The 72,089-nt window shown below is 41.9% G+C and overlaps 1 protein-coding gene and 1 long non-coding RNA gene across 8 annotated transcripts; both read left to right on the forward strand.

Annotated features, from left to right (window-relative positions):
* Window positions 1–23,114: 23,114 nt before the first annotated feature.
* LOC143862462 (uncharacterized) lies at window positions 23,115–27,499 on the forward strand. 7 transcript variants are annotated; one of them, XR_013240317.1, is made up of 6 exons: window positions 23,115–23,458; window positions 23,528–23,605; window positions 23,757–23,802; window positions 23,900–24,027; window positions 24,287–26,400; window positions 27,102–27,499. It is a non-coding gene; the product is annotated as an uncharacterized LOC143862462 (long non-coding RNA). The 7 variants fall into 7 exon arrangements; XR_013240316.1 differs by having other exon boundaries at window positions 23,126–23,458; window positions 24,287–24,928; XR_013240318.1 differs by lacking the exon at window positions 27,102–27,499 and having other exon boundaries at window positions 23,129–23,458; window positions 24,287–24,486; window positions 24,714–25,318.
* A 13,601-nt stretch (window positions 27,500–41,100) lies between these two features.
* LOC143861320 (uncharacterized) lies at window positions 41,101–43,870 on the forward strand. The gene is made up of 4 exons (XM_077372257.1): window positions 41,101–41,577; window positions 41,761–42,972; window positions 43,240–43,521; window positions 43,832–43,870. Exons 1-4 carry the CDS (start codon window positions 41,101–41,103, stop codon window positions 43,868–43,870), a joined length of 2,010 nt encoding a protein of 669 aa, XP_077228372.1.
* Window positions 43,871–72,089: the final 28,219 nt, after the last annotated feature.

Genomic DNA, 72,089 nt, shown 5'->3' on the forward strand with positions numbered 1-72,089 from the left:
CTGGAAGGAAATTCTGAATTTTAACGGTTCATCTTTCTGAGAAATTGGCTCGACCATCATTGCATCTGAGGCTCTTCCAAGCTTAAGATGCCTTCCTGGGGTATGATCTTTTTACGGAAGCTGGGCTTTCTGATGTTTCTACTTCTGAATTCTTCTGGGTTGATCATCTTTGAAATATAGCTGTTTGACTAGATTCTCGAACTTTTTCAGGTACAATCGCAGGGAGCTGACGAGGCCGGGCCTCCTTCACCGAGACAGTTGCATCATTTGGACATATGGATGACGATTGACTCTTTTTAAATAGAAAACTTAGATAAAAGGCACTACTCAAAGGATTGAGGAGCTCTAAAGGAGTGAACATAGAATAACAACGTTTGATTAACTACACTGACAGACACAGTAATGCTTCTGACTTAGTTAACGTTTTATTTGGTAAGTCTATCCTTTCAAGGAATATTTTTTTCAATTGGTAAACACTGGACTTTTTCCTTAAAACAGTAATGCCTCAATGATTTAATTACAACTCCTAGGATTGCTTAGCTCCAATGCCCCCAGTTTTGAGGATGTCACTTGAATTTGTTTGAACTTCAATTGATCTTCAGTCCTGATACCGGCTGTAACCTTCTTATAAATTTGCTTGAACTTCAGTTGATCTTCAGTCTTGATACTGGCTGTAGCCTTCTTATATCGATTCTCTTACCGTGACCAAGTCACCTCTTCAGGGTTTTTAACTTGGCGGACCGTGGTAGCCTTAACTTTTGCCTGAACCGTCTTTCTAGGTTTTCGATTCAGCAGGCTATCCCCTTAGCTTTTGCCTAAGCCGCCCTTTCGGGTTTTCAACTTAACAGGGGAATGATCTTAAATTTTGCCTAAACCGCCCTTTCAGGTTTTCAGTCTAGCAGATCTTCAAACTCCATTTTTTTTTATTCATCATCATTTTTTTTTTTTTTTGTTTCGGGACCTAGATCATTAGTTCTGAACACCGGAAGGACTTTATAGGTAGGATAGGGCTTTTCAAAGAATGGCTTAAGGTTCAACAAAGATTTCGACCGAACCTGTGAATAGGTTGCCTACATATCCCAAGGTAGGAATCAGGTCGTGTATAGTTCAGGGCGAATGCCCCTAGTTTGAAGATAAATTGTTCGAAAGTTTATTGATTTTTCTTTTTTTTTCTTCTTTCTGGAATAATTGACTTCTCTTCTTTAGGAACTTGTCCCCTTTTTTTTTCTGAAAGGATTGAATTTCTTTTTTTTTTTTTTTGGATTGATTGAATTGCTTTTCTTTTTTGAATTGACCGAACTCAGTTTAACCGAGCTGCCTACGTACCCCAGTGTAGGGATCAGGTCTCGCGTAGTTCGGGACGAATGCCCCTAGTTTGATGGGTTTTCAAGAAAATTTCATTTAGGCTCGAAGGGTTTGCAAACCAGTATTCTTTTGACGTTGGGTTCTGATTTTGGGATTTATTCGGCCAAAGGAGGCCTTCCGATGTTCAGATTGGGAGTCGATCTAGTTTACTAGAGTCCCTCTGGTACTGATTATTTATTTTTTTATTTTCTTTTTCTTTTTTTTACGGAGTTTGACGGCATTTCCAGGTAAGAGATAATAAATCTTCTTCTTTCAAGATTCTAATACGTGCCTTCGACTTTCATAGAGCGAAACTTGTTCTTCGACATCCTCCATCTATGGATTTGTAACTCTTGATATCTGATGATCACTTTTCAATGCTTGCTCTTGAACTTCTTATCTCGAATTTGATGGCTTCATGTTATGAATTTGAGAACCAAGGTCATTGATTGGAAATATGAAAGTTGTTTCCACTCCATGCCCCTTGCATAGCATATGATATTCACTTCATTCTTTCTTGAACCTTCTATCTGGGTCTTTCTCTTGGCATTAATGGTAACACTTACCGGACCATCTTTTTATCCTCAAAATGGGTTTACCAATTCTTCACACTTTTCAGAGGGTAATGTATTTTCAATCGGCATTTACTGGATCAAGGTTTCAGTGCCAGTGTTTACCACTTTAATTTCATCTTTGAAAGGCTGAGATTGGCGCTCCTCCTCTTGTTCAAGTAATTGTTGTGACTCAAGTGGAGTTTCGCCAATTTTGTCCTCATTTGAGGAGGGAGTCTTACTTTAAGATCAGAAGCATACTTAAGAAACAGACACAAGTGAACTATTGAAACTTGAAATTTTATTTAAAGGAAAGGCTATTACATCTGACGACCTATCCTGAACATGCTCAGGATTCACAACTCTGAATAAAGAGAAAAGCAAACGATAACTTGCCTGGACTAGGCATTAACCTTGAACTGTAAAACCGGACTCAACAATTGTACTGACCATGGTGACTGACTCAACATAAAATAGTAAATGACTAAAACTTTAACTGCTGCAACTGTCTAGCTTTGGAGGCTCGGCGAAAGCTGGCTCATAAATGGTACTTTCAACTTCTGATTCTTTTCATTGCAACCGGACCTGTGCCCCTTTGAGCCTTCAGTTATTTAAGCATTGCGAACGGCTGGCGGCAGTACTGCATGATTCGGTAATGGGTTATTGGTAGCAACGGGACTTGGCTCAAACACAAGGCTTTTATTGTCGAGCAACCTCTGGATTCTGAATTTTAGGGCAATGCAATTATCAGTGAGATGGCCAGAATTTCTATGGTATTCGCAGTGTTGATCTGTTCGCCAATTTGCTGGTAAAGGATTAGGAAGAGCCCTAATGTCGGGCAGGATTATGCGACCTGAGGCTAGACACTCCTTGAGTATCACAGATGGTGGAAGAGGGAGAGGGGTAAATTCTGTCTGGGCCTGTGGCCGAGGTGCGACAGCAGGTTGGGTATAATCCATCACCATGGGGTTCTGAGGTTTTGAAGGTTGAGGCTTGGAGCTGGAAAGGTTATTAATTTCAGCTGATGGAGGCTTCCTGAATTCTTTGGTATTCGGGTTACTTCGGTTGAACACACCTTGAGCCATAGCCTCCTCTATTTGGGTGCCTGCCACGATAAAGTGTTTGAAGTCCGGATAATACTGCAACGACATGTGATACTGGAGCTGGGGGGAAATATTTTTCATGATTATTTGGACCTGCTCTTCCTCAGAAGGGCGCTCCATCATCTGAGCTGCTATTCTCCTCCATCTTTTCACAAAAATCAGAAAAGATTCCCTTGAATCTTGCTTGGTTCTTTCTAAATCCTTTCTGGTGATTTCTGTCCCATCATCATATGTGAATTGCCTGATGAATTGTTCACCGATATCCCTCCATGTCCTATAACGAGTCTTGTCTAGGACCATGAACCATCTCCTAGCAACCTTGGTTAGGGAAACCGGGAACAATTGAGCCATTTGCTCAGGAGATAAGCCTTGAGGCTGACACATGATGGTGAACATCTGCAAATGAGTGATTGGACAACCCACACCATCATATTTGTCGAAATCTGGCATTTGAAAATTGGCAGGGAGACGGATTTCGGGAAACAGTGTGAGGTCACTTGGATTGAAACCCCCCTGGTCCTGAAACTGAATGTCCTGAACCTTCCTGGTAAGACTTTCTAATTTCTCTATAACTACTTTATCAACCATGGACTGAGAAGGCCTGCTGCGATCTTCGCTGTACTGCTCTTTTTCAAAATCTTCTTCAGTTTTGTCAAGGATAGGAATGAACACTGGCTGGGCAGGTGCGGCTGAAGTAACTGTATGGTGCATGGACCCTTTATCTTTGGACAACGATGGCCCCAACTTTTCAGAAAGCTGGGCCTTGATAACTTGGTTCTCTTCTTTGAGTTCTTGAAGCTGCCGGAGAATCAAGGTGAGAGTATCGGTAATAGCAGCGGGTGGAAGACTACTGTTCTGGTTTTCTGCCATTGGGGAGGATGAGGATGGGAAAGAAGGAGATGCTGGGGTCCTCAGAGAAGGTGGCGGGGAGACAGATTTCCTCTGCAATCGAGAAGAGATCCGAACCCAAGGAATAGTAGGGTTAGCTATGGTGTTTAGTGCCCTGTCATGGAAATAATGAACACGAGGTATATGAGCTTGGCATTCATGGAGTGTTTCTTCTCAATGACTGAAAAATATTACACATTTAAGCAAGTAATTGGGACAATAGAATGAATCCAAATGATGAGGGGAATGCCCTTAGTTCAAGGATTATGAGAGTAAACTCTGAAGGATTTAGCAGAAATATTCTTGAAAAAGGTAGCCCCTAGAGGAGGAAGAGATCAAGGGTACAGGCAAGATTGGATCATCAAGATTGCACGATCAAATGATTGAGACACAATTTCCGCCAATGAAGACACAATCGAATCCCACAAGAGACGAATGATAGACACATGATCAAAATGTGAGATTGCATAGGATTACTTTCAACGGGTAGATCAAGAATAACTAATCCTATGAGATCTTTGGAAATGATGGGATTTATATCCTAACCCCAAAGGAAAAGTTTTTAGTCTTCGCACATTTTAACAGTGTTACCTGAAGGCATCAACCCTAATCCTAATCTAGCGGAGTGGAGAGAGGATCTCGACTCATGACTTTGTTTGTGTACCTCGGACCGATCGTAGCCATTGGAAGATGGACTACGGCCTAATCTAGACACAAATGGGTAGGATATCCTAAACTAGGTTCACACATGTGGTGCACATGTGTTCGTATACTGCATGCATGTGTGGGTTAATCTAGGGGTAAGGCCAAGAGTCCCCTTAGCGCGAATCCATGTTCGATATACTGTACCAGTGTCCGGCGTATCAGTACGTGAACAAGAGATCCGTTTACGCACCATAAAGGTACTAGGCTAAGGGTGGAATGCTTCTCTAGCACAGAGGCACCAGGTGATGAAATCCCAGTCAACCATGCTAGATAACACTCCGGGTTCCTAAAATAGGATGTGTGTGCATGTGAGATGCAGGGGTTTAGATGAAAGTGATGTAAGTGTGTGCAATAAGTTCGCGCAATCTATGATGCCTTCAGGTTTTGTTAGATTAAGTTTGAGTATATGTGATGAGAAAATAAAGCATACAAACTAATCTAACAAGCATAAAAGAGATAGAGTTTTCATGAGCCAGTTAAAATAGATTCAAATGAGTTATCCTTTGGAATTGTAATGAAGTTAGGTGGTCCCCAGCAGAGTCGCCAGACTGTGGGACATGATCCCGCGAGAGGGGCGTGGGGCGCGAGCCGCCGCGCCTCTCCTTTGGTCTCTCGTTCCCACGCGATTGGCGTGTGCATTTTAATATTGATTTGAATTCGTCTTTCCTGTGGACTTGGGATCACTAAGGCAATCCGAATTCCACACGAAAGAGACTGACAGAGTCGCCACCTAGATGTGGGATCTAGGACCCATAATTAACCAGAAATCTAGACTCGCTACCTGGTTACGAGAATGGAAGGTATGGGGAGTTATCCACCACATGCACCATTCTTGTCCGATAATCGGTCTTCGATTCCAAAAGCTAACTCTTTTAAATTTATTTTAAATGGCTCATTCAACTCTATGTTAATGTGCGAACTAAGTGACATGCATCCTAGAATCTAATTTCAATGTGAATCCTAGATGTGTATCTTGATTTATTAATTTGTCTGGATTCATTCTAAGTGAAAGTTCTCCTAGAATTCTAATTTCATGGAAAACCCTAACTGATTTGATTAAGTATTTACAAGAAAATTAATATACAAAACACCACAATTTGTTGTGGTGCCGACTCGCGGGTGGTATGCCGTCAGACATCCAAGCTGCCTACGTACCCAAGCCTCACTGGGATCAGAGTCGACGTAGTTCGGTGCACCTAAGCTAAGCTACATATGCCTAACTCAACTAGGACACCGACTTAGACGGATTTGACTGTTTCAACAGTTTTAAGAGGAATTATTTAATTCAAGTTGAGGATTTTATTATCTTAGGATTTCATCTAAGATGCTATATGATTCTTATCTGAATGCAAGTTGTCCCTTAGACTAATGCAGGTTTTGCCTACATCCTAGTTTACTAGGCTTGTCCTAGGGAAAGATCGGGTGACTAGTGTAACTAGACCTATGGTACGGTTGCTATTCATAGCAAGCGTCCGTGATGAGGCTGGACTCCTAACTCTAGGACTCCCTAAAACCTAGGACACGGCACGACACCAGTGTTCCTAAATTGGGCTCTAATGGTTCTTAGATTGGAAACCATAATCGAATGGTTCCGGAAGACTTGAGACAAATCGATTCAAATTCTTGAAGTTAACGAATTTCAGATTTTGAGGATTTTCAGTTTCTGGACATTTAAGGAATACCAACGGTTCTAGGGTTCGCCAATTTCGGCTAAGAATGGCATCCAAGGAAGGGAATCATGCTCTCTTTCCTTGTGCAATTTAATACTTAGGTTATAGCATCTTATTGCCTGGCAAATCTCAGGATTTCCGTGGACAGTAACCTCGGAGCCAACAACATGCTATAGCTTAAATATTAAAATTGTCAAAGATCGGTTGCAATTAGGATACGATTAGGGATGCACTGGCCATTTTTCCAGGAAAATCTAAAGACCCTAAAATTTCTGTTTCAATGGATTAAGGAATGAACATGTGACAGAATTTAAGGTTCTTTGGAAATTTTCACAATAATTTTTAATTGATTTCGAATTTTCAATGGATTTTATCAATTTTAAGCATATGAGTGATTTTACAAGTGAAATTATTGCAAACGAATTCGAAATGAGTTGAAATTTCTACAGCAGCAAGATGGGAATGTATGTAGCTTACTGGATGAGTTTTGCAGATTTTTACATTAAATTCACATTTAATCTTGATTAAACAATTAAATGACCAGATTACAACATTAACACAGAAACTACAAGAAATAGAAATTTAAATTCTATGAAATTTCTACAGAAATAAGATATGAATAAAAAAAACATGCTGTGAGAAGTTCATAGATTTTAATGACTATTTACAACCAATTCCGGATTTTACAATTTTCAGACCAGATTTTGAATTAACACTACAGCCCATATGAAAACAGATCCAAAACACTTGAAACTTTTACAGTAACAAGAAATATGGAATATAAGACAACTGTAAAACTTTCAAGAATTTTAATGATGATCTGGTGTCAGTAAAAATTCTCACAAAATCCGGTAATTTTCAAAGAAAATATAAAATAATATACCAAACCGAATCCAACAATTCTCAAAAATTCATGGTAGAATGTGTGAGTATCATAGTATTTGTCCACGAAATTTCATTAATTTTGGAGTCTGTTTAGTATATAATTTATTTTTCTTTGTCAAAAGATGTTTTTTTTTGAAGAGTTTTCTATTTTTAAAATACAATTTGCGGAAAAATTCGGAAAAATTGGAAAAAAATCAAAAAACAATGTACCTACCTGTGATGAAGATCTCCGCCCAATCCAAGAGTCAAGAAAAATCGCCGCCGCCGATCTACTCCGCCGTCTTTCGCTTTCTCTTAGAGGGAAGGATTGGGGAGTGATTTAAAGAGATAATGGAAGAAGAATATCTTAGAGAGAGGGATTGGAGGAGTGATTGGAAGAGATAATGAAGGATGAATCTATTTTTTTTTCTCCTCTCTCTTATGGATGGGAAGGGAGATATATATAGGGAGAGAAAGAGAGAGAGAGAGAGATATGTTGGTGGAGAGCTCATCATGTTGTCCCTCTTAGTGGAGAATCCATCATTATTGTTCTTAGTGGAGGGCCCATCATGTTTCTTAGTGGAGAGTCCATCATTATTGCTCTTAGTGGAGGGCCCATCATGTTTCTTAGTGGAGAGTCCATCATTATTGCTCTTAGTGGAGGGCCCATCATGTTTCTTAGTGGAGAGTCCATCATTATTGCTCTTAGTGGAGGGCCCATCATGTTTCTTAGTGGAGAGTCCATCATTATTGCTCTTAGTGGAGGGCCCATCATGTTTCTTAGTGGAGAGTCCATCATTATTGCTCTTAGTGGAGGGCCCATCATGTTTCTTAGTGGAGAGCTACCATCATTGCTCTTCATAAGAGGCCTCACAAGAGGCCCCACTGAGGCCCCACAACGCGGGCCCCACAATGTGGGCCCTCGGTTGATTCGATTTTAAACAAATGTTCAATGCGGGCCCACCAAACGAGTCCAAATTTAATCAAAATGCATCATGCGGCCCCACCAAATGGGTCCAACTTTCTCGATCCAAATTTAATCGAAGCACCCAATGCGGGCCCACCAAACGGGTCCCAATTCTCTCTGGTTTAGATTTTTCTGAATAATCCTTCTCAACATTTAGCGGGAAAATACGAAACACGACGGAAACGACCAAAAATATTTAGAAAGGTAACAAACGGATGCGGGAAAGAAAGACATTGGAAAACCGACGGAAAACAAACCCTAATTTCTTTATCGATTAAGGTAGAGCAAAATGGGGTGTCTACACATAGATTGCGCGAACTTATTGCACACACTTACATCACTTGCATCTAAACCCTTGCATTTCACATGCACACACGTCCTATTTTAGGAACCCGGAGTGTTATCTAGCATGGTTGACTGGGATTTCATCACCTGGTGCCTCTGTGCTAGAGAAGCATTCCACCCTTAGCCTAGTACCTTTATGGTGCGTAAACGGATCTCTTGTTCACGTACTGATACGCCGGACACTGGTACAGTATATCGAACATGGATTCGCGCTAAGGGGACTCTTGGCCTTACCCCTAGATTAACCCACACATGCATGCAGTATACGAACACATGTGCACCACATGTGTGAGCCTAGTTTAGGATATCTTACCCATTTGTGTCTAGATTAGGCCGTAGTCCATCTTCCAATGGCTACGATCGGTCCTAGGTACACAAACAAAGTCATGAGTCGAGATCCTCTCTCCACTCCGCTAGATTAGGATTAGGGTTGATGCCTTCAGGTAACACTGTTAAAATGTGCGAAGACTAAAAACTTTTCCTTTGGGGTTAGGATATAAATCCCATCATTTCCAAAGATCTCATAGGATTAGTTATTCTTGATCTACCCGTTGAAAGTAATCCTATGCAATCTCACATTTTGATCATGTGTCTATCATTCGTCTCTTGTGGGATTCGATTGTGTCTTCATTGGCGGAAATTATGTCTCAATCATTTGATCGTGCAATCTTGATGATCCAATCTTGCCTGTACCCTTGATCTCTTCCTCCTCTAGGGGCTACCTTTTTCAAGAATATTTCTGCTAAATCCTTCAGAGTTTACTCTCATAATCCTTGAACTAAGGGCATTCCCCTCATCATTTGGATTCATTCTATTGTCCCAATTACTTGCTTAAATGTGTAATATTTTTCAGTCATTGAGAAGAAACACTCCATGAATGTCAAGCTCATATACCTCGTGTTCATTATTTCCATGACAGGGCACTAAACACCATAGCTAACCCTACTATTCCTTGGGTTCGGATCTCTTCTCGATTGCAGAGGAAATCTGTCTCCCCGCCACCTTCTCTGAGGACCCCAGCATCTCCTTCTTTCCCATCCTCATCCTCCCCAATGGCAGAAAACCAGAACAGTAGTCTTCCACCCGCTGCTATTACCGATACTCTCACCTTGATTCTCCGGCAGCTTCAAGAACTCAAAGAAGAGAACCAAGTTATCAAGGCCCAGCTTTCTGAAAAGTTGGGGCCATCGTTGTCCAAAGATAAAGGGTCCATGCACCATACAGTTACTTCAGCCGCACCTGCCCAGCCAGTGTTCATTCCTATCCCTGACAAAACTGAAGAAGATTTTGAAAAAGAGCAGTACAGCGAAGATCGCAGCAGGCCTTCTCAGTCCATGGTTGATAAAGTAGTTATGGAGAAATTAGAAAGTCTTACCAGGAAGGTTCAGGACATTCAGTTTCAGGACCAGGGTGGTTTCAATCCAAGTGACCTCACACTGTTCCCAGAAATCCGTCTCCCAGCCAATTTTCAAATGCCGGACTTTGATAAATATGATGGTGTGGGTTGTCCAATCACACATTTGCAAATGTTCACCATCATGTGTCAGCCTCAAGGCTTATCTTCTGAGCAAATGGCTCAATTGTTCCCGGTTTCCCTAACCAAGGTTGCCAGGAGGTGGTTCATGGTCTTGGACAAGACTCGTTACAGGACATGGAAGGATATCGGCGAGCAGTTCATCAGGCAATTCAAATATGATGACGGGACAGAAATCACCAGAAAGGATTTGGAAAGGACAAAGCAAGACTTGAGGGAATCCTTTCTGACCTTTGTGAAAAGATGGAGGAGAATAGCAGCTCAGATGATGGAGCGCCCTTCTAAGGAAGAGCAGGTCCAAATAATCATGAAAAATATTTCCCCCCAGCTCCAGTATCACATGTCGTTGCAGTATTATCCGGACTTCAAACACTTTATCGTGGCAGGCACCCAAATAGAGGAGGCTATGGCTCAAGGTGTGTTCAACCGAAGTAACCCGAATACCAAAGAATTCAGGAAGCCTCCATCAGCTGAAATTAATAACCTTTCTCGCTCCAAGCCTCAGCCTTCAAAACCTCAGAACCCCATGGTGATGGATTATACCCAACCTGCTGTCGCACCTCGGCCACAGGCCCAGACAGAATTTACCCCTCTCCCTCTTCCACCATCTGTGATACTCAAGGAGTGTCTAGCCTCAGGTCGCATAATCCTGCCCGACATTAGGGCTCTTCCTAATCCTTTACCAGCAAATTGGCGAACAGATCAACACTGCGAATACCATAGAAATTCTGGCCATCTCACTGATAATTGCATTGCCCTAAAATTCAGAATCCAGAGGTTGCTCGACAATAAAAGCCTTGTGTTTGAGCCAAGTCCCGTTGCTACCAATAACCCATTACCGAATCATGCAGTACTGCCGCCAGCCGTTCGCAATGCTTAAATAACTGAAGGCTCAAAGGGGCACAGGTCCGGTTGCAATGAAAAGAATCAGAAGTTGAAAGTACCATTTATGAGCCAGCTTTCGCCGAGCCTCCAAAGCTAGACAGTTGCAGCAGTTAAAGTTTTAGTCATTTACTATTTTATGTTGAGTCAGTCACCATGGTCAGTACAATTGTTGAGTCCGGTTTTACAGTTCAAGGTTAATGCCTAGTCCAGGCAAGTTATCGTTTGCTTTTCTCTTTATTCAGAGTTGTGAATCCTGAGCATGTTCAGGATAGGTCGTCAGATGTAATAGCCTTTCCTTTAAATAAAATTTCAAGTTTCAATAGTTCACTTGTGTCTGTTTCTTAAGTATGCTTCTGATCTTAAAGTAAGACTCCCTCCTCAAATGAGGACAAAATTGGCGAAACTCCACTTGAGTCACAACAATTACTTGAACAAGAGGAGGAGCGCCAATCTCAGCCTTTCAAAGATGAAATTAAAGTGGTAAACACTGGCACTGAAACTTTGATTCAGTGGATGCTGATTGAAAATACATTACCCTCTGAAGAGTGTGAAGAATTGATAAAATTATTTCAAGAATAAGAAGATTGTCTAGAAAAGCTACAACCGATACCAGGGGCAAGACATGGATGGAAAGCTCAAAGAAAATGAAGAAAGTGAGAAGATATATGCTGTACAAGGGGCATAGAGTGGAAACAACTTTCATATTTCCAATCAATGACCTTGGTTCTCAAATTCATAACATAAAGCCAACAAATTCAAGATAAGAAGTTCAAGAGCAAGCATTGAAAAGTGATCATCAGATATCAAGAGTACGAATCCATAGATGGAGGATGTCAAAGAACAAGTTTCGCTCTATGAAAGTCTAAAGCACGCATTAGAATCTTGAAAGAAGAAGATCCATTATCTTACCTGGAAATGCCGTCAAGCTCCGTGAAAAAAAAATAAAAAAATAAATAATCAGTACCAGAGGGACTCTAGTAAACTAGATCGACTCCCAATCTGAACATCGGAAGGCCTCCTTTGGCCGAATAAATCCCAAAATCAGAACCCAACGTCAAAAGAATACTGGTTTGCAAACCCTTCGAGCCTAAATAAAATTTTCTTGAAAACCCATCAAACTAGGGGCATTCGCCCCGAACTACGCGAGACCTGATCCCTACACTGGGGTACGTAGGCAGCTCGGTTAAACTGAGTTCGGTCAATTCAAAAAAGAAAAGCAATTCAATCAATCCAAAAAAAAAAAAAGAAATTCAATCCTTTCAGAAAAAAAAGGGGACAAGTTCCTAAAGAAGAGAAGTCAATTATTCCAGAAAGAAGAAAAAAAAAGAAAAATCAATAAACTTTCGAACAATTTATCTTCAAACTAGGGGCATTCGCCCTGAACTATACACGACCTGATTCCTACCTTGGGATATGTAGGCAACCTATTCACAGGTTCGGTCGAAATCTTTGTTGAACCTTAAGCCATTCTTTGAAAAGCCCTATCCTACCTATAAAGTCCTTCTGGTGTTCAGAACTAATGATCTAGGTCCCGAAACAAAAAAAAAAAAAAATGATGATGAATAAAAAAAAATGGAGTTTGAAGATCTGCTAGACTGAAAACCTGAAAGGGCGGTTTAGGCAAAATTTAAGATCATTCCCCTGTTAAGTTGAAAACCCGAAAGGGCGGCTTAGGCAAAAGCTAAGGGGATAGCCTGCTGAATCGAAAACCTAGAAAGACGGTTCAGGCAAAAGTTAAGGCTACCACGGTCCGCCAAGTTAAAAACCCTGAAGAGGTGACTTGGTCACGGTAAGAGAATCATTATAAGAAGGCTACAGCCAGTATCAAGACTGAAGATCAACTGAAGTTCAAGCAAATTTATAAGAAGGTTACAGCCGGTATCAGGACTGAAGATCAATTGAAGTTCAAACAAATTCAAGTGACATCCTCAAAACTGGGGGCATTGGAGCTAAGCAATCCTAGGAGTTGTAATTAAATCATTGAGGCATTACTGTTTTAAGGAAAAAGTCCAGTGTTTACCAATTGAAAAAAATATTCCTTGAAAGGATAGACTTACCAAATAAAACGTTAACTAAGTCAGAAGCATTACTGTGTCTGTCAGTGTAGTTAATCAATCGTTGTTATTCTATGTTCACTCCTTTAGAGCTCCTCAATCCTTTGAGTAGTGCCTTTTATCTAAGTTTTCTATTTAAAAAGAGTCAATCGTCATCCATATGTCCAAATGATGCAACTGTCTCGGTGAAGGAGGCCCGGCCTCGTCAGCTCCCTGCGATTGTACCTGAAAAAGTTCGAGAATCTAGTCAAACAGCTATATTTCAAAGATGATCAACCCAGAAGAATTCAGAAGTAGAAACATCAGAAAGCCCAGCTTCCGTAAAAAGATCATACCCCAGGAAGGCATCTTAAGCTTGGAAGAGCCTCAGATGCAATGATGGTCGAGCCAATTTCTCAGAAAGATGAACCGTTAAAATTCAGAATTTCCTTCCAGTTAGTTAAATACTTTCCTGGTCAAGAAATGTTTATCTAAACACCTATCAAGAGGCAAGTCCCACTTTTCCATGATTATATCCAAGAGAGCCGTTGTTCTAGATTACCAATTTCAAGTGTCTTGTTCAAGGTTTCAGTCATCCAAATCCCCAAAGACAAGACCAGCAGTCTCTTTGAGAAAAATCTTGTTGAAGTTTCATAAAAGTGTTTCTAATCCATTCTTGTTAGTAATGGTTCTTCGGTTTGCCGTTTCATCATTCGTCAAAGTCCTAGTTTCCGATATCTTTGTCAGGCACGATCTATAACATCCTCGATTTCATTAAGTTCAAAAAAATCAAAAATTCATCAAATCCAATCCTATGTCAAATTCAAGTTCATGAAAAATCTCTAAATTCTTCGTTATTGAATTCATCAATCAAAGCTATCTTGTTTCTTTGAGCCTGTTTGTGAACGGTGCCTCTTTTCTCGAGTCCATTTGTAAATGGTCTCGTCTTCTCCTTGAACCCGTTTGTGAACGGTGTCTCATTTTTCTGAGTCCATTTACGGTCTCATGTCCTCCTTGAGCCCGTTTGTGGACGGTGCCTTATTTCTGAAAAATCAAAAATTCATCAAATCCAATCCTATGTCAAATTCAAGTTCATGAAAAAACTCTAAATTCTTCGTTGTTGAATTCATCAATCAAAGCTATCTTGTTTCTTTGAGCCTGTTTGTGAACGGTGCCTCTTTTCTCGAGTCCATTTGTAAATGGTCTCGTCTTCTCCTTGAACCCGTTTGTGAACGGTGTCTCATTTTTCTGAGTCCATTTACGGTCTCATGTCCTCCTTGAGCCCGTTTGTGGACGGTGCCTTATTTCTGAAAAATCAAAAATTCATCAAATCCAATCCTATGTCAAATTCAAGTTCATGAAAAAACTCTAAATTCTTCGTTGTTGAGTTCATCAATCAAAGCTATCTTGTTTCTTTGAGCCCGTTTGTGAACGGTGCCTCATTTCTCGAGTCCATTTGTAAATGGTCCCGTCTTCTCCTTAAGCCCGTTTGTGAACGGTACTTCATTTTCTGAGTCTATTTGTGAATGGTCTCATGTCCTCCTTGAGCCCGTTTGTGGACGCTGCCTTATTTCTGAAAAATCAAAAATTCATCAAATCCAATCCTACGTCAAATTCAAGTTTATGAAAAATCTCTAAATTCTTCGTGGTTGAAGCTATCTTGTTTCTTTGAGCCCATTTGTGAACGGTGCCTCATTTCTCGAGTCCATTTATGAATGGTCTCATGTTCTCCTAGAGCCCGTTTGTGAACGGTGCCTCGTTTCTCGAGTCCATTTGTAAATGGTCTCGTCTTCTCCTTGAACCCGTTTGTGAACGGTGTCTCATTTTTCTGAGTCCATTTACGGTCTCATGTCCTCCTTGAGCCCGTTTGTGGACGGTGCCTTATTTCTGAAAAATCAAAAATTCATCAAATCCAATCCTATGTCAAATTCAAGTTCATGAAAAAACTCTAAATTCTTCGTTGTTGAGTTCATCAATCAAAGCTATCTTGTTTCTTTGAGCCCGTTTGTGAACGGTGCCTCATTTCTCGAGTCCATTTGTAAATGGTCCCGTCTTCTCCTTAAGCCCGTTTGTGAACGGTACTTCATTTTCTGAGTCTATTTGTGAATGGTCTCATGTCCTCCTTGAGCCCGTTTGTGGACGCTGCCTTATTTCTGAAAAATCAAAAATTCATCAAATCCAATCCTACGTCAAATTCAAGTTTATGAAAAATCTCTAAATTCTTCGTGGTTGAAGCTATCTTGTTTCTTTGAGCCCATTTGTGAACGGTGCCTCATTTCTCGAGTCCATTTATGAATGGTCTCATGTTCTCCTAGAGCCCGTTTGTGAACGGTGCCTCGTTTCTCGAGTCCATTTGTGAATGGTCTCGTCTTCTCCTTAAGCCCGTTTGTGAACGGTACCTCATTTTCTGAGTCTATTTGTGAATGGTCTCATGTTTTCCTTGAGCCCGTTTGTGAACGGTGCCTCGTTTCTCGAATCCATTTGTGAATGGTCTCGTCTTCTCCTTGAGCCCGTTGGTGAACGGTACCTCATTTTCTGAGCCCATTTGTGAATGGTCTTTTTATTCTCCTTGAGCCCGTTTGTGAACGGTACCTCATTTTCTGAGTCTATTTGTGAATGGTCTCATGTTTTCCTTGAGCCCGTTTGTGAACGGTGCCTCGTTTCTCGAATCCATTTGTGAATGGTCTCGTCTTCTCCTTGAGCCCGTTGGTGAACGGTACCTCATTTTCTGAGCCCATTTGTGAATGGTCTTTTATTCTCCTTGAGCCCGTTTGTGAATGGTACCTCATTTTCTGAGTCCATTTGTGAATGGTCTCATGTTCTCCTTGAGCCCGTTTGTGAACGGTGCCTCGTTTCTCGAGTCCATTTGTGAATGGTCATGTGTTCTCTTTAAGCCCGTTTGTAAACGGTACCTCATTTTCGAGTCCATTTGTGAATGGTCTCGTCTTCTCCTTGAGCCCGTTTGTGAACGGTACCTCATTTTCTGAATCCATTTGTGAATGGTCTCTTATCCTCCTTGAGCCCGCTTGTGAAAGATGTCTCATTTTCTTTTTAAAAAAAAAAAAAAAAAAAAAAAAAAAAAACCGCTTGAGAACGATCTTTGTTCTTTCTGTTCGGAATCCATTCGAAAGTGGTATCTCATTCTCTCGTTGCCCGTTTGTGAACGGCACCGCATCAGGATTTCTTATTATGTTCTAATTCTAGGATTTCATTTAGGGCCTTGCATTAGGTAGTAAATGTTTGCGTCTAAGTTCCGTTTGTGTAGAGTCTTTTGTCGATTAAAGCTACGCAAAATGGCTCTGTCATTTTGACTTTGGTATTCGATGACTACGTCATCTCTACCAAAGAGGGGCATCTGTAGACACCCCATTTTGCTCTACCTTAATCGATAAAGAAATTAGGGTTTGTTTTCCGTCGGTTTTCCAATGTCTTTCTTTCCCGCATCCGTTTGTTACATTTCTAAATATTTTTGGTCGTGTTTCGTATTTTCCCGCTAAATGTTGAGAAGGATTATTCAGAAAAATCTAAACCAGAGAGAATTGGGACCCGTTTGGTGGGCCCGCATTGGGTGCTTCGATTAAATTTGGATCGAGAAAGTTGGACCCATTTGGTGGGGCCGCATGATGCATTTTGATTAAATTTGGACTCGTTCGGTGGGCCCGCATTGAACATTTGTTTAAAATCGAATCAACCGAGGGCCCACATTGTGGGGCCCGCGTTGTGGGGCCTCAGTGGGGCCTCTTGTGAGGCCTCTTATGAAGAGCAATGATGGTAGCTCTCCACTAAGACAACATGATGGGCCCTCCACTAAGAGCAATAATGATGGACTCTCCACTAAGAAACATGATGGGCCCTCCACTAAGAGCAATAATGATGGACTCTCCACTAAGAAACATGATGGGCCCTCCACTAAGAGCAATAATGATGGACTCTCCACTAAGAAACATGATGGGCCCTCCACTAAGAGCAATAATGATGGACTCTCCACTAAGAAACATGATGGGCCCTCCACTAAGAACAATAATGATGGATTCTCCACTAAGAGGGACAACATGATGAGCTCTCCACCAACATATCTCTCTCTCTCTCTTTCTCTCCCTATATATATCTCCCTTCCCATCCATAAGAGGGAGGAAAAAAAAAAAGAAATTTATCTTCCATTATCTCTTTCTCTTCCATTATCTCTTCTAATCACTCCCTCCAATCCCTTTCCTCAATATATTCTTCCATCCCTCTCCCTAATATTCTTCTTCCATTATCTCTTCACTCCCTCAATCACTCCCTCTAAACACTCCAGAGAAAGCGAAAGACGGCGGAGCGGATCGGCGGCGGCAGGATTTTTTATATTTTTTTGGATTGGGCGGAGATCTTCACCACAGGTAGGTGCATTGTTCTCAAAATATTTCTGTATTTTTCCGAATTTTTCTGATTTTTTCCGCAAATTGTGTTTTAAAAATGGAAAACTCTTCAAAAAACATCTTTTGACGAAGAAAAATTAAATTATATACCAAACAGATTCTAAAATTAATGAAATTTCGTGGGAAAATAATATGTTACTGATTCATTTTACCATGAATTTGTAAAGATTTTTGGAGTTTATTTGGTATATTATTTAATATTTTCTTTGAAACTTATCAGATTTTAGGAGACTTTTTACTAACATCAGATCATCATTAAAATTCATAAAATTTTTACAGTAGTCTTATCTTCCATATTACTTGTTACTGTAAAAGTTTCGTGTGATTTGGATCTGTTTTAATATGGGATGTAGTGTTAATTTATAATCTGGTCTGGAAATTGTAAAATCCGAAATTGGTAGTAAATAATTTCTAAAATTCATGAAAATCTCACTGCATGCTATTTTGATTCATATAGTATTTCTGTAGAAATTTCATAGAATTTAGAGTTATATTTCTACTAGTTTATGTGTTAATTGTGCAATCTGGACATTTAATGGTTTAAACAAGATTAAATGTGAATTTAATGTAAAAATATGCAAAACTCATCCTGTAAGCTACATACATTTTCATCTTGCTTCTGTAGAAATTTCAAATCATTTCGAATTTATTTGCAACAATTTCACTTGTAAAACCGCTCATATGCTTAAAATTGATAAAATCCATGGAAAATTCGAAATTAATTGAAAATCATATAAAAATTCCTAAAGAACTTTAAAATTCTGTCACATGTTCACTCCTTAATCCATTGAAACAGAAATTTTAGGATCTTTAGATTTTCCTGGAAAAATGGCCCGTGCATCCATAATCGTATCCCAATTGCAACTTGATCTTTGACAATTTGAATATTTAAGTTATAGCATGTTGTTGGCTCCGAGGTTAGTGTCCACGGAAATCCTGAGATTCTGCCAGGCAATAAGATGCTATAACCTAAGTATTAAATTGCACAAGGAAAGAGCGCACGATTCCCTCCTTTGGATGCCATTCAAGGCCGAAATTGGTGAACCCTAGAACCATTGGTAATCCTTAAATGTCTAGAAACTGAAAATCTTCGAAATCTGAAACTCATTAACCTCGGGAACTTAAATCGATTTATCTTGTGTCTTTCGGAACCATTGGATTATGGTTTCCAATCTAAGAACCATTAGAGCCCAATTTAGGAACACTGGTGTCGTGCCGTGTCCTAGGTTTTAGGGAGTCCTAGAGTTAGGAGTCCAGCCTCATCACGGACGCTTGCTATGAATAGCAACCGTACCATAGGTCTAGTTACACTAGTCACCCGATCTTTCCCTAGGACAAGCCTAGTAAACTAGGATGTAGGCAAAACCTGCATTAGTCTAAGGGACAACTTGCATTCAGATAAGAATCATATAGCATCTTAGATGAAATCCTAAGATAATAAAATCCTCAACTTGAATTAAATAATTCCTCTTAAAACTGTTGAAACAGTCAAATCCGTCTAAGTCGGTGTCCTAGTTGAGTTAGGCATATGTAGCTTAGCTTAGGTGCACCAAACTACGTCGACTCTGATCCCAGTGAGGCTTGGGTACGTAGGCAGCTTGGATGTCTGACGGCATACCACCCGCGAGTCGGCACCACAACAAATTGTGGTGTTTTGTATATTAATTTTCTTGTAAATACTTAATCAAATCAGTTAGGGTTTTCCATGAAATTAGAATTCTAGGAGAACTTTCACTTAGAATGAATCCAGACAAATTAATAAATCAAGATACACATCTAGGATTCACATTGAAATTAGATTCTAGGATGCATGTCACTTAGTTCGCACATTAACATATAGTTGAATGAGCCATTTAAAATAAATTTAAAAGAGTTAGCTTTTGGAATCAAAGACCGATTATCGGGCAGGAATGGTGCATGTGGTGGATAACTCCCCATACCTTCCATTCTTGTAACCAGGTAGCGAGTCTAGATTTCTGGTTAATTACGGGTCCTAGATCCCACATCTAGGTGGCGACTCTGTCAGTCTCTTTCGTGTGGAATTCGGATTGCCTTAGTGATCCCAAGTTTACAGGAAAGACAAATTCAAATCAATAATTAAAATGCACACGCCAATCGCGTGGGTACGAGAGACCAAGAGAGAGAGCGCGGCGGCTCGCGCCCCGCCCCTCTCGCGGGATCATGTCCCACAGAATGTTAGCAAGAATGCACTGCAATACGACATGCATATGGGAGGTTTTATTGTCAACAGTGTGAAAATTTCTTTTGTTCCATGAAATATGAAAGAGGCAAAAGCAACCAAAGGGGGCATGGGATATCGATGGACTGATTCCATTAAGTGATGCGGTTCTCTGTGTCCAGTCTGCCTTGAATGGATTGCGTAGCTTTGAAGGATTGAGGAGCGACATCCCCCTTACACAATTTTTCACTCTTTGGAAAAAAAAAGATCTAAATGACTTTATCTTCAAGAAATACTACAAAGTACGCTATGAGTTCCAGATTCCTTTTTTTGGATTTGTTGAGCAGCTGATTTAGTGAGGAGAAACAATTAGTAGTGAATTGTTATAGAGAAAGAGTTAAAAAAATTTGGGGGTTATGAGCTGAGAATATTGTATTTGGGTTTTCAATGATCATTGAAAAGAAATCATCTTATAGAGAAAGGAAGAACTATTTTTTTTAGAGTTTTATGTTTTCGCCTATGCCTGATTCCATTGAAATTTGAGATCATGGAATAAAAAATCCCTAATCTACTATTAGCCCTCCTTCCTGTTGAGAAATTGATAGCGAGATATTACAGTTTTATGTTTTCTCTCTCCTATATCTGATTCCGTTGAAATTTGAGATCAGGGAATAAAAATCCCTAATCTACTATTGGCCCTCCTTCCTACTAAGAAATCCATAGCAAGTTATTATAGTTTCATGGTTTCTCTCTCTCCATTCTGTTCAAATTTGAGATGAGAGAATAAAAACACCTTAATATACTATTAGCCCCCCTTCCTACTGAGAAATCAATAGCAAGTTAAATTAAATGATTCAGTCAACTAAATATTTGATGAGATTTTGAGAATTATATGGACTATCTCTGTTTTACTGAAAGAAACAAGACCAAGCTGAAAATAAAATTTACGGTTTCTTATTATTAGTTAATGAACATAACAATTTTCATTTTAAATTAGTGGTCCGAGAAAAAGGAAAATTCAGTTGCTAACTGCCTGCAAGAGCACTTGGAAAAGATGGGAGTTTCTTTCACTAAGCATTTAAAAAAATAATCTGGGTTGAAAATGACTGGTAGTCAAAAGTCTGATACTCAATGAACTAATAAATCTGTAAGCAAATTGTTTGAATCTTCTAAAAAACCTCTTGCAAAGGTGGCAGAGGTATTGTTGCTAACTACTCAAGCATCTTGCATGCTTCTCCCAACATTTTCATACTGTAAATTTGACTAATCAATCTATTTTTTGCCTCTTTCCCAGTTTTGTGCAGAGTGATAGTAATGCAAAGGCTGAAGTTGATATATGAATATCTATGCTAGCAAGCTATAACATTTGTAAGGATCTCACTGAATGTAAAGAAGTTGAAAAAATCTAAGGAAGCTTATCCTTTGAAGCAAGAAATTGGTGCAGGTAACTGTGAATAAATAGTTATTTTCAATGGGGCATTTCTTATTGAGGGCCAGACCGAGTTGGAACTTCCCGAGCGAATCCTTGGAGCAATAAGGTTCTCAGGGTTGAGCCCTGCCTCTGCAAGGTCAACTGAGAAGCCATCTGATGAAAATGTGGGCCCTGCCTCTGCAAGGTCAATTGAGAAGCCATCTGATGAAAATGCAGAAAGTTTACAATCATCTCTACCTACACAACTGTGGAAGTCAATTGGGCAAGGCTTCGCCCAACTTCTACATACGGGCGCCCATGACAGCTCTGTCTCTGCTTCAACACATACCAATGGCAGTGTTCATGATTTAGACAGTGATGAGGACATCAAAAATTGGTAAGTGCATGATTATGGGAGATTATGTTGATGCACAATCCATGATCTGTTGTGGTAGAGAACTAAAGCCCTGTTCGTTTAAGATTATGACAACCGATTGTAACTCCAATACCGATTATTGGACTCAAAATTAAACATAATATTGTGTCCCATAATCCGTATTGAAGTGACAATCAGTTGTCAGAATCTTAAATGAACAGGGCCTAAGCATCTGACTCTCCTGCATAAAAAGTCTCATCAGCGCATTGCTTTTCTTCCCAATTCATTCCTTATCCAATTAAACTGCTCTGTATAAGTTGATTATTCCATAGCCGTCACATAGAATATGTTATTAGCTTGCCATGTTCTTTCCCTGTATCGTAAATAATTCTCCAGAATGCTCGTGACTTCTGCAGATTCATCCAATGCCAGCAATTTATATGCTCATCCTGCAAGAAAGAAGATATAGGGAGACGCTAATGTCGTAGGAGAAGGAACACCCAACTGTTGTAAAATCTCTTAAAAGTGATTAGGCATCAGAAACCTTCATTTATCTTTTCTTCTTATTTATCATGTGTGATTTATGATTGAAGGCATAGATGGATGCTGTGTTTTTCTCTAGCACAATGTCTTCACTGTTATACATAAATTTGAATTGTAGGATGTTAAAGTATAAAAGATTAAATATTGCCTTTCTCCAACAGCTTGAGCTATTGGAGAAGTTGGTAAGTTAACATGGTATCAGAGCAAATGCCTGGGTTCAAACCTCCTTGATAGCAAAATCCACATGCAATGGCTAAACCCAAAAGTGGGGCCACATGTGCCATGTGTAGGCCAACCCAAAGAAAGAGGGGCCACACGTGAGGGGGAGTGTTAAAGTATAAAAGATTAAATATTGCCTTTCTCTAACAGCTTAAGCTATTGGAGAAGTTGGTAAGTTAACATATAGGATACTTCATTTTATGTACTTTTCAGGGATTTACTGTTTCATGCATTGCCAGGAATTGAATATTTACATTTCAAATTCCCATTTAGTATGCCATTGCATGCTGAGCTTCTCTATATTAGTGTACTTAAGTTTCAGTTGCAACTGTTGGGCTTTGCTTTATTGTATGCCCCTGAAATTACCCCATCAATGGTGATTTCTATGTCCAGTCATACTGTATGAGCCATGCCTGAAAAATCTCCCTCGTTGTGAGACAATGAGTCATTAACCTTATTCTGTATTGGGCCCCATCTGTTATTGATCTGAACCATCCATTTGATAGACTATATGTTAGATCTCCCGTGGCCCAAAAAATAATGCCAATCAGACAGTCCTAACTTGCTGTTAAACATTGAATTTACACCAGAAATGTGGGAGCATGCCAAATCCTAAGATGCAAATACATACATGATTTCCAGTATTTTGATATGTTATGCTTTCCCAAAGACCATTTTTTAGGGAAATGATATATTCGCCCATTTTATTTGCCGGACCCCACCCCCTTTAGTGTAAAAAGAGTAGTCATGAATACACTAGAGTGGGGTGGTTTGGGGAAGAAAAGGGGGGGGTGAATGTATCACTTTCCTTTTTTTCTAATTAAATTATCTCCCCCAACACCTAGCAAGAAGAGACCCATTCTGAATTCTAATATCTTATCTATCTATAATAAAGAGGAACACCTTTTTTACTGTTCATGCTGATTCGTCAGCCTCTCCTTTCGTCTTAGCATATATTTTCTGAGTTTTCGCCTATTAAAAACAAAAAAAGTTGCTTACGTGTCAGCCCCTCATTTGTCGTCACATGTAGAGATAGCGGAAATTGAAGCCAAAAAAATTTGCACACACTTCACCTAAAATCTCGCCCCCATCTCTCTCTCTCTCTCTCTCTCTCTCTCTCGATTTTGGTCCACGTAGCTCTCTCTCTCTCTCTCTCTCTCTCTCTCTCTCTCGATTTTGGTCCACGTAGCTCTCTCTCTCTCTCTCTCTCTCTCTCTCACGAGATTTCGGTTGGTCTCCCCATCTAAACACCTCATATCACCACCGATATTTGAATAAATTTTTCATGCCTTTTGGCATTCCCCTCCGATCATATTACATTTACGCTCTTTACTTTTTAGTTCTGTGTCTTTTCCACTTCCTTGCTCTCTCCTTCAAGAAACTCCCTAGGTGAAAATAAGAAGATTTAGATTGAGAATCTGAGGTACTGTTGCTTTTGTTGCTTCCAGTTTCTTCCTGTTGTGGGTTTATGTCAATCAAACATTATTTGCAGTGGGACTGGGAAATCGATTTGGGGATTGGGAAGAGGCAACTTAGCTGTGTTTTACCTTGCCTTTAGTTTGATTTTGGGGTATGTTCTTCGATTTTTAGGGTTTCTGTTTTTCACATGCATGTTTTATATTTTAATCATGTTCTGAATTTGATTTTTATTTTGTAAATGGTGAGAGGAATTGTGAATATTGGGTACATTAATATCCTCTTTTTTCCCCTTCTGCTTGCAGGTTCTAGGCATAAAAAATCCACCGGCTAAAGACCAAAATACGCAATGTGTGTCTTTTTTTGGGTATTTTAATTTGTTCAGCTGTCTCTTTTAAACTTATGGGTATTTTTTTCTCCTTTCATACGACTTAGAATTGTAACACAGGATTTGGCGTTCAAATGGCACCTTATTTTTTCTTCCCAGATCAAAGAAGAACCCACAACCTAGACATCAAAATCTAATTGATCCTGCAAAATTATTGCATGGAAACTGTTTGATGAGTCCTCTCTAAGGTGAGACGGCATTGATTTCGTTCAAAAAAATATGTCATGTTTCTTCTTAGTTTATTTGTAAATAGGCAGTATAACAAAGGGTGAGATGGCATCGATTTCGTTCAAAAAATATGTCATGTTTCTTCTTAGTTTATTTATAAATAGGCAGTATAAAGATTCTTCTAAGCAATTGGCTTCCACTTTCATTAATTGATATTTTGGAAAAAATATCTGCCTCATAAATGCTATGTTCTTTGATTGTTCTGTTCTTGGATTGCAGCGATACAATTAACAAATTAGCACTGCTCCCCTCACCGCGATTTCAACTGCACGTTTCTTCTTGGGTATGTCATTCGGCTCATAGCTTCCGTATTCCTTTGTTTCATAACTATCAGATTTTTTCTTTTCTACAACTTACAACTTAAGACAACGACGTATACGCCGTGCTATATGACTATCACAGCTGTACTTCACAACCAGGTATGAAAAAATATTTTTGCGAGGGTTTCGCTTTTTTCTTGCTGGTATTTATGTTAGTTTCCTATGTTCACGAGTAAAATTGCACTTTAGTTCAGTGTATTTGCTGATCGTTTGGGTGAAGATATTTTTGTTTGATTGGGTTCTTGATCTGCCATCCTTTATGGTATCCTTCACTTCACTGAGGTCAGCCATGTGAAATCATTTTGCATACCCATTCTGTGTTGTAGTGGTTTGATTGGAGCAGTTGCTTTGTGTGAATGGCACTCAGAGACGGAGTGTTCTCCAACGGAAGGATGATTGTGTGGGGCACAATAGCATGAAATTTGCTTCCTTTGTGGATGTGGTAGAAAGTGTACAAGGTGGTTGATTCTTTAGAATGCACTCACCTAATTTCTCCTCATTTAAAGCTATAAGAGCACTGGAATTATCTCTTGAGTTTGAGGTAGGATCTTCTCTCAATTGGAATTCCATTTTCTAATCTCTGTTAGGTATTGGAAGGACTCTCTAAATATCATTATATATGGGTATTGGGGGTTTTCATCGGTATGTTAGCTCATGAATGCTTGGCTTTTCAAACATGTTATTTTCTTGCTTTTTTTTTTCCTGTTTTTATATTACTAGGTGTATTTGATTATTTGATCCTTTCTTACGGGTCATAGTTATTCGGCTCATCGATCTTCTTGGTTTTGATTTTTTTCTTCGCATTTGTAAAGGAACAAGTGGCGAGCTTGCCATTTCTTTTAGTGGCTTTGTTGACCATCAGACCACTACAGATACTATTGTAAATTGTTCTGAGTTCTAAATTATAATATCCACTTCTTTGGATTGGTGTTATTGACAGCTTCATCAAAATTGTAATATCCAATGACAAGTTTAAAATACAGAGCATAAATTTAAACAGACCCTGGTATTTGTACCTCTTTTTTACTGGCACCACTTTTTCAATTTTAGACTTCTTAGCATTGGTGTTATTTACAGCTTGATCGAAATTGTAATATCCAATGGTAGGTTTAAAATCGAGAGATCAGTTTTTTTTTTTTTTTAATAATACTATGTTAATAAAATAAGAACCAATTAGGACTATAAAATATCAAGTTATCTAAGAACTTGATAATTTATCAATTTCACCGATTAGGGTCCAGAAGGGACAAAAAACGCTCACTACCTATAGTGCTTTAGCTGACCTCCATGGCAGCAAGAGATCATATATTCTGGGTCATTTTGAGTTTCAAGCAAGGTGATGGTTATGGAAACTTTACATTGATAAGGTTTTCCTTATTTATTTTTCTTCTCTAAAGTTGTGTGTGCGATTAGATTTAAGGCGTGATTAGCTAAATTATTTCTTGAAATAAACAATTTCATTTTTCTATAAGGATCTTGATATCCATTCCTTTATTTCTTTTGATGGGCAGTGATGATAACATTTCTCTTTATTCGCTCTGTTTTTTTAGTGTCATTGCTACATTTTTTTTTATTATGGTTTCTATTTTGTTTCTTCTTCACTTTTTTAGATAATTAGTAAATGTCAATCATCTAGATGACGGAGGATATCCCGAGAAGGTAATGTAGTTTCACCATCGCTGTTGATATTTTGTGTGTTTCAGATCTTTACATGTAGAGTGTTTTTAACTTTCGACTGTATGTTTTAGATCAGTGATCTGTGATCTAATAATGACGTTTGAAGATTCATAGAAGTTGAGTGAGTACGGATATGTTTGTAATGATGTGTTCGGTATGCGTACATGCAGTATGAGGGTTCCTTCCTCTTCCTCTCTCTACCCAAAGTGTTTCACACAGGACTTGAACAACCCTGAAATTTCACATGCTCATAAGATGCCAAAAAGTTCCACTAGAGGATAAATACTTAAGGGCCGTTTGGATGCGCGGATTTAGAATCTAGGTTTTTAGAGCCGGGTAGGTTCCTTTATCGGTACAAAGGCTGATATACGCCTTTGATATGTACGTTTAATGGCTGGCATCAACTCTTTTATGAATGATAAGATTATAATATATCTAATGCCTTTGATTTACTCATTTATTACTTTTCCTAATATTGATGTTAAAGACATTTGATATACTTCTTTCATAAAGAACTACATGTCAATTAGATGTGATTGCTTTACTTCAAAATAATTAAATGAGTTCCAACAGTGCAATTTTTTATTCGTTGATTGCTTTACTTCAACATAAATATATGAGTTCCTACAGTGCAATTTTTCTTTCATTTATCATGTTGTTCATGTGTCGATTTTTTTTTATCCATATTCGTTATTAACCTTTTCTTCTTTGATTTTTTTTAAAGTTAGATTCTTTTGACACAAGTAACTCAAAAATAGAGAAAAAAATATGAGTTTTGGGTAAATACAGATTTCAATTGTTTCAAACTAGAATTTCAAGCCTCACCATTATTTCTTTATTATAAGATAAAACACGGTCCGTATGGTTGCTTTTGAAATAGTGTTTTTCAAGATAAGTAAACTTACATAATTTTCTCTTTTCCAAGTACGTTTATCTTGCCATGTAATCTTCATTCTACTGACCTTTGTATTAATAATGTGTAAATACGGAGCTGATTCAACTAGACCATTTTGTAATAATACTTGGTAAAAATGCAGATGAAGAAGTACTTGGTTAATAACTTCTTGGGCAAATCGGTGTGGTCGAGTATAATGCGACACTTTAGATGATTGTCTTTGATGATTTCTTAGTTCAAACCCTTCGGAAGAAAACTCCCAAGATAAGGACAAAAAGGATCTATATTGTCACGGGGGTGTTCTTATGTGCCCAGCCAAATGCCTTTGTAACTGTAATCCGAACCATTCTTTCTTTACATAGATCAAACAGAAAAGAGTTGTGGAAAATCCTTGGATAGTTGGATTGGATTTCTGATAGCTAAGTAGCATCCTAATTGCTGGTTTCTTATTCAATTTGTGTTTATTAGGGATGCCACTATTCACAATAAAATTTTCAATAACATCTATTATACTTCTTTTAAAAAAACGATTCACTATTTGACTCATGGAGAAATCTCTTGCATAGTTTTATCTTGATGTTATTTACAACTCCCATCAATGTCTGCTTCTAGGATGCTGCACGTTTGTTATACAGTGAAATGGTACTCTTCCCACCCACAAGCATTACACAAGTTCCATTTTGGGCAAAAAAAATTATCTTTCTGAAACAATGTTTTCCTCTAATGGTTTTCTTAGCTTGGGGCAATATTAGGCTTTAGACATATTGTACTTTGTATTCTTAGTATTATCCCTCCTCCATTTATCAGGACATCTGAAGACAATCATGCTACTTTAGGACAATCATGTTATTTTTTCATTATGGTGATTAAAATGCTATTGTTTTTATCCTTATTTTCTTTATAAATCGTTTGGTTCCTCTCTTTTCTAAAAGAAGCAGTAGTTGTTTGTTCATTTGTTTTGGGGTATCTTTGTTGCATTCTATCTCCTTTTCTCCATTGATTAGTAGTTGTTGATTAAAAACATTGGAATTTTTAGGAAATGCACCATTCTTTTTTTTCTTTTCTATAATCTTAGACGATAGATTCCCTCAGACGGTTTCTTATTCTGATTGCTATAAAAATAATTCTTGAATTATTATGACATTATCCATTTCCACTCGCACAAAGAACTGTACGGACCATGTCATAGGTTGATCCAAACCGTCCATGTGATGGAACACAACATAAATAGGTTGTGCCCAAAAAATCATTTTCATAGGCTGAGCCTAGCGCTCCAATCTATAGATGTTTCCATAATTCCTCTTAAATCATATGGTTAAGATCACCCTATAAATTTTTTATTAAAAAACCATAAAGGAGGGGGGTAAGATTGAAATTATATGGCTTTAATGGGTGCCTTTGTTAAAAGCATGAAGGAGGGGTTAGGATTGAAAATATGCGTGTTGAATAGGTGCATTTGTTAAAAAAAGTCAAAAAAAGTGATGTGTAATTCTCATAGAATTTTAATTCGCTTCTTTTCCATTCAACTTATAATAGTAGATGTGTGTTTCAAATTGAAGGAAAAACCCTCTTATAATGACAAAAATACCCACGTAATTATGAGGGGTGGGATGTTGTAAAATGGAGTGGAGGATTCGTTTCAGTGGATTGCGGGATATCTCAAATTGTGGTACACCTTGATTGGGCGGTTAGGATTGCCCAATAAATGCAATTTTTTGTCTGTGGCCAACTAATGGAGCCCACTCTAATCAACATTTTGGTGGGCCCACCTCCATAGTCCGACTGTACGAAACCAATGCAACATGGTGCATTGCGTATTTTGATGATAAGAAGAGATCTCATCAACTAAATCAACGGCCACGAAAACCAATAGTTAGACTCTTCTTAGCAAAACTTGAAAAGAAGCATTTGGATCGAAGGCCAGGATCAGCTGATCAAGGTGGGCCCTACATAAAGACTTCGTTACTCGAGCAAGAGGTCGGAGGTTCAATCCCAACTTACCCACCAAAAACAAAGGTGGGCCCAACAAGAATGGATTAGGTTTACTTAATTTAATCAATTTTACATACATTTGTCGGCCTCGATGTGTTCACGAGGGATCTATGTTAACAGGGCCCACAAATGACAGGACAGGTCTAATTCTCATCTTTATTTGAATGGGAAGTAGTCAAATTGGAAATGTTACTGAATGAGTTTGTTAGATACGAGGACGGATACGAGGACGGAAAGGATTCGGTTGGATCTCTAACTTTTGGCCAAACCTCTATGCTTTAAACTATATCCTAGTATGATCCAATCCAACAGAAACCTTTTTTTTTTTTTTGGGTAGGTAAGCTGGGGTTAGGGAGGACTCCTACCAGATATATATTAAAAAAAGAAGAGGATTACATAATTCAAGGGGGCTTAAAGGCCAAGCAAGGAGGGCATTATACATTATAGAGATAGATTACAATCTAAAATGGGGAACTCCAGAGGAGTCACGAGCAATAAGGTCCAGCAGTTGAGGCGGGATGTCTTGAACTTGAATAGCCACTCCTTTGCATATGCAATCCGGCTTTGAGAGAAAATCAGCAGGTTGATTTCCTTCCCTCCAAAGGTGAGTAATCTTCCATTCATTGAAGGTGTTAAGAAGGGATTCGATTCGACCAAGAATCATGATAGCTTTCCAGGGCATTTAGTCTCCTTAGAGATGGTTTCAACAGCAGATAGAGAGTCAGATTCCACCCAGATTCTACGAATGTTTTTGGATCTGACTAACTCGAGCCCATGTTTAATAGCTTGAAGCTCCAGGAAGTTGATATCTATTTTGGTTTTCAGAGAGGAGAATAGAGCAGTTGCCGTGCCGGTGTGATCTCTGATGATGCCGCCAATAGAAGCTTTTGAATCAGTGAGTGACGCATCAGAATTCAGTTTTGACCACGCAATATCTGGTTTTTGCCAGATGCAGAACTGAATTTTAGCCTTTTTCTGAAAGATTGGGAGATCAAAGTTTTCGGAGAAGAATTTGGATTGAGTAAGATCTCCATCATCTAGTTTAAGGAAATAGATGTGGTGTCTCACAGTGAGAAGGATGTGCTTGGGGACAGATTGTTTGTGAGTTTCTTTCTTCTCATGGACTCTTTTGTTTCTCTCGAACAAGAGAAAGAAGATAGCAGTTTGGAATGCTAATCTTAGAGTAGTAGCAGATTGACCTTTGCCACGGGAGCAATTTCAGAGCCATTCATCTTCAAGGAGTAACGATCTTTTTGGGTTTTTCCTGATGTTGAATCTCCATAGGATTGAGTTCCAGACCTATCTTGTGTATGAACATCGAAAGAATATGTGGTCAATTGATTCGTTAGCGCTATGACAGAGGGGTCATCTTAGGTCTCTGTTAGGGCCAAGGAATCCAAGTCTGGTAGTTAATCTCCCTTGAAGACCCAACCAAGCAGTAATGGCAAATATGGGCACATGGCCAGTAAACCAAATGGAGGTCGCCCAGGTGATCCAAGGAGATGTCTTCCGGATCGAGTTCCACGCAGACTTCGAGTCGAAATCTCCAGAGGAAGCAGGCTTCCAAATAGCCCTGTTTGAGGGACTCGGGATAAGAATGGCTGAAGAAGTGATCTCTTTCAAGTCCTGGAGATGGGGGTCCCAGGATTTGCCAGAGAACATCTGATTTACTTGAACATTCTTTGGGTAGATATTGAAGGAGCCAGGAGTAATGAGGTCAGCGACAGAGCCATTAGGGTGCCAAGGTTGCTTCCAGAAATCAATGCCTTTACCATCACCAATAGCGTAGCAGACAAGCTTCTTCATTGTCTCCTTAGTCTGGAGGATCCTTCTGAATCCCCACGAGGGGGAGGAAGGTTAAAATTAACTTTGACGGTTCAAGTTTGAGTAACCCCAGTGGATTGGAGATCTTCTTAGAGATGAGCAAGACGCCGCAATATGGGCTTTTTCGGGTCCTATATGCGTGGCAGATTCTAATGAGACGAAGATATGTTGGGTCTACCAATCTGGCTAAGGTAGTAGTAGAGGGGGATTCGCTTAATGTCATAGGGTGGCTCAAGGGAAGCAAGAATTTCCCTTAGAGATTTGCTACTTGGATTGACGAATTTAGGGAGTGGATTAGAGGTGTAGATATGGCTTTCCAACATGTCCCTAGTCTTCATTGTCTCCCTAGTCCATAGGTTCTGTGATCTGATATATTTGCAGGAGACCCATTCTTTCTAGAGGGAAGGCTTACCGGAGGCTAAAGCCCAGAATTGCTTCATCTGGCCCACCTGGTTGATATCTCGGAGATGTCTGATACCTACTCCTCCTTCAACCTTTGGTTTGCAGAGATTTTCCCAGGTAATGAGGTGAATATTATTGGAGTGATTAGGCCCAGACCAGATAAATGTTTTGAAGATTTTCTCAATTTCCTCCAAGATTTGGATAGGCACATTGAATGCAGCCGACCAATAGACCTGGAAGGAGATTAGAACCATTTTGATCAACTCAATCCTCCCAGCTCTAGACAAGGTGAGATTATTCCAAGCAGCTAATCTTTTCCTAATTTTGGAAACCAGGGGAGAACAATCTTTGGCTGAGAGCCTGGAGGTGATGAGGGGGAGACCGAGGTAGCGGGTGGGTAAAGAGCCAGAGGGGATACCAAGGATATAGCAAATGAGGTCTTTCTGAAAGTTGTTGGAATTGTTGAAGAATACCTCACTTTTCTGTCTATTCAAGGAAAGGCCAGAACAATATGAGAATCTGTCCAGGCAGTTAACCAGAGAATGGGCAACACTCTGGGAGGCATTGGCGAAAATGACTACATCATCAGCGAATAAAAGGTGGGAAATGTGGATATCTTTCTTAGAGAAGGGAGTGGAGATGGCCTTAGAGTGGATAGCTACGTTGAGAATGCACGTAAGCATTTCCATATGGATGCAAAAGAGAAGAGGGGAGAGGGGGTCTCCTTGTCTAAGCCCATTTGACGAGGGGAAGAATCCTTTTGGTGTGCCATTGATTAGCACAGAGAAAACAGGGGTAGTTATACATTTAATGACCCAACTGCACCAAGAGTCCTTAATACCAATTTTCTGTTAGATTAATTAGGTCAAGCAAGAGGTTGCTTGAAGCATTACACCCAAGGTATCTAATTTGGAATACCAAGTTTGTTGCCTCCAGCACCTATATATATATTAGATACACTGGGTTTTAATAGGTTAGTGGGCTCTAGCCCAAATAGGCCCACTACACCGGTCCATTATCTTATTGGGCTTATATTAGAACATACATGGGTTATATTATATACCCAACAATCTCCTCCTATGTTCTACATATAGCACAATCCAATAGAGAGATAGCGTAATGTTCAAAACAAAATATTGAATCATCCACATCACCATATGGTCTATATCATAAAAGATATGTAATCCAACTGAAAACATGAATCCTTTTATGACAAACCAAGAGTTTTAGATATACAACAAGCTAAACTCAACCAAAAGGTAGTTTCACATATAAGTGAACCCCACTGATCTTAGATGAATTCATTCATGAGGTATGATTCTCATCGAGATCCAAAATAAAGTTCCACAAAAAAGTGAACTCTATGCATACTGAAATGTAAGCATAGTCTTTATGACTTTAGAAGATTTACTCATCAAGTAAGTCATCTTCATCAAAGTCCAAATCAAGACAAGCTCCTCCTTTTTCACCAATCCCTGTGAATTACCAAATATAGATTTCATAAAAATGAATCCAATCCTTTGTGTAAAACACTAAAGTATCTAGTTCTACTTGAAGAAGAACTTAGTACAATTCCATAATTCACGAAAGTATCTAGTTCTACCTGAAGAAGAACTTAGTACGATTCAAAATGGCTGAAAAAGTATCAGTATCACTCTCACCATAATCATCATTGTCAAGTTTCAATAAAGAACAAGACCTAAACAACTTCTTTTGCAATTAACTATTCCTAATTGTTAAGTTTCATTAAAGAACAAGACCAAATAGTTTCTTTTGCAAAGAACTATTTCATGTTTCTTTTTGGAATGTTACAGTCATCTTATCCATATTTGAGTTAAGCTGTATCATCAAGTTTGGAATGTACAACCTTTCCCAAAAAGGACATGTCATCAAATGTGGAATGACACACAACAACTGTAAACATCGTCAAAACATATCAAGTGCCTATCTTGGCCAAAACGGAGATTCTAAGATTCAAAATAACATGGATGTAGGTTAAGTCTTGTCTATACAGACTTTAACCCCATCTCCCCCACAGTTTTGAATATTCGATCTTTGGTCAGCCCCTATATGAGAGCATCAGCCATATTATCCTTCAATTTCGTATCAATCAAAGTGATAATCTTGTGTTCTTGAGATAATTCAGCATGGTATTTTCACCCCATGATATCTCCTCTTACCATGAAAGAGTGAGTTCGTCACAACCATAGTTGTAGCTTGAATATCAGAGAACACACTGAAGGATCTAATCCTTAATGGGGTCAGTGGAATGTCCATAATCATAATTAGATTCTTTTTCTCTTCTACTTCATATGCAACTGAAGTGAGAGCATAAAGTTCCAATTCGACTTCCACACAACAGCAATAGATTTGCTGTCCCCTAATTCTGATCCCCATGACGTATCAGAATATTCTTCCAGGATAGGAGGATGGCCATTATAACATAGAGCATATCCTTGAGTACCCTTAAGGTATCTCAGCAGCCTTATAACGGCATCCCAGTGCTCATGGCCAGGATTACTAGTGAAACGACTCAGCATGCCAACTGTAAAGGCTATGTCTGGCCTAGTGCAACTCATAGTATACATGAGACTACTAATCAGTTTATAATAATCTAACTGATTCACACTGTCTCCTTCATTAGAGATTAGCTTCTTGGTATAATCAAATGGTGTCTCAATCGGTTTACACTCACTGTATCCCTATGTAGAAAGTAGTTTTTCAATATAATGGGCTTGGCTAAGAGTAATCCATTGCGTTTCAAAACTTACTTTCATACCAAGAATGGTGTCAACCACACCAAGATCTTTCATGTCGAATTCTTTAGCCAAAGTGGTTTTCACGTCACTCACTACAGAGAGATCGGAACCAAGAATTAACATATCGTCTACATACAAGCAAATAATTGCAACCTTATTCGACACAGAACGAAAGTAAAGGCATTTATCTGAGTAACTGGTCTAAAAATCAAAGCTCTTTACTGCTTTGTCAAAATTTTCATGCCACAATTTAGGTGCTCTTTTAAGACCAAAACAAACTGTGTATAATCACAGACAAATATCTACTTACAGCCCATAGTCTTAGTCCCTTTTGGCAAATCGACTAGCTGCCAAGTTAGATTTTCTAACAGATAGCTCATGCCATCATGAATGGCTTCTGCCCATGACATAGAGTCCCTAGATCTCATCACTTCCTGATATGATGGTGGATCATTCTCCAATTGGTGGACACAAAGTCCTCACCAAATTCTTGGTACTCTATCACATGGAGGAGCATTTAGAGTTTTAGGATGTGATTTGCAATCAAAGCTACCGCTCCCCAAATGCAACTAGGCATGCCAGCTGTCATTAACAAGGAGTTTAACTCTTAAGTTAAAATCTTGTTCTTACACTCAGCTATGCCATTTGATTGAGGCGAGTGAGGAGCAGTAGTTTCAAGGATTATGCCCTGAGAGGCACAGAATACCTTGAACCCTGTCAATGTGTATCTTCTCCTTCTCTATCACTCCTAACTCTAACACTTGTCAAATTTAATGGACATATATAATGGTATCTTATGAGTGATAGTAAGGTGGACCATTTTCTAATAGTGCACATGTCCCAATTGGTTGTGTAACAACTTAGGAGCAATGAGCGGTGAACTATCATAACTAACAGTCTCATGTTTTAAACTCAAACCATACATACCATCTATCAAATATGCACAATCAAAATAGTATGAGTTAACAATCAAAAATTACTCTACCACGCATAAATGAAGTGCATATGCCAGCATAGTCAAACAGACTAATAGAAATTAAATTCTTTAGAAAGAGTGTACCTGATTAGCGAATCGCAAGAACCCAATCTGAACCGAATCGAACCGCGAAGAATTCGACCAATGAAGCCCAATGAGAATTTGTCCACGAAATTTCGCTCCACAAGAATTTGGCCACAATATTTTGCACCAAACAGATTCGACACCAAGTATGGAACTCCAAGATTCGGCAAAGCTACAAGTGTTTTGGCCACAAGGGACTAGGAATCAAGGATCCCCCCAACAAGAGTACTCGGCCACAACTTTTACCGAAAAAAGAGTTCGTCCAAACAAGGGTTGGAACTCACAACCTCCAAAAGATTGTATATACAGTAGCTTTGATCCAACAAAGCAAGTCGGATGGTTCGAAAACCAACAGAGCAAGAGGGTCGTTCGAATTTGTAAGAAAACTCGCATCCCAAGGCAAAGTCGCCCCAAAAAAAAAATTTCAAGGTCACGGCCTCCACTAAAAATCAATATGAGGCCACCAAGATTTGCAGCCCAAGCAAGATGTTACTCACAAAGATGTCCAACCCTTTTTGCCACAAGCTCTCAGGCAAAAGAGAATTGGGTTTATCCGATATAATAAAGGATGTGAGAGAGAGTGACGAAAGTTTGGGCTTCGTGGTTTATTTCACACGAGTTGCCGGTCATGAGAGGCCCAACTCAGATAAAAGAGTGGCAGATTCAAGGCGATTTCAACCACCACATATGCAGCCACAAAGGAATCCGTCTACTTCCTGTTGGATTTATGAGAGAGAGAGAGAGAGAGAGAGAGAGAGAGAGAGAGAGAGATACGCCTCTTTATCTTGATTATAACAATAGAAATTCCAAACGGTGGATGTAGTCGTTGTGTCCACCAAGAATTCCCAAATGATGGAAGAATTGAATCGCTCCACAAAAAAAAAAATGGAGGCAGACGTCCTCTCTTAGAGCGTAGAGAGGTATTGCTTCAAGATTGTTAGAGTAATTAGGTCAAGTAAGAGGTTGCTTGAAGCATTACGCCCAAGGTATCTAATTTGGAATACCAAGTTTATTGCCTCCAACCCCTATATATATATTAGATACACTAGGGTTTTAATAGGTTAGTAGGCTCTGGCCCAAATAGGCCCACTACACCGGTCCATTATCTTATTGGGCTTATATTAGAACATACATGGGTTATATTATATACCCAACATTTTCTTCATGAAACAGAGAAGTGATTTATGACAGACTCTGTCAAACGCCTTTTGGAGATCAAGCTTGAGAGGCACATAGAAGGAGATTGGGAAGCCCTATGGAAGTTGTGCAGTAAGTCATGGGTGAGGAGGATGTTTTCTTGGATTGATCTACTCTTGATGAAAGCAGTTTGGTTTTGGCTGATAACATCCCCTAGAACATCACGAAGCCGACTAGCCAAAATTTTAGAGATAATCTTATAGAGAAAGTTGCAGAGGGAATTGGGGCGGTATTTATCAGGGGAGCAAGAATCAGGGCTCTTGGGGATTAAGGTAATGAAGGTGGCATTGACCTCCTTTAGAAGTTTACCAGTCACAAAAAATTTTTGCACGGCTTTAACTACATCACCCTTGATTAGGTACCAGAAGGTTTTGAAAAAATCTCCATTGAAGCCATCAGGTCATGGGCTTTTGTTCCCATCAGCATCTTTGACAACCTTTCCAATTTCTTCACTAGTAATCAGGGAGCAGAGGATTTCAGCTTGGGTCAGAGTATATTTACTGCCCAACAGAACTCTTTTATAAGAGGGTAATGGAAAAAAGAACTATATTTAAACAAGGCAAGGCAAATAGCGCTTTATCTTATAGACTTTTATTACCCATACATATGCAGGTGGCTACATGAAATAGTCCCGAGGATACAAATCCTACATTATCCAGAAATGGTTCATACCACCCTGGTTGAATCTGCGCTTCGCAGTGCTATGAATGCTGGTGTTGAGCCAGTCTTGGGTCTGGGTTCGTTCAATTCTCCTATTGTGTCAGCTGCGGAGCAAGCGCGTGCCGATGAGATCCTCGAGCAGACTATTGATACTGTGGAGTCTAATTCTACTAAAGAGATTGCTGTTTTATTGGGTGGTATAGCTTTCGCCATTCTGCTGACGAAGTCAGTGTGCAGCGCTGATCAACGACACTGCAAGAGTGCTAAGCCTTCATTTATGGAAAAAAGAGAGTCGTGGAAGGTATCCTTTCATTTAAAATTTGAATACTAAAAATGCCATTACTTGAGTAGTTGGTTTTCCCCTGCTATATGGCAACTAACCATTTGTCGGGTTACACTATCGGTCCTACTCTCGGTTTCCATGGGTTGAGGCACTTTTTTACACTTGATCTACTGGGCCCAACATCTCTACTCGATAGCATATGCACTTTAGGGCCCACTAGATAGACGGTGGAGATCATCGGACGCCCATGGTGGTGGGGTTTACAACTTAACCAATAAAAAGCCTAAATAACTCAATTTTTACTAAAGAAAAAAAAAAAGGTCTGCACGCACTGCAGTACACACATAAACCAATATAAAATGCAGAATGGAAACCTCTCTCTCTATCTCAATACAAAAAGAACATTGTCATTTGTCAATAATATGTGATAGGGTGTAAAAACTCCGGCCTGTAGCAGGCCGCCACCTGTCCTGGAGTAGGTGAGCTCCAGCCTCTCACAGGCCGCCACCTGTCCTGGAGTAGGTGAGCTCCAGCCTCTCACAGGCCGCCACCTGTCCAGGAGTAGGTGAACTCCAGCCTCTCACAGGCCGTCACCTGTCCTGGACACCTCACCAGGTTTTCCCTATAAAAAGGGATTCAAAGCTCAAACCAATAGGTAATTCGACAAACCCTCTCCACCCAAAACTCTTAAACTCCCTCTGCACTCCTGCTCATATACTGACTTGAGTGTCGAAGGGCCTGTCCGGAGTAAAACCCGGGTTGGACTTCTGACCTCGCTTGCCTTTGTGCAGGACTCAGCCCTCATAGCAGGACTCAGCCACTTCCCTCGCTCTCACTCCGGTCCCCCAGGACTTAGCTCCTCTGGTCATCCAGCTCAGCTCTTACGTCACTGCTGTACCTGTTACCGATTTTCGGTCTAACAGATTGGCGCCATCCGTGAGACCACTGAACTAAAAGCTGTTCCACTCCTCTCATAAAAATGGCAGGGCGCAAGAGCGCGCGTATCCCAACTGCACGGACTACCGACACCGTGCTGCCTCGTAGGACCCGGAGCGAGCGAATTGCCTCGCTGGTGGTGACAGCTTCTGCTACCGCCGGGCAGAGCCCTGCTCACTCGGAACACCTGAATCCCCTGCCCACTCCGGAGCAAGTTCAAGCTCTTTTTCAGCAAATGACAGCTCTCGTTGGGCAGTACCAGCAGCTACTCCAGGCGCCTCCTCAACCTCCTCCTGAAGCTCCACGACGTGTCCAAGAAAGGCCAGACATCCACAGGGGAGAGTCATCGCGCCATGGTGAGGACTGAACTCACCACTCCACCAGACAAATCCGTCACCCCACGGCCAGGGATGCACAAATAGAGCCTCACCGCCGTCGAAGGTCGCGGTCTCGCTCTGAGCAAAGGCACCGAGCTCATGAAGATCGTGCACCACCAGTGAAGTCCCGGCCTCGTCGTACGAGTCCGGAGAGTCAGTCCGGCTTCGCGGCGAGCCAATCCGTGGGTAGAGGCAGGTCACCAGACCATAGAGCTGACCCTATGCTCCAGAGAATGGAGGAAATGGACCACCGAATAGAGGAACTGGCGAAGGACCAGAGCCGCCCCGCCTCTAGGGTGTTCTCGAGGAGAACGCTGTTCACCGATGATGTCCTGGGTGCCCCAGCACCCAGAGGGTTTAAAATGCCAACCGTCCAGTAGTACGACGGGACCACTGACCCCGTCGACCACTTGGAGACATTCAGGACAATGATGCTCCTCCACGGCGCCTCCGATGGCTTCCTTTGTAGAGCATTCCCGACGACACCGACTGGTGCGGCAAGAGACTGGTACTCCAGGATCAAACCGAACTCTATCAGTAACTTCGACAATTTCGGGGAGGACTTGGTCCGCCACTTCATGAGTAGCCGCAGGCCAAGGAAAATAACAGCATCCTTGATGGCTCTGCGGCAGGACGACAATGAGCCCCTGAAAGCCTTCGTCCGCCGCTTCAACAGGGAGGCACTTCAGGTGCCAAATTTAGATCCCTCAGCAGCTATTAATGCGCTCCTCGTGGGTGCTAGATCTAATGACTTCCGCCGGGCAGTAGCTCGCCAGAATCCACACTCATTAGCGGACCTAATGGCCGGGGCTGAAGAGTACATAACAGTAGAAGAAACACTGGCAGCCCTTAACTCAAATCGGAGGAGAACCTCTGAAGATAAAAACCCTCCCAAGCAGCGTAGGGAGGATAAACCTCCCAGAAGAGAGAAGTCTCCACCTCCACAGAGAAGAGAAGAGAGCTTCACGCCTCTCAACACCTCCAGGAAACATATATTGGCCGCAATCAGCGAAGAAGAATTCGTGAGGTGGCCTGCTAGAATGATCTCCAAAGAAAACAGGAGAGATCCATCAAAGTACTGTCGGTTCCACAGGGACCACGGTCATGATACGGATGAGTGCTGGCAGCTCAAGGAGGAGATTGAGCAGCTGATCGGCCGGGGCTATTTGAAAAAATATATTCGGACTGACGGCCGCAAACCGGAGCACAAAGAAAAGAGTCCCCAAGGCCGCAGCCCTCGAAGATCGCAGCCGTCCCTTGCTCGGAACAAATCACCCCTGCCGGCCAGTACGCAACCAGAGGCATCTCGATCCCAGCCAAGAGGGGTCATCAGTACGATCATGGGCGGACCTGCCGCTGGCGGCACGTCCTCCGCTGCTCGCAAAGCGTATGCACGGCGAGTTAACGGTGTGCATACTTCCAGCAAGAAGACAAGGACGGAGAATGAGATCTCCTTCTCAGATGCAGACCTGGACAACCTCATACTACCCCACGACGACGCACTGGTTTTAACTATGCTCGTCGCCAACTGGGAAGTAAAGAAAATTCTCGTAGACAACGGGAGTTCGACGGATATTCTGTACTATCAATCCTTTGAGAAGATGATGATAGGCGACGACCGCTTGAAGCCGGCGAACTCAGACTTGTTTGGCTTCTCCGGAGAGGTTGTGAAAGTAGAGGGGCAGATTGAGCTCCCAGTCCTTGTCGGAGAACCACCGTATCAAGCGTTCGCCATGGTCAATTTCCTGGTAGTAAGGGCCACTTCGGTCTATAGTGCTATCTTAGGACGGCCTGGCCAGAACCTGATCCGAGCAGTGGCTTCCGCTTATCATCAGAAAATGAAATTCATAACGCCAAATGGCGTGGGAGAAGTTCGAGGAGATCAACCTCAGTCCAGGGAGTGCTACGCAATGGCGCTCAAAGGCAAAAATGCAGTGGAATCACTGCCAATCGAACTACTCGATGTAAGGGACGAACTCAGGGGGACCCAGCCCACTGAGGACCTTATCTCCATCCCATTATGCCCAGAAGATAAGGAAAAAGTCGCTTTGATCGGCTCCTCTCTCAGCAGTAGCATTCAGCACCAGCTCGCCGAGTTTCTCCAAGACAATGCAGATGTCTTTACATGGGTTCCTGCCGATATGCCCGGCATTGATCCAGAGATCAGCACACACAGACTCGGTGTTGATTCAACCTGCAGACCGGTTAAGCAGAAGAGGAGGCATTTCGCTTTTGAAAGACGACATGCGATAAAAGAAGAAGTGGAGAGGCTTTTGAAGGCTGACTTCATTCGAGAAATTCGGTATCCAGACTGGCTGGCAAATGTAGTCCTGGTAAAGAAGACCAACGGAAAATGGAGGACCTGCGTCGATTTCACCGTTCTAAATAAAGCATGTCCAAAGGACAGCTATCCACTCCCGAAAATTGATCAGCTCATCGACGCCACTGCGGGTCACGAATTGTTGAGCTTCATGGACGCCTTCTCCGGATACAACCAGATTAGGATGTACGAATCGGATATACCAAAAATCTCCTTCGTCACAGATCAAGGGACCTACTGCTACCGAGTTATGCCCTTCGGCCTCAAAAACACCGGGGCTACCTATCAAAGGCTCCTGAACAGACTTTTTCGGAACTAGATCGGCCGCAATATGGAAGTATATGTGGACGATATGCTGGTCAAGAGCCGGAGTGCACAGGATCATGTGTCTGATCTGAGGGAGACATTTCAGGTCTTGAAAAAGTACAGCATGAAACTTAACCCCACCAAATGCACTTTCGGCATCAGCTCAGGGAAGTTCTTGGGGTTTATGGTAAGCCAACGAGGGATAGAGGCCAACCCAGAGAAGATCAGGGCCGTGTTGGAGCTCACCGCACCAAAAACTATCAGAGAGGTCCAGCGCCTCACTGGAATGATTACCGCTCTAGGGCGCTTCATCTCGAAGTCCGCAGAGAGGTGTCTACCCTTCTTCAACGCAATCAAGGGGCTCAAGACTGCACCCTGGACAAAAGAATGCCAGACTGCGTTCGAAGAACTAAAGCAGTATTTGTCCTCCCCACCGCTATTGACAAAGCCGGAACCAGGCGAGGAGCTATTTCTGTACCTCTCCGTGAGCCTCACTGCTCTGGCAATTGTCCTAGTTCGTGAAGAGCATCTCCAGTAAAAACCTATCTACTATGTCAGTAAGGTTCTCCACGATGCAGAAGTAAGGTACCAGCGAGTTGAGAAATTGGCTTACGCGCTAGTAATGGCGGCCAGGAAGTTGAGACCGTATTTTCAAGCCCACACCATAAAAGTCCTTACTGATCAGCCGCTCAGACAAGTTCTCCATCGACCGGATATCTCGGGACGACTCGTAAAATGGGCCGTGGAGCTAAGCGAGTTTGATATCCAGTACGTACCTAGGCCAGCCATCAAGGCTCAGGTACTGGCGGACTTCGTGGCTGAGTGCACCATTCCCCAGCAGACCGCCGATTCTGAAGCTGTTCAACCCTTGGCCATGGAGAAATCAGTTACTGAAGAATTTATAGCTGAAGGGACTGACACCGAAATCAGCCATTCACCAGCGAAGCAGGGCTCGACAACCGACGCACTAATCTGGGAAGTACATGTAGACGGATCTTCGAACAAAAGTGGTTGTGGAGCCGGCCTCATTCTCACCGGGCCGGATGACTTCACTGCAGATTATGCCCTGAGATTCGGATTCCGTGCCTCCAACAACGAGGCAGAATATGAAGCCCTCCTCGCCGGAATGAGTCTCACGATCCAGACCGGCGCTCGGAAGCTAAAAGCATACTGCGACTCCCAACTGGTTGCCAACCAGATTCAAGGAGTCTACGAAGCCCGTGACGAGCGTATGATCAAATACCTCTCCAAGGTCCGTCAGCTAGCCAGCAAGTTTGAAAGTTTTGAAGTTATCAGAATCCCCAGAGCAGAGAATACAAAGGCAGATGTGCTATCAAAATTGGCCGCCTCCGGATACACCACCCTCGGGAGCATATGTATGGAGTTTCTACAGAGATCCAGTATCGACAATGAAGTTGCTGAGATAATGCAGGTGGAGAGTGAACCGTGCTGGATGGACGAGATCATTGACTATCTGCGCGATGGTAAACTCCCTGAAACAAAGAAAGAAGCCCACAAGGTGATACAGAGAGCTGCCCGATTCTCTCTCAGTAGTGACAACCTGTACAAAAGATCCTATACTCTCCCATACCTGAAGTGCCTCAGGCCGGGCGATGCTGCATATGCCCTGCAGGAGACACATGAGGGGATCTGTGGAGAGCATTTGGGGGGCAAAGCCCTTGCCATCAAAGTGCTGCTCAGAGGCCTGTATTGGCCTACCATGAGGCAAGACGCACTAAGTCTAGTTAAAAGGTGCGAGAGGTGTCAGATATTCTCTCCCACCATCCACCAGCCTGCCGTAGCAATGGCCCCCATTATCAGTCCACTCCCCTTCGCAGTGTGGGGGATGGATATTCTGGGCCCTTTTCCGCCGGCCTCCGGGAAGCGTATGTTCGTGGTAGTGGCGATTGACTATTTTACTAAGTGGGTGGAGGCTGAACCTCTAGCCCAGATCACAGAGCAAAACGTGCAGAACTTTTTCTAGAAATCAGTAGTTTGCAGATTTGGGATTCCCCGTGCCTTGATAACGGACAACGGCAAACAGTTCGACTGCCGGAACTTTCGGAAGTTCTGCTCCGATTTAAAAATTGAATAGAGGTTCAGTTCAGTAGCTCACCCCCAGACCAATGGGCAAACAGAAGTAACTAATAGAATCCTGCTTCAGGGGATAAAGAAAAGACTAGATGAAAAAGCTGGTCGGTGGGCAGATGAGCTTTATCATGTTCTTTGGGCATACCGTACCACTCCACGTACGCCAACGGGTGAATCACCATTCAACCTCTCCTTTGGAACAGAGGCTGTGATACCGGTCGACATAGGCACTCCGTCTCCCAGAGTCACCAGTTTCAATGAGCAGCTTAATAGTGGCGGGCTTCGTGTAAATCTCGACTTATTAGGGGAAGTCCGGGAAGAATCTCGAATCCGAGTCACCGCTTACAAGCAAAAGGTATCCAATTATCATGATTCAAAGATACGCCCCAGAGAATTCCGGACAGGAGACTTGGTCCTGAGGAAGGCAGCCGTCTCCCAACCAACAAAAGTCGGGAAACTCTCCCCGACTTGAGAGGGACCGTATCGAGTGAAAGAAGTTATTCGCCCAGGAAGCTATAAGCTAGAGACACTAGATGAGCATCTATTACCCCACGCATGAAACTCCAAAAACCTCAGGAAATATTATCAGTAGTCACATCGTCCGGCGTGAGAGGTGATTTTGTAAATTAAGTTTATGTTAATATGAATAAATAATTCTTTTGCAGATTCAGATTTCCTCTTATATCTGGAAACCCAGTTCATAAAACTTGGGTACTTTCTAGAAACCCAGTTCATAAAACTTGGGTACTTTCTGGAAACCCAGTTCATAAAACTTGGGTACTCTCTGGAAACCCAGTTCATAAAAACTTGGGTACTCTCTGGAAACCCAGTTCTCCAGAACTTGGCTATTAATCGCCTAGAATCCCAGTTTATTAAAACTAGGGGGCAAGCCGGACAAGTTATTCAACTAAAGCTTATCAAAGACTCGGGTACTTTCTGGAAACCCAGTTCATAAAACTTGGGTACTCTTTGGAAACCCAGTTCATAAAAACTTGGGTACTCTCTGGAAACCCAGTTCGCCAGAACTTGGCTATTAATCGCCTAGAATCCCAGTTTATTAAAACTAGGGGGCAAGCCGGACAAGTTATTCAACTAGAGCTTATCAAAGACAAGGAGAACAGATGTGGGCAAGTATAATTCCATTAATCAAAATGTAGGGTCTCGAGGACCATTACAGAGTTGGCCTTGAAGGCCGCCAAAAAAAAGAAAAGAAAGGAAATTTCAAGGAAATTGTAGGGTCTCAAGGACCATTACAAAAAGAGTGAAGGAGACGCCGTGGTTCCCGCCCTGCAGAGATCTGCCCTCCGGGACAGAAGCAATATCGGCGGCAGTATCAGCGGCATTATCAGCAGCAACGTCTGGCTCCTCGTCAACAATCGTCGGCATTGCAGGGAGAGTCAGATTCGTCATCACCAAGGCGGGGTTGGATGCTTTGACTTGCTCGAGACAGTCATAGTACCCAAGCTTGTAGGCCTCACTAGACAGACTGAAGAGTTCAGCCTCCTTCTCCTCTGCAGCCTCCTTCACCGCGATATTTTGCCTCTCTTTGGCTCTCTCCCTCTGGGCACTCATGGCTTTGGCAGCCTTGTGTAGTTTATGCTTCTCGAGGGCCAAATCCTCCGCAAGCAGCTTCTTTTCTGCCTCCACTCGCCCGATGCTCGTCTGGAGCTCTTTGACCTCGCTGGCCAGTTTCCCATTCACCACTTCAGACTGGGTGATTGCTTCGGAGAATTTCTTGCTCTTCTCCTTGAGATCGTTGTAGTATATCCCAATCTGCAGACAAAAACAAGCATCAGTACAGGAAGAAAGCAAAAGACGGACAGAAAGTGAGCGAAGTCGTCACCTCTTCTTACCTGATAAAGTGAAGAGAACACCGCCTCTTCGCCTGTAGCTGGCGGCTCGTGGATGACCTGTTGCTTATCCTTCCGAAGGAGACATTTGCTCAGGATCTCAGCCGCTACTTGGCTTTCGCCCAGGGCAGTGTCGTCCTTCTGAACGACCCAAATGGGGCGAAAAACGTTATCACCCACCCTCGTTGAAGGAGGACGGGCTCCAGCTCCAGTTCCAGTGGACGCACCACCAGATTTAGAAGAACCGCCTCCTTGGGCAAAGGGGCCGACTAATTTCACTGTGGTTTTGGCCTTCGGAGCCGGAGGTGGTGCAGTGTCTTGTGTCGGAGCCGGACTCGCCATCACGGCCGCCTTTCTCTTGTGGCTCTGTTGAATTGCTTGTTGAACCCCCTCCTGCGCCCTTGGAAGGGCTCCTTGCCTTATTCTCTCAACTGTCGATTGTTTCTTCATCTCTACAAGTAAACAAGCAGTCAGAAGCAAAAGAAGAAATCGAACAAAGAATTTTAAGACGAGTCTAGCTACATACGTGTCGGAGTCGCGGTACTTATACCAAGTCTGACTAGAATTTCTTCTCCTGAAAAATCCGAACAGTGAATGAGGCCTGTTCGTTCCACCTCTTGCCGCATCAGGGCGAACGTCCTCGAATCTTCGCCCTCAAGATGCGGCTTGCGGCTCAGTCCGAAGGTATCCGGAGTCTCCCACACTAAAGGAACCGGCCAGGGCCCACTAGATTCACTATCCTCGACGTTAAAGAACCTATTCTTCCACGAGTGTATTGACGAAGGGATGCCGGTAATTGTTTTCAAATCAGGGCGCTGGCTAATATAGATCCAGCCCCCCTCCTTGTGTCTCTTCAGATGTGCACAAGCACGGAATAGCGGCAAGGACACGCTCCTCTCTAGCCGGCCATGAACAAGATACAAAAACCCAGTCAGTAACCTCCACGAGTTTGGAGCTACCTGAGCTGCGGCCAGTCCGTAATGTCGAAGCACCGCGACGAAGAATGGGTGCAAGGGGAATCAGAGTCCTGCTCTCAACGATTCTTCATAGATGCAGAGATCCGTACTTTCGTTGCATGCCCTATCTCCCTCTATTGCCGCCCTCAACTAGAATCTTGGGGGCACACAGTACTTATCTCTAGTGTCCCTCGGCATGGACTCGGTGAGGTGATTTTCCTCGACTAGAGCCCGCATGTTGTATTTCGGATTGGCATCCATCCGTGCTCTAGCGATGACCTCCACGGCCCGGCCAGGAAGGAATGTTGTGGACGCCTCAGCAACGTTGCTGCCAACACTCCCTTCTGCTCGGAGAAGACTATCAGTCAGATGTGGGGTGATGTTTAAATCTAATATCACCTCATCCTTGTCCCCCCCATCGTCGCTGTCTATGATATCTACTCTAATGGCTGGACTAGCCATTACAGGCTCCTGAACTGGCCTAAGTTCTGAGCTACTACTGGTGGAGGACTCAGAACCGGACTCGGAACTTGAACTACTATCAGACATGTAGTAAAAAGAAAGGCTGAGAAGAATACCGGTGAGTAGGGAGCTCCTGAGTCCACGCACGACTCCAACCACGAACTACGAAGCCGAACTCGCAGAGCTAGAAAAGAGAAGGAGAAGAAGAGAAAATGAAAAGTGAAAAGTGAAGAATGAGAGGTAAAAACCTCCTTTTATAACTTTTTTCAAAGGCGGTGGGGCATTTAATGCGAGGCACGCATCTCTAGGGCACTCAGATGGTGCCACGTGTCCCCTAATAATGGTTGACACACTCTCCCAGACAAAGATGTGATCGAGTATGCGCGTACGGATACGCGCGTATGCACGCGTATCCCCAAAGGACAACCAGACTCATTTTCAGCCGGACTCCGGACTGGATCTCCGCACTCCGGACTGGATCTTCGTACTCCGGACTGGATATGACGCGTTCCGTAAAACGACAAAAACCAGTCCGGCCCCAGTCGGACTGGATATGACGCGTTCCGTAAAACGACAAAAACCAGTCCGGCCCCAGCCGGACTGGATATGACGCGTTCCATAAAACGACAAAAACCAGTGACTGGATATGACGCGTACGGCAAAACGACAAAAACCAGTCCGGCCCCAGTCGAACTGGTTCAACTCCGGACTGGTTTAACTCCTGACTGGCTCAACTCCGGACTGGACCTCCGGACTCATTTCCTGCCGGACTCCGGACTCGCTTCTAGACAACACCTGCCCATCCAGGAAAGTGATCAACCGCACTTCCCCAAGTCACTCAATAACTTGGAGAACTGGGGGGCAACTGATAGGGTGTAAAAACTCCGGCCTGTAGCAGGCCGCCACCTGTCCTAGAGTAGGTGAGCTCCAGCCTCTCACAGGTCGCCACCTGTCCTGGAGTAGGTGAGCTCCAGCCTCTCACAGGCGGCCACCTGTTGTAGACACCCCATTTTGACAAGGCCCTAAAATCCCCAAAATCGAATAAAATCCCAATCCCGAAATTCCTAAAGAAATGGTACCCACCCACTGCAGTGCGAAATTCCTAAGAGGCTGCTAATATCCCTAGGAGTGCATTTATCAAAGCGTACGTGTGTTAAATCACTTTCCCATGTTAAGCAGGGGGGAGTGAATTAGCCAGCTTGGGGTTGCTTGGAGAAGAGAGAGGGAATAATATACCTTTAAGAGAAGAAAAGCCAAATAGGGTATAGTGGCAAGAGGGTAAAATTGCCTTCTCCTTGGGGTATTTAGTACAATGGGCATTACTTTCTTTGCAAGCAACATGCATGGGCCATTGGATTAAAGAGATGAGGTGTAGGGCTTAGATCAACTAGGCATTCTATGTTTTTAGGGTTTCTAGGATAGAATTAGGGCAAGAGGGATGAGGAATCAAGGGCTGAAAACAACCAAGAGGGAATAAGCAATAAATAGATGGCTAGGATTAAAAAAAAAGAAAAAAAAAGAAGAAGAGAAGGAAACCCTAAGTATAAAAATCAAAGAGAGCTTGTGGGAGATAGAGGAGAGTCTCATGTTTTCGTTTGAAAAAAAAGAGAGGGAGAGAGCTCAAGCTTGTCCTCCGGCCACCCTCCAACCTCTGGCCAAGCCGCCTCCATCTCGGCCTCATCTCTTCTCTTCCCACCTTGCTCTTCCCCCATTTTCTCCATCACCTCCCCCACCTTCATCCTCTTCACCACCACTGCCAGCCGAAATCCGGCAAGGCCAAACTCAGCCACCACCTAGCCTTCTTCCCCAAAGCCCATTCTGTCCAAACCCACCATCAGCCAGCAAAAAAAAAACATTTCAAAACAAAAAAAAAAACACAGTCACCACCATCTTCTCCGGCAAGCTTGCTGGAATCCAGTAAGCCTACCCCCCCCCCACCTTCTTCTTCTTCCCCTCTTCTCAACACCTAAAAAAACCGAAAACCACCACACTTCCCAAACCCAAAACCCATTTTCGAAAAACCCACCTCCTCCTCCATCTTCTCCGGCAAACCGCCCCGCTGCCACCACCATCAAACCCCCAGCCACCCATCATCATCTCGAAAATCTACCCCAACCCCCATTAAAACCGCCCATCACCACCACCATCTCTACCATTTTGTATTCTTTCTGCAAATCCAAAACCCATTTAAAAAAAAACACACCCTCATCTTCTGCCATTAAAACCTACCACAACCTCCACTAAAACCCATCCCCGCCGGCCACCACCTCCCCCTTCTTCTTCTTTTTCTGCGTCTCCAACCTCCACCAAACTCACCACCACCGTCGGCCGCCACCCCCATTCTCTCCTCCACCACCGTCGGCCACCACCCCCATTTTCTCCTCCACCACCGTCGGCCCCCACCCCCCATTTTCTCCTCCACCACCATCGGCCACGATCCCCATCTCGGACCACCTCCATCGTCTTCAACCCCATTGAACCCTCTGTCAAAACCCCCATTAAAAAAAAACCATTTCTCCTCCACCATTGCAGCCGCCCTCGCCGGCCTAAACCCATCTCCGAAGAACCACCTCCACCATCCGACTCTCCCTCCCTGCAACTCCAAACAGACCCAAAAAATCTGAAATTTTCTTAGAGAGAAAGAGAGAGAGAAAGGGAGAGAGAGGGAGAGAAGAGGGGCTCGTCGTTTTTTATATAAAAATAAAATAAAAATATAATAATAAAAAAAAAAGCATTTTCCGAAGGGGAGCTCGAGCTCCGCTTTCCGGGCACTCTCTGATCAACCCCGTTTCATCCACCGAGGCCCCATTTCCCCATTTTGTTGTCCGCCATCTGCTCTTCGCTTAGGTAACTCAAATATCTCATCCATTTTTTTTTTTATGTTTATTTATTTATTTATTTTTATTCTTTTTGTCTTTCTAATGTTGCATTGCATGTGATTGTTCGAAGTTGATTCTTGTTTTGTTTAGCTTGGTTGTTTTGGTGAACTGTAATTGGATCCTAACAATGCCATTGGGTCATATTGGGAACTTGTAAATGGGATTGTGATGGGTTTAATGCTGTTTCATTTATTGTTTCAAATTTTGTGAAGCCTGATTCATTATCTCCTTGCGTGAGTTTACTTCCCTTATCATTGGTGTCGATACTCATTCCAAGCCCTCATTTGGTCTCCGTCTTAGGATTTATCTAACTCCCTTCTAACCCTCCTACCATAATAATGGATAGATCTCAATCTCTTAGGATGCTTGGTGAATTAGTAACTTGAACTCATTGAACTCCATTTGGTCCATGGAATACCCTTACTGATCCGAGTTCCTGTGTGCTTACCTCGCCTTTGGTTGTTATGGAACTTCAATCCTTGTATAAAAAAAAAAGATCAGGAATGAATTTTGTTCCTTGACTCATTTATTGAACCTCAATTGTGGACAAAGAGAAGAGTCCGGCCTTGTGGTTAAATCCCATTCTGAGTTAAGAGCTCATAGGCTATGATGAGGCTACTCGGAGCCCACACTAATCTTCCTCTTTCCTTCCCTTTCGAGGGTCCTCTTAGTTTTAGGATTCTCCTTAAATCTTAGGGTTTCTTATACGTTTTTGAGAGGTTGTCCATCGATTTCAGAGGTCGTCTCGGCGGGTCCCGGCTATGACGGAACGTATTTTGAGCCAACCCTTTCCCTTCCTGCCTTAGAGTCTCCGCAGGTTAAGTGATTTCTTCCTTTTAAGAGTCTGCCATAGAGAGTTTAGGAGTCTGTCCTTCCATCTTTCAGAGTCAGTCTTCAGCATAGGAGTCAGTCCTTCAGTTTTTCAGGAGTCCTATCATCATAGGGGTTAGGATTCTGTCCATCCCCTCATCAAGTCATGTGATTTTATCCAATCTTGCAAGGTATAGGATGCTGTCCAACCCTTGCAGATTCGGGATTCTGTTCAATTCCCCCGCAAAGCATAGGATGCTGTCCAACCTTTGCGGGATATCAGGAGTCTGTCCTCCCCTTGTGATGATAGGATTCTGTCCTCTTGTGTCGAAAAAATCAAAAACACTTCAAAACATCAAAAATCTCAAAAATCTCGAGTCATTAGAGTGTAGTTAGGAAAATCTAGTCCGAACTACGGATGGCTTGATCCCTAGCTGAGGGGTACGTAGGCAGCTCAGGCGTGCTGCTGGCATCCTGAGTTCAGTCACCATTTTTGTAAATATTTATCACAACTTTCACAATTTTCACAACTTCAAAACCTTCCAAAACTACAAAAATTCTTCAAAATAACCTTGCAAACCATTTTCAAAAGATCCTCCCATAGAGTTAGGAGTCAGTCCTAGGCGTTTGGGGGTGTCTTAGAGCTAGGAGTCTCTCCTGTTTTGTGTTGATTTGTCATGTCTGGTCGTGTGAGTGTCCTTAGAGTTAGGAGGCCTCGAGTCGTGGTCGGTTAGACACTTAGTCGAGCCGATGGCTAGACTAAAATGCGCTTAGATAGCCCATGGTTTTCCTTAGGACACACAGCCTAGTCACACATAGGGTGTAAACCTGCATTAGTTAGGGCATATAGGGAGTCCTAAAAATTACAATTCACTTGAACTTAAGTAATGGAGCAAGAAGCTTTAAAAATTAGTCAGGTCTAGTTGATCGAGTCTAGGATAGCGGTCCTAGAGAGTTGGGCATTGTAGTTTAGCATAGGTCGCCGAACTACGTTGACTCTGATTCTTCCCGAGGCCGGGATACGTAGTGCAGCTAGGATGGATGGCCATCCTGGTCCGAGTCAAGTATTGCATTAGAGTCTAGAATTTGTCGTGTCGAGTCGTATGTGGGGTCATGTTATGTTGTGTGTTTTGCTGTGTTTTCTTACTTTCATGTACAGATCCTATACCTTTAGCTGTAGCATGCATGTGTTTGTCCACCAGAACTTAGACACCAATTAGGCATGACACTCATAACCTAGCTATTCTTAGGTGCCACGTCGTTCATTTTTTCTTTTTGTGCTTCTTGTTCATCTCCGAGACATGCATGGTTAGCTAGACGTTATCTCGGGGATATCCGTTCCCATTTCGCATGATTTTCGCCCAAAACTCTTCAAAATTAATAATAAATGGCATAAGAGACCAGGTGCTTGCACTTGGGCGAATTGGGGGCGCCTAACCCCTTCCCCATTCGTCACCAGGCACGGACCCTTTGTATCTCTGGTTATCTGTTGCGACAGAGCACAGCATGGGATCCAGGGCCCGCTTCCTTAGATGGCGACTCTTTCTTTGTTCAAGGTGCATCTCGAATCCGGGCTAGTCCCCGAATCAAGAGGTACAAAGAAAGAGTCGCCATCCAAGATCAAGCATCACAAGTCCTCACCATACAGGCCTCAGACAAATGGAGCCGTCGAAGCTGCAAACAAGAATATCAAAGCCATCATCAGCAAGATGACCGAGACGTACAAGGACTGGTCAAATAAGCTACCATATGCTTTGTGGGCTTATAGAACGTCGATCAGGGCCTCTACGGGAGCTACGCCATATTCATTAGTGTATGGGATGGAAGCGGTCCTACCAGTTGAGCTGAGAATTCCTTCGTTAAGGGTAATGATGGAAGCTGGTTTGCCAGAATCAGAGTGGGCAAGGGCCCGGTATCAGGAGTTACAGATGATTGATGAGAAGAGGCTTAGAGCTCTGTATCATGTCTAGGGATATCAGCGTCGAATTGAGAAAGCCTTTAACAAGAAGGTGAAGATCAGAGATCTCCAGAAGGGTGACCTCGTTTTGAAATCATACAGGGCACCGGTCTATGATCCCCGAGGAAAGTTCAGACCAAACTGGTCAGGTCCTTACATTGTCGATGAAGTCCTGCCTGGAAAAGCCGTTAGACTCCTTGATCAAAATGGTGAAAAACTAACAGAACCCACAAACCTCGATCAGCTAAAAAAATATTATGCCTAAGACACCAGGAGGCCGTCCTTGGTCGATCCGAGCTTCAAATCCACAAATCCAAAATTGAAAAAAAAAGAAGGGAAAGTCAAGGACCATTTGCAACCCCTTTGAGCCAATAAGTAAAATTCATTTATCACCCTCAAACCAGGGGCATCTTTTATGACTTGCGTCATAAAAGATGCAAGCCTGAACTACGCCATGACCTGATCCCTTTCTACAGGGTACGTAGGCAACCTGACAAAGTCGGGTTCGGTCATATCTTTCAAAGCTGTTGAAAAAAAAAGAAAAGAAAAGCAAATCCTTCAAATCTATGGAGGAGAGAAAGAGTCAAATCAAAACAATCTCAACCCAAAGTCCCCAATGGGCGAACTACGCGGACCTGATCCTCACTCTTTGGAGGTACGTAGGCTATCTGGAAGGGTCCAGATTCGGTCCAGTCAATGCAAACAACCTGATCCAATTCTTTCAAACCCTAACCCACCTAGAAGTCCTCCTGGTGTGATAAGGCAAAGGTTTGTGGAGAAACAGAAAAAGAAAGAAAAGAATAATGGAGTCTTAGACCTGCTAGACTGAAAACCCGAAAGGGCGGTCTAGGCAAAAGTTAGGGTCATTCACCCGCTAAGCTGAAAACCCGAAAGGGCGGCTTAGGCAAAAATCAGGGTGCAGAGCCTGCTGGATGGAAAACCTGCAAGGGCAGGCAGTCCAGGCAAAAATTAAGGCAAGCGGTCCGCCAGATTGAAAACCCAAAAGGGCAGTCTGGTCATGGCAGTGACTTCTCGTAAATGACTAAATTTCAGAGGCTAGCAAGACTTTCATACCTGTATCGGCATCACTTCCAAGGTCTGAATAGTGCCGGCAGGGCTTCCTTTAACATTCCCCTAAGCTAGGGGTTAAAACCGAGCAATCCAAAGGGTATAATAACCATGACTAAATACCAGAAAGAGGCGGAATCAACTTAAAACACGGTATTCAAAGAATTCCACGAGTGGTAAGCTGTACCATCTTAAAACAATTATCAAATTAAGAAGCAGATTCAGTCTCTCCTGAAAGTCAGTCTTGTAACTCGGTTGTGTACTCACCAAAAGTCCTTTGTCAAGCCATTGTCAAGGTCATTCTTTGTCAAGTTAAAGTCATGTACTCAGTCGAGTCAGGGGTGTCCCAAAATGACCTGTTTGGTCCAGTATCCTTTCAAAAGCTGGGGTAGCAGGTACCAGAAACTGAAGTCGCATCTCCAGAAGGCGAAATGACCTATACACGGTCTAGAAGCGCGACAAGCTCTCAGGCTCATTTGAAATTCCTGCAACAGGCAGGGGGTTGAAGATATGTTAAGCAGAATCAGTCTGCTTGGAAGTTGAAAGCCATTGTAACCTGAAATTTCGACAGCTGGTAGAAAATTGAAAGTGTTTCAGGCAGAATCAGTCTCTTGTGCATTTTGAAAGCCTTTGGGGCCCGGAGCCTTGCTATTGGCATAAAAGTGGTAGACCTCTCAGCAAGAGTCAGTCTCTTGTACCTTCAAAATCTTTGTAACCCAAGTTTCATAAAAGAAAGCTAGAATCTGTTTGAGTTTTGTTAAGACTCCTGAACTGGAAGCGAAATTATACTAGGGGCATCTTTTATGTCCTGATGAAATTCAGACCATATAAGATACCTAGCATGCATTGATGTTTGAGATATCAGTTTTAACGAATCGGGATTTGAGAAAACTTGAACGCTTTTTTTTCAAATCAAAATTTCAATTTAGGAGTGATCATGATGCTGTTTAATCATTTCGTTTTGTTGATCTGTCAAGATGCTGTCTTCTCAGATCCCAATTTAGGTTTGATCATGAGGCTGTCTAATCATTCCGCCTTGTCGCTCTGTCAAGATGCTGTCTTCTCAGATCCCAATTTAGGTTTGATCATGATGTTGTCTAATCATTCCGCTTTGTCGATCTGTCAAGATGCTGTCTTCTCGGATCCCAATTTAGGTTTGATCATGATGCTGTCTAATCATTCCGCTTTGTCGATCTGTCAAGATGCCGTCTTCTCAGATCCTAATTCAGGTGTGATCATGATGCTGTCTAATCATTCCGCTTTGTCGATCTGTCGAAATGCTGTCTTCTCAGATCCTAATTCAGGTTTGATCATGATACTGTCTAATCATTCCGCTTTGTCGATCTGTCAAGATGCTGTCTTCTCAGATCCTAATTCAGGTGTGATCATGATGCTGTCTAATTATTCCGCTTTGTCGATCTGTCAAGATGCTGTCTTCTCGGATCCCAATTTAGGTTTGATCATGATGCTGTCTAATCATTCTGCTTTGTCGATCTGTCAAGATGCTGTCTTCTCAGATCCTAATTCAGGTGTGATCATGATGTTGTCTACTCATTCCTCTTTGTCGATCTGTCGAGATGCTGTCTTCTCAGATCCTAATTCAGGTTTGATCATGATGCTGTCTAATCATTCCGGTTTGTCGATCTGTCAAGATGCTGTCTTCTCAGATCCTAATTCAGGTGTGATCATGATGCTGTCTAATCATTCCGCTTTGTCGATCTGTCGAGATGCTGTCTTCTCAGATCCTAATTCAGGTTTGATCATGATGCTGTCTAATCATTCCGCTTTGTCGATCTGTCAAGATGCTGTCTTCTCATATCCTAATTCAGGTGTGATCATGATGCTGTCTAATCATTCCGCTTTGTACATCTGTCAAGATGCTGTCTTCTCAGATCCTAATTCAGGTTTGGTCATGATGCTGTCTAATCATTCCGCTTTGTCGATCTGTCAAGATGCTGTCTTCTCAGATCCTAATTTAGGTTTGATCATGATGTTGTCTAATCATTCCGCTTTGTCGATCTGTCAAGATGCTGTCTTCTCAGATCCTAATTTAGGTTTGATCATGATGCTATCTAATCATTCCGCTTTATAATCTCCAAATCCCTGAGTGGCTTAATTAGAGGCTGTCTAATCATTCCATTCTGCAATTTGTGAGAGTCTGTCTCGTCAATTCATCTTATCATTCATTCTCGATGAGAATCTGTCTCGTCGATCCATCTCGTCGCCCCTTGCATCCCTTCCGTTTGAAACCTTGGGCCAGTCAAAATGTGTTGTCTGCTCGGCTTTGGCTTCCGTGCGACAAGCACACTCTGCCAAAGAGGGGCATCTGAAGACACCCCATTTTGACAAGGCCCTAAAATCCCCAAAATCGAATAAAATCCCAATCCCGAAATTCCTGAAGAAATGGTACCCACCCACTGCAGTGCGAAATTCCTAAGAGGCTCCTAATATCCCTAGGAGTGCATTTATCAAAGCGTACGTGTGTTAAATCACTTTCCCATGTTAAGCAGGGGGGAGTGAATTAGCCAGCTTGGGGTTGCTTGGAGAAGAGAGAGGAAATAATATACCTTTAAGAGAAGAAAAGCCAAATAGGGTATCGTGGCAAGAGGGTAAAATTGCCTTCTCCTTGGGGTACTTAGTAAAATGGGCATTACTTTCTTTGCAAGCAACATGCATGGGCCATTGGATTAAAGAGATGAGGTGTAGGGCTTAGATCAACTAGGCATTCTATGTTTTTAGGGTTTCTAGGATAGAATTAGGGCAAGAGGGATGAGGAATCAAGGGCTGAAAACAACCAAGAGGGAATAAGCAATAAATAGATGGCTAGGATTAAAGAAAAAGAAAAAAAAGAAGAAGAGAAGGAAACCCTAAGTATAAAAATCAAAGAGAGCTTGTGGGAGATAGAGGAGAGTCTCATGTTTTCGTTTGAAAAAAAAGAGAGGGAGAGAGCTCAAGCTTGTCCTCCGGCCACCCTCCAACCTCTGGCCAAGCCGCCTCCATCTCGGCCTCATCTCTTCTCTTCCCACCTTGCTCTTCCCCCATTTTCTCCATCACCTCCCCCACCTTCATCCTCTTCACCACCACTGCCAGCCGAAATCCGGCAAGGCCAAACTCAGCCACCACCTAGCCTTCTTCCCCAAAGCCCATTCTGCCCAAACCCACCATCAGCCAGCAACAAAAAAAATTACAAAACAAAAAGAAACAAAAAAAAAAAAAAAACACAATCGCCACCATCTTCTCCGGCAAGCCTACCCCCCCCCCCCACCTTCTTCTTCTTCCCCTCTTCTCAACACCTAAAAAAACAGAAAACCACCACACCTCCCAAACCCAAAACCCATTTTCGAAAAACCCACCTCCTCCTCCATCTTCTCCGGCAAACCGCCCCGCTGCCACCACCATCAAACCCCCAGCCACCCATCATCATCTCGAAAATCTACCCCAACCCCCATTAAAACCGCCCATCACCACCACCATCTCTACCATTTTGTATTCTTTCTGCAAATCCAAAACCCATTTAAAAAAAAACACATCCTCATCTTCTGTCATTAAAACCTACCACAACCTCCACCAAAACCCATCCCCGCCGGCCATCACCTCCCCCTTCTTCTTCTTTTTCTGCGTCTCCAACCTCCACCAAACTCACCACCACCGTCGGCCGCCACCCCCATTCTCTCCTCCACCACCGTCGGCCACCACCCCCATTTTCTCCTCCACCACCGTCGGCCCCCACCCCCCATTTTCTCCTCCACCACCATCGGCCACGATCCCCATCTCGGACCACCTCCATCGTCTTCAACCCCATTGAACCCTCTGTCAAAACCCCCATTAAAAAAAAAACCATTTCTCCTCCACCATTGCAGCCGCCCTCGCCGGCCTAAACCCATCTCCGAAGAACCACCTCCACCATCCGACTCTCCCTCCCTGCAACTCCAAACAGACCCTAAAAATCTGAAATTTTCTTAGAGAGAAAGAGGAGGAGAGAGGGAGAGAAGAGGGGCTCGTCGTTTTTTCATATAAAAAATAAAAAAAAATATAATAATAAAAAAAAAGCATTTTCCGAAGGGGAGCTCGAGCACCGCTTTCCGGGCACTGTCCGATCAACCCCGTTTCATCCACCGAGGCCCCATTTCCCCATTTCGTTGTCCGCCATCTGCTCTTCGCTTAGGTAACTCAAATATCTCATCCATTTATTTATTTTTATGTTTATTTATTTATTTATTTTTATTCTTTTTGTCTTTCTAATGTTGCATTCCATGTGTGATTGTTCGAAGTTGATTCTTGTTTTGTTTAGCTTGGTTGTTTTGGTGAACTGTAATTGGATCCTAACAATGCCATTGGGTCATATTGGGAACTTGTAAATGGGATTGTGATGGGTTTAATGCTGTTTCATTTATTGTTTCAAATTTTGTGAAGCCTGATTCATTATCTCCTTGCGTGAGTTTACTTCCCTTATCATTGGTGTCGATACTCATTCCAAGCCCTCATTTGGTCTCCATCTTAGGATTTATCTAACTCCCTTCTAACCCTCCGACCATAATAATGGATAGATCTCAATCTCTTAGGATGCTTGGTGAATTAGTAACTTGAACTCATTGAACTCCATTTGGTCCATGGAATACCCTTACTGATCCGAGTTCCTGTGTGCTTACCTCGCCTTTGGTTGTTATGGAACTTCAATCCTTGTATCAAAAAAAAAGATCAGGAATGAATTTTGTTCCTTGACTCATTTATTGAACCTCAATGGACAAAGAGAAGAGTCCGGCCTTGTGGTTAAATCCCATTCTGAGTTTCGAGCTCGTAGGCTATGATGAGGCTACTCGGAGCCCACACTAATCTTCCTCTTTCCTTCCCTTTCGAGGGTCCTCTTAGTTTTAGGATTCTCCTTAAATCTTAGGGTTTCTTATAGGATTTTGAGAGGTTGTCCATCGATTTCAGAGGTCGTCTCGGTGGGTCCCGGCTATGACGGAACGTATCTTGAGCCAACCCTTTCCCTTCTTGCCTTAGAGTCTTCGCAGGTTAAGGGATTTCTTCCTTTTAAGAGTCTGCCATAGAGAGTTTAGGAGTCAGTCCTTCCATCTTTCAGAGTCAGTCTTCAGCATAGGAGTCAGTCCTTCAATTTTTCAGGAGTCCTATCATCATAGGGGTTAGGATTCTGTCCATCCCCTCATCAAGTCATGTGATTTTATCCAATCTTGCAAGGTATAGGATGCTGTCCAACCCTTGCAGATTCGGGATTCTGTTCAATTCCCCCGCAAAGCATAGGATGCTGTCCAACCTTTGCGGGATATCAGGAGTCTGTCCTCCCCTTGTGATGATAGGATTCTGTCATCTTGTGTCGAAAAAATCAGAAACACTTCAAAACATCAAAAATCTCAAAAATCTCGAGTCATTAGAGTGTAGTTAGGACAATCTAGTCCGAACTACGAATGGCTTGATCCCTAGCTGAGGGGTACGTAGGCAGCTCAGGCGTGCTGCTGGCATCCTGAGTTCAGTCACCATTTTTGTAAATATTTATCACAACTTTCACAATTTTCACAACTTCAAAACCTTCCAAAACTACAAAAATTCTTCAAAATAACCTTGCAAACCATTTTCAAAAGATCCTCCCATAGAGTTAGGAGTTAGTCCTAGGCATTTGCGGGTGTCTTAGACCTAGGAGTCTCTCCTGTTTTGTGTTGATTTGTCATGTCTGGTCGTGTGAGTGTCCTTAGAGTTAGGAGGCCTCGAGTCGTGGTCGGTTAGACACTTAGTCGAGCCTTTGGCTAGACTAGAATGCGCTTAGATAGCCCATGGTTTTTCTTAGGACACACAGCCTAGTCACACATAGGATGTAGGGCCCACCTGCATTAGTTAGGGCATATAGGGAGTCCTAAAAATTACAATTCACTTGAACTTAAGTAATGGAGCAAGAAGCTTTAAAAATTAGTCAGGTCTAGTTGATCGAGTCTAGGATAGCGGTCCTAGAGAGTTAGGCATTGTAGTTTAGTATAGGTCGCCGAACTACGTTGACTCTGATTCTTCCCGAGGCCGGGATACGTAGTGCAGCTAGGATGGATGGCCATCCTGGTCCGAGTCAAGTATTGCATTAGAGTCTAGGGTTTGTCGTGTCGAGTCGTGTGTGGGGTCATGTTATGTACTGTGTTTTGCTGTGTTTTCTTACTTTCATGTACAGATCCTATACCTTTAGCTGTAGCATGCATGTATTTGTCCACCAGAACTTAGACACCAATTAGGCATGACACTCATAACCTAGCTATTCTTAGGTGCCACGTCATTCATTTTTTCTTTTTGTGCTTCTTATTCATCTACGAGACATGCATGGTTAGCTAAACGTTATCTCGGGGATATCCGTTCCCATTTCGCATGATTTTCGCCCAAAACTCTTCAAAATTAATAATAAATGGCATAAGAGACCAGGTGCTTGCACTTGGGCGAATTGGGGGCACCTAACCCCTTCCCCATTCGTCACCAGGCACGAACCCTTTGTATCTCTGGTTATCTGTTGCGACAGAGCACAGCATGGGATCCAGATCCCGCTTCCTTGGATGGTGACTCTTTCTTTGTTCAAGGTACGTCTCGAATCCGGGCTAGTCCCCGAATCGAGAGGTATCTCACTTTATATCGCCGCTCATGCTGTGAGGGGCACTCTTTCGAGAGTTCCTTGGTGGGGCTCTCCTTCATGTGGATGATCTTGAGACTTTCGTGGGGACCCGTCCCCCCGCCTGTCTCGGATTGGGGTCAACACCTGTCCTGGAGTAGGTGAGCTCCAGCCTCTCACAGGCCGCCACCTGTCCAGGAGTAGGTGAACTCCAGCCTCTCACAGGCCGCCACCTATCCTGGACACCTCACCAGGTTTTCCCTATAAAAAGGGATTCAAAGCTCAAACCAATGGGTAATTCGACAAACCCTCTCCACCCAAAACTCTTAAACTCGCTCTGCACTCCTGCTCATATACTGACTTGAGTGTCGAAGGGCCTGTCCGGAGTAAAACCCGGGTTGGTCTTCTGACCTCGCTTGCCTTTGTGCAGGACTCAGCCCTCATAGCAGGACTCAGCCACTTCCCTCGCTCTCACTCCGGTCTCCCAGAACTCAGCTCCTCTGGTCATCCAGCTCAGCTCTTACGTCACTGCTGTACCTGTTACCGATTTTCGGTCTAACAATATGAAATAGGGATTTCCAAAGAAATTTTTCAGATGGCCATTTAGCGACTTTTGGCAGAGAGAACAACCAGCTGGGGAATTCAAACTGAACACTGACGTTTCTCGATAGCTAAGGAGGGAGGGAGGATTGATAGGTTTAATTTGAAAAAAACTTGGGCTACGCAACGTTGCGCAGGAAGTTCCTGAGCAACGCCCTAAAATACACTAAAAGCAGGGGGTGTGGCAATATCAATTCCATGGTCTGATATTTTCACACCCCATGTTTGATACTTAAAACACCCCTTGTTTCCTCTTTATTTTAGGGCGTTGCGCAGGGACGTGCGCAGTCCTGCGCAACGTTGCGTAGCCAAGTTTTGTTCGTTTAATTTTCTATGAACATTGATAAGAATGAGATTTATGATTATGGCAATTCAGTTTGGTATTGTTCAAGCATTTTCTCTGGGAATTATAAAAATTTGGATTGAATCTGATTCGAAATTTGCTGTGGATGTCATTAATGGCAACACAAAACCTCCCTTGAGAAGATTAGATCTATTAAATCAGATTCAAGGCACTTTTTCTTCCTTTAATTCGTGGAAAATGTTGATGTTGATTTACTGTCCAAAAGATCTTGGCGATGGAAAGATAGTCAAATTCCTCCCCCTCTATCCTCATATCTGTTAATTTGCTTGTCGTTGGATAGAGAAGGATCAATGTACCAAAGACAGTACTTTTTTTATTCTTGTTTTGTTCTCTGGTGGCGGTCTGCCTAACCCAGCTTATCAATCAAAACAAAAACAAAACAAAAAAGAATAAGACAAAGTGTGTTTGTATTGCTGTGCTCTCCTGCAAAAGCTAGACGTGCAAATGTTTGAGGATATCCTTTCTCGAAAGAGAGTAGAAAACACGCATCTGAATTCATACTATATCAAATATAAATATGATAATATCTCCATTTATCTCAATACAAAATAGGTAGCTGAATTCGGTCAATGGCAAGTCGCTAAAGGAACCACCCCCAACAAAAGGAAATTGATATTACTACCGCCCTTGCACTAAAATAAATTATTAAAAACCAAAAACCAAAAATAACTAAAGTTTACTAAGAGTTTTTATACTGTGCATTTTTCATCGCGAATCTTTGAGAGATTTTCTTTTCAATTTTTGTAAAAGAGAGTAGATCTACTAGGAGTAGTGAAGACATTGGTCTAAACAAAGAAATGAGTGGTTCAGTTAATGGAATCTCCAATGTCTACTTAATCTCACTCTGAGCACCAATAGTAGCAACATTTGAATTAGCAAAAGACCAACAACATGGTTTTGGAGGAGGCAGATCAAACATTAACGTTAGTAACTTCTTGGTGCAAATCATACTTAGTCCCTGTTTTCAACATGTAATCAAAGTAATTCCTTACGTCTGATACAAATTGTTCTTTGGTGTTGATTATTCCCATCCGTGAGCCTTACAGTTCCTAAAGCATATTCTGGAAGCTTTATTGATGAATATTAATAGCAATTGAGCAGACCAATTAATTGTTTACTCCATGGCAGCATACTGTGTATCAGTAAAACCAAATTCTTGATGGAGCTTGATCTATGCCTTCTGAGCTGATCTCTGAGAATTCCTCTCAAATTTTTATTTCCTTGGTCTGAAAATGGTTATTTATATCCAATTATAAGACAAAATGACTCAATTACTCCTGTGGTAAAATGACGAAAATACCATGAACAATAGGAAAAACAACAAAACTACGCTTAGTAACCCAAAATGACTAAAAGAACTAAGGATAAATGGGAAAATAAGCACATTACCCCTACTTATGTAAAAGACCCCTAAAAACATGAAAACTTATTAAATAACCAAGCTATAAGGGGCTGTTTGGATACGTGGATTTTAGAATCCTAGTTTTAGTTTGAAAGCGGTAAAATTCTGGATTTTACAATTCTGGATTTTACAATCCATTATCCTGAATTGTAAGAAATCTCTCCCAATCCTGAGATTTCAAAAACCCAGAAACACGGGACATTGTGAATGAGCTTGAAGGTCTATGTAAAACCTATGCAAATTTGGAATTGGTAACAAGGCTTCCCCGGTGTCTTCCATTTAGTTGGGACTCCAAGGTCACGGCAATTGAAGAATCCAAAAATCTTGACAATGTGAAGCTGGATGAGCTTGTTGGATCTCTCATCACACATGAGATGAAGATGAAGAGAAGGGAAGTCCAACAAACCCAAGATTTGAAGAATAAAGAGAAAGACAAATGGAAATCCATTGCCTTCAAAGCCAAAGTGTCATCATCATCTAGCTCGGAGAGCGAGGAAATGGAATCCTTCAGAAAATTCAAGAAAATGTGGAAGAAAAAGAAAGAAAGAAGAAGGAAGAAAAGGAGGATGATCCTATAAAGTGTTATCAATGTGGAAAGATCGGACACATGAGGCCAGAGTGCCCCTCCTCAAACACAAGAAGAAGCATGGGAAAAAGAAGCATAGAGCTCACACGGCAAATTGGAATGGTCTAAGTGGAAGTAGCTCATCATCAAGTGAGAGTTCAAGCCAAGAAAAAGAAGCAAACATTTGTGTCTCGGCCCATTTTGATCCGACCTTATGTCTCATGGCCAACACCGAAGAAAATAAAAATGAGTTATGCTCCCATCCATCTTCTAGTTCAAGTTCTAGTGATAATGAAATGTCTTCTAATGAAGTTTGTCAAACCTTAGATTTGCAAATGTAAAAAAAAAAAGGCTTTAAAGAAAAATCTTTCTAAAAACGAACTTGAATCTTTAAATCAAAACTTTTCTTTTAGGTTTCAAGCCCAAGCCAAAATGGAAAATGATTTAAAGCTTGAAAATGAACCCTTAAGGGTCGCTTGAGTGAACTTGAGACTCAAGTTTTGAGCTTTCAAAACTTGGCAAGTTCATCCAAGTCTTTTGAAGATGAAAGTTTTGAGTTTTCAAACTACTTAAACCATCTTCAAAATGAAAATGAGAGGCTAAGGATGTGTCTCTATGGCTTTATGAATGGAGAAAGATCATAGATATAATCCTTAAAAATGCTAGTGTAAGAACTAGAAGTGCATATCATACTGCAACTAGCCTAGCTAACCCCTTAATTCGATGCCATTATTGCGGCCTTCATGGGCATTATCAATTCCAGTGTGCATCAAAATTGAGTAGGGATAGCATTGGGACCAAGAGATCTTGGGTTCCCAAAAGCCCCACTTGATTTCATTTTGAAATAAGTGTACTTTAGGGGCTTGTGTTTAAAACTTGAACATCCTTTGTATTTGGTGAATTGAAGCCCAAGGTTCATATTTATTCTTGGTTACTTGCTTACCTTGGCATGCTTTTGTTCCTTAAAAAAAAAAACAAACCCCTCTCGTTTTGAATTTTTGTTTTTGATAGGGGGAGTTATTTTCAAATAAGGGGAAAGCTTTAACTTAGCATATCTTTTCTTATCCTATGTTTGCAATTCTCTCATCTATTATAATTGTCAATCAAATAGGGGGAGCTGTATGTTTGCATGTTTTCCTTGATTTAGGGGGAGTTCAGAGATTGCAAAATTTTTTTTTACTCTCATGCCCCATTCTTTTTGTTGATGCCATAGGGGGAGAGGATTGTTATGCTTATTGGAAAATCTCTTGTGAATGTCATCATAAAAAAGGGGAAGAATGTAACCCCAATGGCTTCCACCTTGGCATTACCTTCTTGTTTTGATGATTTCATACACAAGTGATTTTGTATCACTAATGTGCTTTTGGTTGTCTAAGTTGTAGATCTCATTAACTTGCAATCAAGGAAGCTTGGATCAAGGCATTGAAGCTAACATGGAGTATTTTTTGTGTGCCCCAAAGCTCGTAAGATCCAAGAAGCATGGTGGACTTGAAGTCTTGAAGTTAAAGTGAAGATCAAGTTGAAGTCCAAATTAGAATGTATTTGTCCATTCTTGTTATGATTGTTTGAGGCACTAAATATAGATTAAAATAGTCCCTAAACATGATAAATTAAGTGGAACAAGACCTAGAGAAGATACCCCAAAGATTGAATATCATTTAACTTGAAATGTGCAATATTGGCAGGGCCAGCCGACTGAGGCTCTCCAGTCGACTGCCTATTTGATTTGTTTTTCAAACAGATTGTTTTTCATTTCGGACCAGCCGACTGCCCATAAGGTACTGTTTGAAAAATAGAGTTGGTCCAGGTTCGGGCCAGCCGACTGGATCGGCTATATGAGTTTTTTTTTATATAGCCAACAGAACCTATGGGCCAGTCGACTGGATAACCCCAGTTGACTGCCAATGGCTACATTTCTATCCGTTGGAGTTAAAACGGCTATTTTGTGGGGGCTTTGTAAGTATTACCAAAATGCCCCTAAAATGGCTAGTTTTTTGGTCTACACTATATATATATATATATATATATATATATATATATATAGAGAGAGAGAGAGAGAGAGAGAGGAGAGAGAGAAAACTGTTGGTGAGCTTAAGCGCACCAAACCTATGGTGCGCTTAAGCTCCCCAATCACATGGGGGCCCACTTTGTTAGGTGATCCAAAGCATTCATTTTAAAGGCCTTATGATGTCCATTTTTGTCCTCCACAAATGGAGGGGTTAGGATGATCCTATGGAGCTGATTTTTGGTACACCCCCTATCTATGTAAGGGACTTTAAAATGAATGCTTTGGATCACCTTCAAAAATGTGGGACCCATGTGATTGGGCGCTTAAGCGCACCATAACTTTGGTGAGCTTAAGCGCACCAACAGTTTCCTCATATATATCTGTGTGTGGGTGTTTCCCGTCATTCCAATCAATCCAAGACATTCATAAACTTATTTGGAACATCTTAAACAGTGATTGAACCCTATTTAGTGCCTCTCACATTCATTGAGCAAGAATTGGATATAGGCTTGATTTGTACATCCATTCTACATATGTTGTAACCCTCTTTGAAGGGATTTGTTTTTCTTTCTTGTTTCAATCATTGTATTTGGCGAGTGTGGTGGAGACGCAATAGCCATCTCCATAGGGCGAGTGTAAGGAGACGCGTAGGGCCTTCTAAAGAGCGAGTGTTGGAGACGTGGAGCTTTCTCCGGGTTGGCGAGTCTTGCGAGGCGGAGCAACTATATTTGTAATTGGGTTGATTCCCCTCCGTTAAGGGAATCCGTAGTAAAATCACCAAGAAGTCTTGGTGGAGTAGGTCCTTGGTTGTGACCGAACCACTATAAATCTAGGATGCACTCTTTCTGTCTCTCTATCTCTTTGTGCATTTGTGGCTTGTTTTCATTTGCGCTTAAAGTTTAATTTGCCATTAAGTTTTAATTCCGCAACATTTTTGGCAAAGTTTTTTTAAACCCAATTCACCTTCCCTGGTTGCCATTCCGTTTTTGGGATTTCAGAGGGACTCAAAAATGTTTCATTGAATGAGTAGTTTCTATAAAATTAGTCTTACGTTTCAGCAACTGGGTGCATGGTCTATGCTCTTAACCAGATGATGCATGCCGTTGGTATAATTGTCATTGATTTTTTTAAAAATGTTGGTTTCTGATTCAGTGGTTATATTATTAATGCGTATTTAACCACGATTCAATATCCCAAACTTTGTACATAAATCGATCATGAGCTTATTGTGAGCTTACTAACATTGATACATTGATGGGTATATGAACTTAATAATTTGGAGTGAATTTCTCCCCGTCACGATTAGGTAAGCTTCCGGATACATTGGTGCTTGTTGACATTGATACAAAATTATTAACTTTGTACCTTTCAACTCATCTTTTTGTTCTTCCACCCTGAAACTACACAAGTTTCCCCATTTGCAACGAAAGTGTCCCCATTTGTATGGAAGCAAGACATCATCAATCCCAACATTTTTGCTAAGAATAATGCTAGGAAAACCGAGAATAGGGAAAACCGAGAATAGGAAGGGGACCTAATGTTTCCTTCTTTCGTTTTTTCTTATATGGTTATGTAATATGGGTCGAGTTAAAACCCATATTTTGAGTTCTTTTTATATTTTTTTCTTACAAGTTTAGTTTTGTTGCTTTTATTAATCTTTTACATTTTTTCCTCACCGATGCATGGGGTGTCTTACTAGTGTGTGTGTGTGTGTATATATATATATATATATATATATATATAGAGAGAGAGAGAGAGAGAGAGAGAGAGAGAGAAAATGAATTTCTTTTCTTTTTCTGTGAGATTTACACATCTGCATTACTCTTTTACCATTAACCCCTTTGCTGATATCTAACATCTATCTCTATGAGAAATTATTTGAGGGTAAAATCGTAATCTACATACGAAAAGTACCGACCCGGGTACCTGTCGATGACAATTACAAAAAAAAACTACCAAGAAGAGGTAAAGACATATGACAATGACGAAAGAACTACTTTATATTACGCATGCAGGGCACTTGCAAAATATTGACGGATTCCGAACACCTGAAGAGAAACAACAATTATGGAAACCTCTATCGATTGGAGGGCTAGGATCAGCCTATGGAAATGATTTTACTGGCACAACCGATTGATGTTGTGTTCCATCACATGGACGGTTTGGATCAACCTATAATCCGCTATAGATCGGAGGGTTCGGATCAACCTATGAAAATTATTTTTGGGGCACAACCTATGTAGGCAGTGGCCTATCTAATGGACGGTTTGGATCATCCTATGGTACGGTCCATACCGTACATTTTAATAAAGTGAGGAGTACGATCATCAAAATACGGTGAGTAGTGCCATTATACAATATGGTAGTGAGGACATTAGCACTATATATAATTTGATACCATCGTTGTTACTTGGATGTTTCCATGCGGGTCGGGTTCAACCCGAATTTGGGTTGGGTCGGGTTAAGCTTTTTGGCAAATCGGGTTGGGTTGGGTTGGGAAAAATCAACCCGAATTGAAAATCGGGTTGGGCTGTAGGGCAACCTGACCAACCCGAAACTCGAATTTGGGTTCCATCTGAAGAAGTTCTGTATATGTGTTTTTCTTTTTCAACATTAAAATAGTCTCCACAGTCCACAATGGACGGTTTGGATAATCCTATGGTGCGGGCCATACTGTACTTTAATAAAGTGAGGAGTGTGATCATAAAAATATAGTAGTGCAGATAACATTTTCCTTTGTTAATTGTTAGTCTCTGTTTGGTTTGGATTTTGAGAACTGATTGTGAGTTAAAAACTTATTATTGGTGACTCACTATTGGTTCTCAAAATCCAAAACAACCCGGCTTGAGTTGAGGTGGTCAACAATTGGTACCATATCAAATCGAGTCAACCCGACCCAACCCAACCCGAATTGGAAATCAGGTTGGGTCGGGTTAACGAAATTGCAAATCGGGTTGGGTCGGGTTGAAAATTGGGAACGACTTTTCGTTATTCACTATGTGCGGGTCAAATTACGGAAAGTTTGATATTACGAATGCAGGACACCTGTAAAATATTGACGAATTCTGGGCACCTTAAGAGGAACAACAATTATCGAAACCTCTATAGATTGGAGGGCTAGGATCAGCCTATGGAAATTATTTTACGGGCACAACCTATTTATGTTGTGTTCCATCACATGGACGGTTTAGATCAACCTATGATTGGTTTGTACAATTCTTTCTTGGCCCGTGCATCGCATGAGGTTTTTTGCTAGTACTATAATAAGCTAGGAGGAAAAGCCCAGGCTTTTTTGAATTTTTTGAAATTTCTGTCGAATTAGCACCTCACTTTTATTTACTTTTGCTAACAAAGGCACCCATTCAACCATCATATTGTCAATCCTACCCCTCCTTTATGCTTTTTAACAAAGGAACCCATTCAACCCACATATTTTCAATCCTTCCCTCTCCCATATGCTTTTTAACAAAGGCACCCATTCAACCCACATATTTTCAATCCTACCCCCTCCCTTATTTTTTCTACATATTTTTTAACTAATGTTTTTTCTTTGTTTCATATACTTTTTTTGGGCCGTGTCGTGCATTTTTTTTATTTCTTTACACAAAAATTAATTATAAAATTTTGTATCATATACTTTTTTTTTCGCTGCATCGTGCATCTTTTTTTTTTTGTTACACAAAAATTAATTAGAAAACTTTTTCTTTTGCAATTTTTCGTTACTTGGTAAGTGGTTTTGCATACTTTTTTGCTTATTCCTACATATTTTTAACTAATTTTTTTGGTATCATAGTCCTTTTTTTTTTTGCCGTGTCGTGCATCGCACGTCGGGTATTACTAGTTATACTATATAGGAGAAGAGAAAATGAAAGGATTTTTTGAATTATTTGAAAATTCTATGAGAATTACACGTCACTTTTTTGACTTTTTTTTAACAAAGGCACCCATTCAACCCACATATTTTCAATCCTACCCCCTCCTTTATACTTTTTAACAAAGGTACCCATTAAAGCCACATACTTTCAATCTTACCCCCATCCTTTATGCTTTTTTAATAAAAAAATTATAGGGTGATCTTAACTATCCGATTTAAGAGGAACGACATATTATGGAAACCTCTATAGATTGGAGGGCTAGGATTAGCCAATGGAAATGATTTTTGGGGCACAAGCTATTTATGTTGTGTTCCATCACATGGACTGTTTGGATCAACCTATGACGTGGTCCGTACAGTTCTTTGTGTTTTTTTTACTTATATATATATATATATATATATATATATAGAGAGAGAGAGAGAGAGAGAGAGAGAGAGAACGGTTTCTACACACAAGTGTAGAGAAGTTATCTACACACTAGCTTAAAATACAGTGGGGGCCTTCATTGTTTGGGTGATCCAAACCATTCATTTGATTGGCCCTCACATAGATAGGGTGTGCCCAAAAAATCAGCTTCACAGGATCATCCTAACCCTTCGAACCGTGGAGACAAAAAATGGACAGATTTGTGAAGGTTTATACATGTCCATTTTACCTCCACAAATCGTAGGGTTGGGATGATCCTATGGAGCTGATTTTTTGTGGACACCCTATCTATGTGAGGGCCAATCAAATGAATGGTTTGGATCACCCAAACAATATGCCCTCCACTGTATTTTAAGCTAGTGTGTAGATAACTTATCTACACTTGTCTGTAGAAACCGTTCTCTCATATATATATATATATATATATATATATATATATATATATATATATATATATATATAAGTAAACAGTTCCTGAGGTGGCGGTAGCGGTGGCTTATATGAGGTGGCACTCACAAAACATAGGGGCCCCACTTTGTTTGGATGATCCAAAGCATTCATTTGATAGGCCCTCACATAGATAGGGTGCCCACAAAAAAGCAGGTCCATAGGATCATCCTAGCCCTTCTATTTGTGGAGGTTTAGATTTATGGAGGTTTATACCCATCCATTTTAACCTCCACAAATGGAATGATTAGGATAATCCTATGGACCTGATTTTTTGGGCACACCCTATCTATGTGAGGGCCTATCAAATGAATGCTTTGGATCATACAAACAAAGTAAGCCCCCTATGTTTTGTGAGCGCAACCTCATATAAGTCACTGCTAGCGCCACCTCAGGAACCCTTTTCTCTCTCTCTCTCTCTCTCTCTATCTCTCTCTCTCTCTATATATATATATATATATATATACATATATATATCGGCCGACTAGAAAAGTTTTCTAGTCCATCCGCCAAAAACTCAGTGCGGGCCCACAGTTTTTGTGTGATCCGAAGCATTCATTTAATAGGCCCTGACATGGATAGGGTGTGCCCAAAAAATCAGCTCCATAGGATCATCCCAACCCTACGATTTGTGGAGGTTAAAATGGATGGGTATAAAACTTCACTAATTTGTCCAATTTTTAGCTCCACAAATCGAAGGGTTAAGATGATCCTATGGAACTGATTTTTTGGGCACACCCTATCTATGTCAGGGCCTATCAAATGAATGCTTTGGATCATCAAAACATTGTGGGCCCACTGTGTTTTGGGTCGGCGGACTAGAGAAGGTTCTCTAGTCGGCGGACTAGAGAAACTTTTCTTTTATATATATATATATATATATATATATATATAGGGGAAAGTGATTGTGAGCGGCCCCTCATATAAGTTTATATGAGGTAACCGCTAAAAACATGGTGGGCACACATTTTTGGGGTGATCTGAACCGGTCATTTGATAGGCCCTGATGTAGATTAGGGGTGCCCAAAAAATCAGCTCCATAGGATCGTCCCAACCCTTCGTACTGTGAAAGTGAAAGAGGGGAAAATGGACGGGTAAGTGGGCAAATTTATACCCACCCATTTCCCCCTCTTTCACCTCCACAGTTAGTAGGGTTGGGATGATCCTATGGAGCTGATTTTTTGGGCACCCCCTATCTACGTCAGGGCCTATCAAAAGACCGGTTCGGATCACCCTAAAAATGTAGGCCCACCATGTTTTTAGCAGTCACCTCATATAAGCTTATATGAGGGGCCGCTCACAATCACTTTCCCCGATCTGAACCGGTCATTTGATAGGCCCTGACGTAGATAAGGGGTGCCCAAAAAAGCAGTTCCATAGGATCATCCCAACCCTTCGTACAGTGAAAGTGAAAGAGGGGAAAATGGATGGGTAAGTGGGCAAATTTATACCCACCCATTTCCCCCTCTCTCACCTCCACAGTTAGTAGGGTTGGGATGATCCTATGGAGCTGATTTTTTGGGCACCCCCTATCTACGTCAGGGCCTATCAAATGACCGGCTCGGATCACCCCAAAAATGTGGGCCCACCATGTTTTTAGCAGTCACCTCATATAAGCTTATATGAGGGGCCGCTCACAATCACTTTCCCCAATAGACTGCTAAAAACATGGTGGGCCCATATTTTTGGGGTGATCCGAGCCGGTCATTTGATAGGCCCTGACGTAGATAGGGGGTGCCCAAAAAATCAGCTCCATAGGATCATCCCAACCCTTCGTACTGTGAAAGTGAAAGAGAGGAAAATGGACGGGTAAGTGGGCAAATTTATACCCACCCATTTCCCCCTCTTTCACCTCCACAGTTAGTAGGGTTGGGATGATCCTATGGAGCTGATTTTTTGGGCACCCCCTATCACCTCATATAAGCTTATATGAGGGGCCGCTCACAATCACTTTCCCCTATATATATATACTCGCCAATTTTCCCCTCTTTCACCTCCACAGTACGAAGGGTTAGGATGATGCTATGGAGCTGATTTTTTGGACACCCCTTATCTACGTCAGAGCCTATCAAATGACCGGTTCGGATCACCCCAGAAATGTGGGCCCGCCATGTTTTTAGTGGTCAACTCATATAAGCTTATATGAGGGGCCGCTCACAATCACTCCCCCCCCCCCCCCCCCCCCCCCACACACACACACATACATATATATATATATATATATATAGGGAAATGATATCCGCGCCAAGGTGTTTCAATAAACATGAGCTCCACTTGTTTGTCGTGCAGCATTTAAAGGGTTTAAAGGGCTTTTTGAGAACTGTAATATCCTCTGAAACCCCTCTAAATACTACATGACAAACAAGTGGAATGACAAACAAGTGGAGTGCTTGTTATCGAAACACCTTGGTGCAAATATCATTTCTCTCTCTTGAGGACCCAAACACATGGGTCCCACATTTTTTGTGCTGATCAAAACCATTCATTTGCAAGGCCCCATCATAGATAGGGTGTGTACAAAAAATCAGGTCCATTGGATCATCCTAACCCCTCCAAAAGTGGAGGGAAAAAAAGGCAGATTTGTGGAAAACAATGTCTGTCCATTTTGACCTCTACAAATGGATGGGTTAGGATAATCCTATGGAGCTGTTTTTTT

Source organism: Tasmannia lanceolata, unplaced genomic scaffold (assembly GCF_043159265.1).
Source record: "Tasmannia lanceolata isolate RefF3 unplaced genomic scaffold, GAP_Taslan_0.1 ptg000037l, whole genome shotgun sequence".
NCBI classification, from domain to species: Eukaryota; Viridiplantae; Streptophyta; class Magnoliopsida; order Canellales; family Winteraceae; genus Tasmannia; species Tasmannia lanceolata.

What these genes read in the sequence shown, in the direction of transcription:
- LOC143861320 (XM_077372257.1), top strand. Translation starts at nt 41,101, where the DNA reads ATGGAAGTATATGTGGACGATATGCTGGTCAAGAGCCGGAGTGCACAG. An exon ending in CCGTGAGCCTCACTGCTCTG is followed by an intron (nt 41,578 to 41,760) that starts GCAATTGTCCTA and finishes CTTACTGATCAG; the next exon opens with CCGCTCAGACAAGTTCTCCA. An exon ending in TCACCGCTTACAAGCAAAAG is followed by an intron (nt 43,522 to 43,831) that starts GTATCCAATTAT and finishes ATTCTTTTGCAG; the next exon opens with ATTCAGATTTCCTCTTATAT.